At 36.4% G+C, this 72,089-nt stretch overlaps 1 protein-coding gene, 1 non-coding gene and 1 pseudogene across 2 annotated transcripts; 2 read left to right on the forward strand and 1 right to left on the reverse strand.

Annotated features, from left to right (window-relative positions):
- Positions 1 to 8,033: 8,033 nt before the first annotated feature.
- Positions 8,034 to 8,852, forward strand: LOC140744217 (alpha-1,6-mannosyl-glycoprotein 2-beta-N-acetylglucosaminyltransferase-like). The gene has a single exon (XM_073075731.1). It carries the CDS (start codon positions 8,034 to 8,036, stop codon positions 8,850 to 8,852), a length of 819 nt encoding a protein of 272 aa, XP_072931832.1.
- Positions 8,853 to 28,838: 19,986 nt separating this feature from the next.
- On the reverse strand, positions 28,839 to 38,111 carry LOC140744218 (ecdysone oxidase-like; annotated as a pseudogene).
- A 26,354-nt stretch (positions 38,112 to 64,465) lies between these two features.
- TRNAD-GUC (transfer RNA aspartic acid (anticodon GUC)) lies at positions 64,466 to 64,537 on the forward strand. Its single transcript has one exon. It is a non-coding gene; the product is annotated as a tRNA-Asp (tRNA).
- Positions 64,538 to 72,089: the final 7,552 nt, after the last annotated feature.

Genomic DNA, 72,089 nt, shown 5'->3' on the forward strand with positions numbered 1-72,089 from the left:
ACAGATACACAAATATTATTATTTTTTTTTAAACTAGAACATATTTATTAAAATTATAGTAAATCAATTGAACAACTTAATACTGAGAATATTTCTTTTTTAAACTAATTTATAGCTTGAGCGGGTTTATCAATAATCAAATGAAATCAATTAAAGAAATATATCAGTCATAATGACTTAAATAAAAACACAAGGAATATTAGATTTTTTATATATCATTTTCTAGCTACCTTGGCTTATCGCTGTATTTGGGGATCATGTATGTACTAATTATTTGTCATATACCTAAGCATATTATTCAGTTATGTATTATCTATCCAAGCAATGTATAATCTCAATAAGTATATACCTAGGTAACTTACCTACCTAATTTACTTGCAAAGTATTCTCAAATCCCCGTAGTACTTTTGTTTGAGTACGTAATTATATTCTGTGTCCTAAATGCACAGTCTGGTTAAAAATGCAGGCAAACAAGGCAATTTTGCCAGCTTGTTGACAAAGCAGCATAGTAGCGTGACCCATATAACGAGTTTCCGTTCAAAACAAAAGAATAGGTAAAACACTTAACCTACTTGACTAGGTACAGCTTCAAGTTTTTTAATTTAAGTAAATAATTTTATACTAGTCCCTATGAGGGAGATAATGTCAATAAGCGACCCATGGATTTAATATAAAAGTATTTATCACATTTGAGTATTAAAATAATTAGCATTTAACCTGATAGTAAGAGACAACTGCCGTTTATGGATATACATAATTATAATCAACACCATATAGGATTATGAAGTCGTATATACATACATACATAAGGCGCGATCATAGATATATTACTCTACTGGGCGCGATACTCCGGTGGTAACTATGTTTGATCGCGTCATATAAACGTCTCTTTTACCACACTCTTCAAAGCAAAATGTAACAGCACTGAACACTTGTTCTTAGGCGTAGAAAGCGTGTAGAATTGAATTAATAGAATTGGCTTTAGAAACCTTTAAGCGGAATAGAGTCATTTCCCTAAGCTGTTCTCTACAGTCTCTACAATTGAAGAAAATCTACATTCGTTACATTCGGCTGATTCATCTTTATATGAGGCGTCACCATAAGCTTCAGGAATAATAAAAGGAATGAAACTTGTTTTTTTGCAATCAAATAAAATTACTATTTCCTATGGTGTAATTATACATCTGTCGGTAGGACGATCCCAAAAGGAATATTTGAAGGAAGGAAATAACACTGAATGACATTCATTAGTTAGTGTAAGGATCGTCCCGGCAGCGGATGGGCTAACGAAGTCATTGTGCGGCTCGTATTACTGTCGCCAACAGATGATACGCTCTGAATTTATCTGTGTAATCGTACGATTTAGGTACCTTTTTACATACATATGATGTAATATTTTTGTGAGCTGAACGCGTTTATGTGCCCAAGTGCCTACACTTAATTTAAACCTGATCTAGAGTAACTCCATGAGTTAGGGCTTTTTTCCTATCACCTGGATTTATGTTCGAATGCGTGCCACTAAAATTCCATCGTTTCATCGATACTTTTCTGTCCGGCGTGCCATACGGACGCGGGTGGTGTGTTAATACACGCGGGACAGCAAATCGGGTCTTACATAAGGCCAATACTTGTACTTATTAAAAATAAGTAAAACGCCTAAAGTTTTCTTATGGCAAAATATATGTATTACTATTACCTATGTATAGCTAATCGGCTTCATTCGAAAGTTGGCTCTATACAAGTATATTGACGACTGTCTGCAGAAATATCTATTTCAGGCTAGTGAGCCAGAAAAGCCAGGATTTATATCAAAATACTCAACATACATGTATATAAAAACTGATTGATGTAATGAATTCATTAGATACCTACATAAACAGTTACTAACTAATAAAACACGACAATTACACACGTTTCACATTGGAATACTGGAAACCAATGACATGAATTAGCTGTTCCAGGAGCGTCAAAGAAGATAGCCTAACGACGGCTTTGTGCCGCTCGAATTAGTAACACGAATAGACGGTTGCCTCATAGTCCCAACATCTCATTATTTTACGTAAACAACGGGTCAATGAACTTCATGTTTTTCATGGAGTCGTGACTTTTAGATGATGATGGAACATTGTGTGATCTGTAAATTGTTTTCTGTTTAAAAATATAAATAGATTGAATTCTTAAGTACCTAAAGACTGGCTGTATTTATTTCATAGTAGGTATATAGGGGACATTTTCATTTTTAGTTAACGATACGATTGAGTTTAATCTACACAAACCTTATCTATCTTTATAACCATATTTAAAGGAAAAGGTAACCTGTGTAGACCCAAAGGTTTGTATGAGATACATAGGTAGGTACCTACTTATGACATCATCAACCTACTTGCCCGATAGATCTTTTCTTTTGATTTAAGTAAAGATTTGGGAAACACACATCTAACAGTAACATTATCTATCTCTAGTAGCTTTTTATCTTGGGATCTTGGTTTCTTGAGGCCGAGAGTGTCAGAGTGATTAAGGTCTATGCATTTTAACGTGACCTTACTTAGTTAAGATATTATTACTGAAGATATTATTACTGATGTTTTCGACGGCTTAGGATTTTTATTTATGTAACATTTTTCGAAGAGGTTCATTGTGTATTGTCGATATTGGGGGATTTGTAAAGATCCTGAAATAACGACTATTTGACAGGCAACGTATTGTTTGCGCTGTAGAGCCAATACAGGCGGCTGGAAGGCGTTCAATTTGCGCGGGTGACGAGGGTCGACAATGCGAGCTCACCTGTGACCTGTGACCCTCACTCTTTGCCCGATGCCGATTTATTGACAGCTCTGTTATAATCTTATTAACTTCATACTGTTATTGGGCTACAATATTTTATCTACTCTATGATATTTTCTTCACTTAACTTCTTAAGGTGTTAAGGCAGATTGTATCTGTTTACGATATTCCTAATGAAATAACGAGTACAACTTCACCCTACTCTGTGCTATGTTATATGCCCTGTGCTATGCTTAAGTTTAATGCTTATGCTTAGCTTAAATTAAAGTATGACATTCATAAGGCGACTGTTGTCGAGAAGTAGTATGAGAAGCATTATGTTATGTCGCTTGACAAGCAACATATCGCGGCACACGTCCTCGGCGCGACGCAGGCAGCGACGGGCAGCGGCAAGCAGCGGCAGGCAGCGGCGAGGCGTTCAATTTGCGCGCGGTTGACGAGGGTCTACAATTTGCGCTCACCTGCGACCCGCGCTAAATACCTGCCTGACGGGGATTTATCGACAAACACATAATAGCCTCACGTCTACTACCCACAATGAACCCAAATATCTACATACTGAAGTAATAATAACGTCAAACGTTTATTTGCTTTTCTCGTACTATTTATTTAATAAAAAATCCCGAGTTTTTCTATACGCATGCTTTGATAGAATCAAATACATACCTATAAATAATAATTAATACAAGCCTAGATGTATCTTAATTTAATTTAACTGACACAATTTAAACCAAAATATTATAATGCACTTTACAGAAAACATATAAAAGGAACAGACGCGCAAAGGGTCCCGGGTTCGATCCCCGGCCAGACAGATATCTAAATGATGAATTTAGATTTCTGTTTCTGGGTCTGGGTGTTTGTGTACTTGTCTATATGTGTGTTCATGGCACCCACGACACAGGGAATCCTAGTGTGGGGCTGTGAGTGTAGAAAGCGTTTATTTATTTATTATATAAAATAAATTCACTTGTTCTTTATAAAGGACATAGTGAAAATCCAGATTTTCCAGAATTTTTTTTTAATTATTTTTTCGATGCTAAGCCTTACTAAAGAAATGCACTATAAAAGTTTCAATAAAAATGTCGCAAAAAAGTTTCTCTGGAACTCTGGAGGTTAAAATAATAAAAGGCGATTTCTCCTTTATTTGGTAATTGGCATTTATTTATTGATATAACCTTTTACGAGTTCTCTACATACGTAATTATAAGTCTACACGAATATCAGAAATACATATGTTTTAAATCTTAAGTATAGCAAATGAGTTTGTGAGATAATGAGCTTACAAGTTTAATTTAATTTTCTTTCGTCGACTTCTGTCTTATATCATGAACTTACCTAACTTCATCAATAGATGTCGCTGGGAGTTAGTAAATCAATTTGTCTGACATATATTATTTTATTGTGAAATCTTCAAAAAATGTTTAAGCGAAGATCCATTGGTTTGTGGTATTTTCAATAACTAAAAAACTGTTAGAAACCCACAATACACTTGAGGAGTTGTAAAGTAAAGGAATGTTCTAGGTGTTTCTTCTAATATAATAATATTTTCGATCACTAATAGGAACTGATCGAAGAATAATATACATAATTTGTATAATATCAAACATTGTAATAAACCATGAGAGGTAGGTACTTAAGTACTCTTTACAATATAGCTTGTAAATAACTAAGCATAGGTTCAGTTTATTAGGTAGGTAGGTACATTATTTTCAATTGTGGGTCGCGTAGGTAGAATGTGTTTTTGTGACTGCATGATGGACAATAACGCTAGGTGCACGCAAACGAGCAATTGGCAACGTTTGATATAATTTTTTACTAACTTATCATTAATTGACTGGATTTTTTGTGTATCATTTAAACTTTAGTGTAGGTCATTTTCTATAAGTCCTATAAAATGTGTTATGTGTGTGTTGACGTGTTATTGAAAGATATTTTTTAAATATTGCCACTCTTTTCTATTCGGTTGTCGTGGTTGTGTAAGACCGCTAGAATTTTTACTATTGGTAACATACTTATAACTGGTATATGAAGGTGGTAGAACTCATCGTGGTACAACCGTGGTAGTCGCGCTTGGAATTGAAAGATATAGTAAGAGTCAAATTAATATTTCGTAGTACACTTCAGTTACCAAAGCATTTGTGACTGATTCCTGGTGGAGCTTTTCATTACGTGGGATAAATTATAAACAACTATTCGTGGAAAGAGGTCATTTAAGACATGGACTGTACGCTCGACTTCTACTTCAATTTTATACTAAGAAAAGATCTTGAAATGATTAAAACGAGTACAATAAGACGTCTTTGTTGGAAGGACATAAACAGTGTAGGCATGTCGACGAAATTAAAGAGCCACTCAATAAAGATCAAGTGCGGAGGTCCTTGTCCAATATAAAACCCATTTACTATAAATCATTATTAGGAGACCGTTTGAGCCTCTTCCTTATATTTGCTGTTCCCTTTATGGGGATCGTCTACAATCAATGGCCTCTCCATTCTCTGCCATTTAAAGTTAAGTAGGGACCCCATTAAGTATGAGTTATGAAAGTTTTAAGGTAATAAAAGGTACAGGGTATATATTATTATAGATTTTCTTTAGGTAAGATACTCTGTCATCACTTGAACCATCATGACGTGGCCTTTTCTATCATCAAACGCAGTAAACACCTATGTTTTATTTAGATTATCTAAACAATGAAAAGTCACCCAGACTTTGGGAGGTATGTCAAAAGTGCGATTTGTATTCTAAAACATTGTTAAACACATAATTCTACGTACATTTTATAACGTTATAATATCGAGTATCAGTAAACAGTTTAAGTGGTTAATTCTGTATAGATACAACACAATATCGATCACGTTACCACTATTTGTCACGGCGGAGGTGCTGGCACCGTGATTAATGCATCTTGAAGCGACGCGGCTAATAGTGAGTTCAAGGAAAATGGGTTAAATTGTTTAGGAAAATTCCCCCTTCGACGTTCTTTGAAGTTCTCGTTTCAGATTGGTCGGAATTTTGATCGACGAGCCATTACGTGGAAAATTATAATAGAGCAGGTGATCAAATTATTAACAAAAACAAGAACGAAATATATTTATTCTATTTTATTTAGACACAAAGTTTATTTAAAGTATAGAATTACGGTCGATGTTACAATTCACCTTTTATAACCAAATCCGACGAATCAGAAACACAGCTAGTGGATACATATTTATAATTAATGCAATTAGGAAAGTTTTATCAAAAAATTGCACAATCTTAGCGAATAACTTAATAATAAACCCTTAGAGCAAAGTCTAGACTACATTTCAATAGAATTCTAGTCCACTAGATCAATCTAGTTTTTTATCGATGTCTGATTACCTACTGGCACAGTAGTCTTCGATATTACCTTATAATCAATGCAAACAAGAAGGAATATTAAGTAATTTCTTTATCCTTCCTACTTACCCCGGAGCATCCGTGCACGAACGAGGTGCTAAATGAATTTCAGTCACCCGTAAATTTGCGAAGGCCGATGCGTTTTTACATTAATAAATTCACGAGTCAATACCGCCACCTGGAAAAATAGGTCAGTTACCGGCTAAATCAATTTTGTCGGCTTAACTCAATAACTCCTCCGTCTGTAATGGGATTTCCTGATGAATCAGGCCATATGCCGGATCAACGACGTCGACACAATCGACGGGTTTTCCTCTTGTCACAACGTATTTCGGTATCTTTTTTGTTATGCAGGCTTGATGAAGCTTTGCATAATTTTGTGCTTGATTTCATTCATTGCAAGGGAGCTTTTATGAATAAAAAATTAGAGATACCATCAGATATCTCCCTCACACCCGCTTTCGCGTACAGGTAAAACAAGGACTTCGTACAATGTTATTTACCATTATATTTTGCAAAAGAAGTGGTTATAAATTGAATTTAAATACCTAACAAAATTTATCATGGTAATATCAGAAATATCATAATTCATAGGAGAGCAAATTATAACTATAGTAGTATTCTTTGTTTTTCGGATTATTCTGTTTATTTAGCTTAGGTAACATTTGTTTAGTTAGTTTATTTTTCAAATTGTAATATACACAATTAAATGTTTTACCCATAACAACGTTTGACTTGAAAACAAACGAGTTAATCGGTTAAATTAAGTGATAGGTCGGCATCCTGTACATTCTTTGTGAGTAACGTCAATATAAAAACCATTACGGGTGGAATATTAGGTATTTATCCAAGGGATAAGCGCGGAGCCGCCGCGCCTCGAGGCGTTACAAAAGTCGTAAAGAATAAAAGGGAATTGTAAGCCCATAATGCAAAAAGTACTTAAGTGATATACTTAGTCAAATAGAATTTTTTTTGCGGATAAAAAAATTAGGGACGCCAAGTGTGTCGGGAGAAAGTTGGAAAGTCCGCGCGAGTCACGAGTGACTCGTCTGTTTGCTCTCTGGATTCGCTCAACATTTTTTTTCCATTAAGCTCGATCTTTTAAGATGTCGATTATCCACTTGATGGCGTCGCGCTCTCCGCGCCGACATTATTTGCTCTCAGTTATAAAGACAACGTTTTGTTATTTTTTAATAGAACTTTCCATCTTGTATCTTTGAGGAGTTATTTACCTACTTTGTACCTAATATTGTTTAGGATTTTTTACTTAATTTAACTTATAAGTAATAACATTTTGTGGTTTATCGTAAGAACATCTACCAATTGCGTTTAAAGTATTACTTATGTCTTTATCAAAAAGACAATTGTCTATAGTCAGTAGTCACTGACAAGACAAATAAAATAATATCCGATATAGGTATTCAACATATATTTAAATGAATTTATTTACAGTTATGTATGCTGTCAGGGCTGGCGGTACATTTATTCTTCTGATAATCCTGTTGCTTCTCTATATTATTTTAATTTGCTTAAAACAAGAATCTGTGTATGAAATTCCGAAGAATTTAGAAAAATATTTAATGTACGACGAGTTACCTGTCAGTGAGGTCGAAGTTGATAAATTAAAACTAAAGGTAAAAGAACTGAATGAAAAACGTGAGGTAAGAAACTGGCGAAAGTTTGGAACAGTTCGAGCGCATACGACAGTCCTGGTGGTCCAAGTTCACAAAGATGTACGGCGGCTGCAGTACCTGATTGTGTCGTTGGCTCAAGTCACTTATATTGATTCAGTTTTATTAATCTTTTCTCACAGTTATTACAATGAATTCATGAATCGATTGATCGAAAGAATCAACTTTTGTAAGGTGATGCAGATCTTCTACCCTTATTCCCTCCAACTGCATCCAGACAAATTTCCTGGAACGGATACTGAAGACTGTGAATACGGGAGCTTAAGTGCATCTTTAAAACCGTGTCACGGACGCGATGCGAAACAGACTGAACATAAGCAGCACTGGTGGTGGAAGGCTAACTTCATCTTCGACCGCATGACATGGTCCCGCACTTACACTGGTACTGTTATATTCCTAGAGGAAGACCAATACGCCGCCCCAGACTTGCTATACATTCTTCAATATGCTCAGCGTTCCTTGAGCTATTTTCCCGAAGTCGAAATTATGTCCTTTGGAAGAATTTACGCGAAAAATTTGGATAGCAGTTTATTGACATTGGAGTATTGGAGGCCACCGTTCGACGTGGGAGTTGCCTTCAATAAAACAACTTGGAGGAAGATCCTTGGAATATCTTCGTTTTATTGCATGTATGATGACTGCAGTTGGAGTTACTCATTACTGAACTTGTTCAATCATTTTCCTAAAGGTAACATTAATATGGTGGCTTGTGTGTATCCAAGAGTGATCTCTACAACGCAATTTGAAAATCTGAGCCGTTCTGTGATGGAGTTGTCACGAGATTTTATGAAATCGCCTTTATACCCGGATAAAGTAAAAGCCGTTTTTGTATTTGGGCCGGAAGGGCGAGTTGAGCGCAAGGTGCAGTCGCCCCCGAAGGGTAACGGCGGTTGGAGTGACATCAGAGACCAGCTCCTCTGTCTCGATCCATTAATGACGACCACGGAAGATTATGACACCACAATTTCAACACAGTTAGCTCAAGAGTCATTTTAAGTACGAAAAACTCTTACGTTACTTGTTTAGAAGTTTCATTGTTATGATTAAAATAAAAAACATACATAAATTTGCTTACTTGTTAAATTATTCTGTGTACTTGAATTGAGTGTCAAAAATATTGCAGGAGATTAAGGACATAATACACCTTCGAGATTTATGCACATTTGTCAAATTGATTTAACTCTTAACACGTGAAAGAGTAACATCAATTCGATATGCTTTCTAACCCAAAAGTAAATGCTATCGATAATAACATTAAATCATGGTCAACGGGGTTAATGTCGTTATTTGTACCCAAATGGGATGAAATGTTATAAGTAGCGACTACTCCAGTTTCATAGCTGGTAATTAGAGTTTTAATGTGGGCGGTCAAATTAGCCCTCATTGCGTATTCCATTTGAGCGCCGATCGCGGTCGAATTATGAATTTCTCCGGGGCCCGTCACGCCCTTCCGGCCCAGACACAATTTATAGGAGACAGCGGGTTTTATATTGTTTCAGTATTACTTTATTAAATGGGCTATTACTAAAACCAATGAACCTGAACGCTTGAGTTATGATCTGGGTATGGATTTCTTTTTTCTGTAAGACGACTTTCCACTTACGTTTTACTACCATCTGTACCTACTACGTTTATTTTGTGGTTTACAAACACAATACGATGCCTTAGCTTGTCTTAAAATAAGGAACACATTTATTAAACCGCATTTGAAATATAAATATTGAATTTAAAGTTTTCATAATTTAATCTTCTCTATGATTCGCTAAATTTACGTTCCTTGGACTGAGGCCGTTGTTGGGACCTTTCTTATAAATATTAAATTAATTTTGAAGATTAAGTCATTTTAAGAAATAATTTAGAACTGTGATGAAATATGTATTTGGACTGCATAAGTTATAAATGTAAATGTATGTACATTGTACATATTAATTAAAATAATTTAATTGTTTTGATATTTTAACACGATTAATATTATGTTTGATGTGTTTATGAAAATAAATCTTTTACAGAATAAATATCAAGAGTAGAGACGAAATCGATCAAAACGTATAATAAAAATAATGCGACAAAATAACGAAACGTAGGAAATGGTCCGTGGAACGGTGTTCCTTATTCAGCTATTGTTTGGAATTGAATCGAAGTGTTGGCAGTGTGGCCAAATACAATGACAAATGTTAAAGTGCTTTAACATTTGAACGCAGTGCGGCTTAGTGCCTACCTTTCAAACGGTTTGACACATCGTTTAAAGCCCGCGGAAACCGTCAGAGTGCGAGCTCTCGTCGACGGGAACAAATCCATTTTGACTGAAACGTTTTCAAAATACAGGGGTTCGATGAGCGAAACTGGCCTCTGTAGGATTCGAGTTAAGGGCTGTAGATTTCCAGCTTAGTTATTTTAATTGCGTGTAGAGCCGTACAGCTCGAATCCATTGCTATCGGATTTTGTTTGGCGTAGTGTTGTGGGCTCGGAATGGCTTTGCTAACTTATTTGTATGTCGGCTGTGTAGGGCAGGATGTGTGGAGTTGTTTGCTTACTTAAAAACCAATTTTATTTAGGTGTTACATTTAACGGTCTCGATGTTGTGTATGCTTATAATGAAATAATTATCGATTATTAAAAGGAAAACACTTACTGCTATACCTTCTTCTGTTGTGTTATATAATATATTCAATATTCAGTGCTATTGAATCTAAGAATGTGGTAAGATATAGACACTAACAGTCAACTAGAACTCGTCTGAGACATACGTCACGCAAAATTCCAATGCTATTTGTGGTTGAATACAAATGTCAATCATGTCAATCATCTGAATTAGTCTTCTTAGTCATTTGCACCTTCAATTGCATATAAAGAAACAAAAACAAAATAAATACAACTTCCAACGGTTTTAACGATGCATATGTAAGTGTATCTAAATTCTTAATCCTGGCTACATATCAGGCGAACATCGTGTAGCAAATATCTAACAACTATCGCTCGGCAGCGCTGTCCCGAGGGAAATCTAGGCCGCCTTAGAATCCGCAATGAATTTGATTACGAGGAAATATGGGACGCGTTTTTGGCAATAATTACGATTATTGTTGCCGTTCAAGAACACGAGCGTTAGAATCCCACAGGGATGCGCTTTGGGACCATTTTTTCCATTGCTAATGTGTAATACCTTATGACTGGAAATTAAATTTGATGCTTATTACGTACTTATAAAAGATTTATAAAAGCAGAATCAAATACGACCTAACTTTATATTAAATAACCGAGCGTTTGTAACTGCAAATCAAATTTAGACTCAAATAACTTTATCCTTACTCTGCAGCATTCTTTCCTAGCGCAGGAAATGTAGCCTGAAGTAGGAGTTCTACGAAGATTTTAATTTTTCATCCGGCAGTTGAGTACAACAAAAATTAAAACTTTTCCTACGTTTACCTCATTTCTGACAGGGTGAACAATTTCTCAGCATTTCTGGCGGATGCGAGGTTACGTAGAACTAAGTGCAACTCAGGTGCTGCCTTCACGCATTGAAACGAGTTTAAAACTTTATTAAAACATTGTAAGTTGTGCACGTTACTTGTTATTTCATTAAATATCGTTCCTTTTCAAAGTTGACTATAATAATTTTAATAAATGTAAAAAGTTCAATAATTTGTAAAACTTTTTGTTATGACATGTCCATGCAAGTCATTTCAGTGATGTTTGTAGTAAACATAAATTTTAGTAATAAATAACTTTATTCCAATTCAGTAGCATTACTCAGCGAAAGTAAACAAGTATTACCATTAATCTGTCAAAGCGTTGAGTGTAAAAATAATATAAAATATATTTTAAAGGAGACGCATAAAATTCAAAAGTTAAATCGATCAGCCTTTTTTACTTTAAGTACAGTTTTAAACATCTCCGTTTCAAATAACGGAGCTGGACAATTTAAAACAATGGCATTGTAGACAAGAATGTTGCCAAGTGTTTGTAGGGTTTCGGCCGTGTTTCCGGTATTGACGGTGCGCTTAGAATAGCAGAGAAGCAATTTAAGTCCTTCACACGGAAAGCGTCGGTGGTTGTGTGCCGAACAATTGATTGGTTTTCGATTTTAAATAAAAGACCCGGACGGGAACTTCCGACAGCATAAACTTCGCCGATTCCAGGAGCGAGTTAAAAAGTTCCTTTATGAGAACGTTAACAGGCCATCGAAGTTGAGCCTCGACCCCTTCGGAGCTTAACGGGCGAGAGCGAATTGAAAAGTTAAGAATCATTGGGAACAATAGTGCCGTGTCCGGCGCGCCGGTAATGGCGTAAGTTGGGATTTGCGGGAACTGCACGAATTGCAGAACGTCAGTTTGCAATCATGATTGCTAAGGTTGCACTATTCAGTTCTTTTAATATGCTGCAGTAAAGGTAACAAGCATTTTCTTTTCTGTAGTAGAACAATAAGGACCATTTAGTTGACTGTCACCCTTTGAAATAGCACGCGTTTCTCACACCTGGAGAAGGATTGGAGAATACTTTACCACGTTGCTCCAGTGGAACTTTTAGTTACATCACGAGAATAAATATTGCTACATATTCCAGTTACATTCAAAAGTGAACTGTGCCAAAACGAAGAATAACTATTGTAATATTCGTTTTGGCACCTACCGTAGGTTCTACACGGACTTTGTAAGTACCGCGCTCAATGTAACGGACTTGGCTCCCTCCGGGTAGGGCATACATTGTTAAATAATACTCAAGACTTATAAGATTAACGATATAGGCTCTATTTCAAGATCTAAGTTATTTAATACAAGTACATTCAATAGATGTTATGAATAGTGATGAGCTTCAGATAGTGATAATCATTGATTCAAATGACGTCATAAGTTTAATCATTCTATGTGGTGGTATTCTATGTACATGCTTTTTTATAGTATTTTTTTAGATTTATAGGCAAAAAACACATTTATATTATATACAATGCAAATCCAGCAAATGCGTTGCATCCGTTAACCGTGTCTTTTAAATCAGAACAAAGGACCGTTTCCACGTAGTGTTCTAAGGATGGCAGTGGTGTCACCACAGGGTGTCACTATTGAGGATTGTACATCTCTTTAAGAAAAACGTCTTTCATAATAATGTTTACATGAAATGAATTCTTTCCGCTGAAGATAGCCAAGTGTTTGATGCTTGCTATTAACAAATTGAAATGCACTTACAGTAAGTACTCAAAATGTAGTCAAGTTTAATGTAGAATCTCGCGTGCAAAGTACGGTATCAAGCGCGCCACTCGCGAGTGTCGAGTGTCGAGTGTCGAGTGAGTGTAGAGCGGGCCGCTCTCCACGAGGCTCGAGGCTCGAGTGTCGCCCGCTTTGTGATGCCGCTTGCAACTTCTTTTATGGATGCAATTACATTGTTTGATTATGCGCTCTCACGGCGACACGTAATGTTGACATTAATGTTGAGTGTTGACTATCCTCTTCAGATTTATATTTACATCCTCGTTAACCTTTTATTTTTATCGGGAACAGGTCTCTTAAGAATGAGGTAGATTTATTTTATTGACTTTCTTTCAGAAAATTGCAAAGAACATTTAGAAAAGTTTAAGCTTTGGGGTTTTCTCGCAATAGTTTTCACAATTATTAGGCTACATGATAGTTATTTTCGTATACCATGATTTTTAAAAACCACATGACGTCAGCTTGAGTTATGATTAATCAACTTCTAGAAGGAAAGTGTCAGTCTTTATTATGCACACCATAGATACATATATGTATTATTCACACACATATTTATTGTAAAGTTATATAGTTGAAGGAATTTCAGTGTCTATTGATACACCAAATTTACATATACCCGGTATTTGGTTAAAATCTACTTAAGATAGCTTACATTGTACATACGAAGCTTTACCTGTAAGCCTCGCTCCCGGATCGCTTACATAACACATTTCAAGGTTTATTTCACGCTACATCGGAGAGTTTAGTTACCGGATACGAAGCTCGTGACACATTCCATCGCCGAACAGTTTCTAAACACAAATCGGTCTCAATCACTCACAACAACCCAAACACTAGCCCAGACGACGTGGACTCGCCGCACGATAGATGGCGCTAGTGGGTTTATAAACTTGGAGGACTCATACATAGTGTGTACGATAGTGACATATCGTTGGGTCGGAGTAGTTTCGAACAGAGATAGGTCTCCATTAGTCATACAACACAAACAATGTTTAGTCCAACAAGCGTACGACGGATGCCGTCCTGTGTGCTCGTTGTAGTTGGAAGTTCCAAACTGAGATGTTTCCCCATCTGTCATATAATGTACACAGCGGCATGTTGAACTAAATCAAGACTAGTTTCTTAACAGCCCATTCCCTGGCCTTGTAAAATAATACTAGTGTTTATGTAGTAGTTAGTAGTTATATACTAATTAGATTAAATTTGAAAGCTGTATAGCTTTAAATAGTAGGGAACTATGGTCTTGGGACGACTTGTTAAGCATTGTGGATATCATATTATTATGCTTATTATATCTTAACGTATTAATTAGTATATTAATACGTTATATAATATAATTGAAATTAATATAATTGGAAACCGGGGCAGAACGACAACGTCACGTCATTTTTTTTTGGATACCGGCTGCCACATATGAGGTAATGAAGTGACTTCAGTGACTACTACGGTAAACTCTGGTAAGAGATCACCCGAGGGATCGGCTTTCGGTAGAACACCATTGTAATACATTTGTGCCTTGTAATAGTAGTGTGATAGCAAACTTAGTGCTACATTATCTTACGGCAATTTATAGAAGTAAGACTACACAAGTATATAATATTAAATAACCCAAATCTCTTTTTACCTTGACGAACAGGGTATTGTGGACGCATTATTTGACATCATTGAATAAAAACAATTTGTTTGGGGAAAACGAAGCGACCGAATTATTTTCATTCCAATTGTTTTATACAGAGATACTTGTCAACTACAATTCATTATTATACTTTAACTAATTTATTAGTGTTCCATTTCTGGGCACGTAAATAATATATGTAATTGACCTGGTGCCTACGTCACCATTTCTCCATCGCACCACTCGCCGAAGGATGAGGTGCCATCCACAGCAACTGGACTCGTGGAGGTCCTCCACGTGGAGGTTCGGATTGCACGGACGTTCTTGCCACGGACGTGCAAGATGTGGAATGAACTTCCTCCTGAGGTATTCCCGGCGCGCTATGACATGGGGCTCTTCAAAAAATGTGTAAAAAGAGCTCTCCTGCAAAGCCGGCGATGCATTGGTGACACCTCTGGTGTTGCAAATGTTCATAGGCGACGGTGGTGCTGACTTTTCATCTGGTAGCCCGCCTGCCTCATTGTTTAGGTATAATTACAAAAAAAAAACTATAAGACTTACTGCATACTACACAAATAAAACGTCTATTGAACAATCTCAGAAAATAAAAGAAATACACATGGTAATAGAAAAAGTAATTTGATCAGGGGTCTACTTAACTTACCTAATTCCGAGGAGGTTAGTAAATTTCATATTACATTGTTGAGTAGGGATTGTTGCAGGCCAAAAATAATCTCCGTGTAATACGGGTCTGGGTGACGCGTAGCCTAATGGGGTGTTATGCGAGGCTTAGGCCGCAGGGGTCAACAAGGTATGAAGATCTTTCAGTGAGGAAATCTCCAAAAATAATGTATAACAGAGAAAAATGCAAGTCATTGAAACCCGTGGGATTACTGTGTTTTGCTACGCTCTTAAATCTATTAATTAATTTTGGACTTCCCTTGGGTAATGCTTTTCCGTAAATAAGCGCTATTTACATTTTCAACAGGAAGGTGCGTGATGATAATGAAGAAGTAGATAATGGAATTGCATAAAAAAACATTGTGGAACATATGTAGCAATAAAATACTCTAATATAATGTGGAAGAGTAAAGCGTTGCCGCTTAATATGGCAATTTTCATCATTGCTCAGATTTGAACGACGTCCTGAATTATTTCCGAAACCAATTTCGTTATACTGTTATTATCATTAATCCTTTCAGATTTTCGCTATTGCTTATGTGGTAAAAATACAAAAAATATGTTAAATGTAATACATTCTCATAAGACTAACAATTATTACATTTTAAGTATGCTTAAAATATAATTTAATTATATATGCGTAGGATTTACGTACGAGCTAGAATGTTCTAACGTAATGTAGGTTATGGTAATATTGTCTCTGTAGTTCCGGGACTAGAATAGGACTACGGTACGGGACTAGAATAGGACTACGGTACGGGGGGGGGGGGGGGGGGTTAGTGCGGTAAAAATCCCACATAAGCGCCCGCGTCGCTCCCACGTTATCGGGTACCTTTTGAAGGTTTCCCCCTTCAAACAGAAAAAAAAGGTAATGGCAATATATTAAATTATTGTATACAATATTTAACTAATATATTCAACTGTCGTTGTCCATACTTCCCCCTTTTGCTCGGCTTTGCCCGGGGGTCCTAATTTATCCAAAAGACAATTTTCTTACTATTGTTATTTTACTAAGAAAAATGGAATAATGGTTACGAATTTTATTAAAATTCCAAAAAATGTATAGTGTAGCCTTTTTGTGTTCGAAGTTTTGTTGTGACGTCACCATGTAATTAAATTTAAATATTTAATACTTTTAATGATAGTAAATTTGAAACAAGTTTATGATTTAAAATATTTTTTTTGTGTAATGCGTTGCCATTTCAATTCATCATAGTGTCAAATTTTTTAGTTAAACTCAATTAAAATGCGTTTAAAATAAATTGAATTGCACGTTTTAATTTTTATTGTACGCTAATAAGAGATGTTATAGTATCTTGAGGAATGTGGAGGATTTGCTCATAATCGTATTGTCATGTAGTTCTATGAGATATTCAAAAATGTTTCTGTCGTCAATATAACCATCACCCTTTGTTGGGCACGAGTTTTCTGTCAGAGTTTCCAGGGTAGTTTGTTACTTTGGATTCCTTTAACAGATTTTTTTAAAACTCTCATGTATGTAGTATTGCATGTAGGTTTCATCACAAGGTTTTGCTTTTCCGTTGTTAGAGATGATTAATTAACTATTTGAACTATATCCACTACGCTATCACTAATTTGATTTTAAGCAATAAATAATTCTCAAATAGCAGGTTAAAATGATTCAACATTTTATGAGTATAATGGTCGTTTTTAGTAGGCAAACAGTTGTAAGTTGTGTAAACTGGCCACGTGGTGCGGTTGACCCTTTAATTCGACCCTCCATTAGCAACTAGCGCAATTTTAATCCTCGGCGGCCCGACGCGGTTTAAATAGATGTACGATTAATTACTGGTGATTATTAACTAATCCGTATGTCTTCACTAATCCACGTTGGAAGATAGTGGAGTACGCTACAAGCCTCCTCTAGTTATGCTATATGTTGCAGGTACTTATTAGACTAGACTAGATACTAGAGATTCCGGTGGTTCAATTGTGACGCAAAGTAATGTAAGTTAGAACGTATGCAATTTAAATTTATAATTCTGAACTGTCTTAGTATCACTTTTTCAAAGGTAAGATAGAGGCGGCAAACGAGCATGTAGTCCACCTGAAGGTAAGTGGTGTGCGCACATGGACACCTGCACTCAACCTCAAATAAGATTAGAATCCTACATGAAGCCAGCTACAGAAGTGTTGTAACGTTGGATAAGTATCTCTTTTACCGCAACCTTTTATCCAGAACACAGCAGCGCTGAACAATTGACTACTACTGGTGCCTATGTGTCGTATGACGTTAATTCAAAGTTTTGAAATTGAATTTGAGTAATTTTTAACGCTATTTTAACACGCTTTTATTAGCTTGGGTTGTACGTTTGTATGTATGTATGTAACAGTAACGGAATCTTTGAGCCCGATTTTTATCCACTTTGAACGTTCAGTTTAATTCAAAATTTTAAAGAATTATCAAAAACCGATGACAATACACGATTTTAATAATTTTGTACCATTGTCCTTATCAACATCCTCAGGATTAACGATTTTCGAGGGGAGAGAAAGCGCCTTATGGAGCGTACAGGCAAAGTTACTAGATTTTTAGGTATGAGAAATAATAATGTTATTTCCCTATAACTCAAATGTATTGAAACATATCTATAATGCCATCTTTTAGAATGATTTTTAGGATTCCGTACTAAAAGGATAAAACGAAACCCTCCGCTGTCTGTTCGTGAGTCACAGAGCTTTATCTCTTAAACCGTAATAGATAGACACTTGATTTTTTTACAGGCGAGAGAAAGCGCCTTATGGAGCGTACAGGCATAGTTACTAGATTGATTTTTAGCTATGAAAAATAATAATGTTATTTCCCTATAACTCAAATGTATTGAAACATATCTATAATGCCATCTTTTAGAACGATTTTAGGATTCCGTACTCAAAGGATAAAACGAAACCCTCCGCTGTCTGTTCGTGAGTCACAGGGCTTTATCTCTTAAACCGTAATAGATAGACACTTGATTTTTTTACAGACGATGCATAATGATGGTCGCTATAACAACAAATACTAAAAATTAATAAAATAAATATAGTTCAAAAATCTAAAAAACACGCTTTTATGATAAAATCAACTAAAAAGTAGAAAATAATTTTCAATCTAGGAATCAATTAAGGAACAGTAAATTGTATAATTGTGGAAAAAGTGTGGGGTGCTTTTCGAAAATTAATAAGTGGATTAATTTATTGTTCCTTAATTGATTCCTAGATTGAAAATTATTTTCTACTTTTTAGTTGATTTTATCATAAAAGCGTGTTTTTTAGTTTTTTGAACTATATTTATTTCGAAATTTAAACAGAAATGGATGTGCCGTAAGAGATTCCCCGAAATGCTATTTACACGTTTCTTTTTAGCTGGAATTGGGTTCAGTACTCCCAAACATAATCAGACAGAATGACAAATGTAGATGCATCAGGCTTTGAACTGCAGTGCACGGGTTGACAGGAGTGGCAAATGGGAAGGCTCTATGTTGATCATAGAGGTCTCTAATATCATGTGTTACCTAGATAGGGTTTGCAAGTTTGTGTTATACAGCATAGAATGTATTGAACTTTTTAAGTACTTAAAGATGTACTTTTTTTTAATAATATAGGAGTAGCAGACAATGCAGTTCAACATGCAGTCCACCTGGTGGTAAGTGGCTACTGCCGCCCAGGGACATCTGTAATCAACCCTAGGTACGATTAGATATGACTACTTGAGGTCGGCCACAGATCAGCACCAGCGCTTAACACTACTGTTAATAGACATCGTATCGTGACACATTGCGTCGTCGTATCGAATGGGTTTTTGCCCTTAGCCTTACGGACATATCTTTTGAATGAATGATATGAATGATATGAATTTCATGTGTGAACCTTGTTTGTGTGTGACATATAATGCATGTACAACATGTTCGTAGACCATCGTAGAGAGCTACGTCCGGGGCTACGAGTCTACGAGCGGGCACCGCCCATACTTAAATTATGTAATTTTAATTTTGACGATTCCTGTATGATATATATTTGACTTTGCCATGTAGATTGTGGAGTACTTAATTAAGGATGTAATAATGAACAAGATACATACATTTTGCACGCCCAATGTGGTAGAACATAAGGTACTTGTTATAAGATCCTTGTAAAATACTATATGTTCCTGCAAATAAATGATTTGATACTACGGTATACATAAAACATATTAGAAGAGATTGTGTTAAATAATTTCGTACACATTACAATAAATACGAATATAATTATTTACTAAGTAGCAACTCATCTGGAGACTGTGGACTGTGTCAACTTATGTGGGGTTTTTACAGATGTACATGGTTGTCAGTAGCTATTTACTATATTATAAAAAGGAGTAAACAACATTTGTTGTTTGCCCACTTTAACTACACAAGTTGCAACGCTTCAAGTGTTGTAATGATCACTTATCATCAGGTGGACTGCACGCGCTTTATTGCTGTGTAGTAAAATATACTTTTGTGTTCAAATATTTTGCTAGTAAGCTACTTTGTTACACTTTTCTTGGTAGTACGCTTACAATTTTCTTTGATAAAGAGGAATACAACGTACTATAAAATACGTTATTAGTAACATACTAAGTCAATAAAGTTGAAGTATAACTTTATTATCTTTATTAGGACAGTATTAGAACAAAACTCGTCCAAATGTCTGCAGTCTACTTGCAAGCAGCTGAACTGAAGAATTTTCGAAGATTCTGTTCAAAAACGAAAAATCCTGCACGTAAACACATTATAGCTCGTATTAAGAAAACAAAATAACTTTGTAATTTGTATAATACGCGCCGAGCACAGCTGAAGTAAACGCCAGCTGAGCACAAGGTATTCGGCGCCGCGTGCACACATCGCTGTCTTGAGCTGTAACACAAATATGAACTTGGGATAAACAACTAAGCTTTCTACGTTACTTACACAAGCAACTCGCAAGTAAACTCTCCTCTGGCCGTCGCTGTTCTTGTGAAGATTGAACATGCTTGCGCGACGTTTAAGTACTTTACATAGACAAAGTAGCAGGAGACTCCTAATGGCGCGTAGATTGTGTACACGCTGTCAGCTGTGTAGATGTATTTAAGACAGATTAATATAGAAATCCATTCTTTTTACCAGCACTAGGCATAAATCTCTTCACTACTGGGGAAGGCTGGAAGTGCATATAATCCATTATTTTGAATTAATGTATATAAACGTAGGTGGTATAGTCAAAACTAGTGAAACGTATTTTCATATCAGTTCATTCGTTAGTAGCATAAGAAAAAATCCTGCAACCGTCAATTTTTAAGTGTAGGCCAATACAAAATACCTTTTCATTTCGTTTCATTTCAGTACGTGACATATGTATTATAACATTCGATCTGAAGCCGATGAGTAAAATGTACAATTAATCTACATATTTTATTCTACGTCTAGGTGAATACATAATTTATGTAAAACTGTTGTTTGTAGACTCTTAAAATTACGTAAATAGTGTTCTAATAAGGTGTAAGGTGTAGTGGTGTGAGCAAACAATCAAACATTCTATTACTGGGAGCGTGTAGAGCTCTCGAGCGCTAATCTCTTTGGAGACAGTGCAAGTGCTTTGTTATGCCGTGACGAGCTGTTCTTGTTCCAGCAGTTTGTGCTGTTCCCACACGAACACAATTACATACACACACTATACATTTACACTATACTCATACATTATTACTGAATATTTTAATGTGGTAATGATTTTAAGTAGTTGTAAAGTAAGTAAGTAAAAGTAAAAAGGTTAGGGTTAACAGACACACCGTGGCGTAGGTTATTTGCGAAAAGTGTGTGTTAATAAGTACGTAATAAATAACACTACATTTATAATTTTATTAGTCTTAATTAAACCTACCATTTTATTGTTACTTGAACAAAAATAATTATTTGAATTTAAATAATACTGTAAAAGTTATATCATTTATAATACAATATCTTAGCCGGGTCTGTGCATGTGCCTAAAACGTTTTATTATAAAACCGTACTTATAAAACATGGAACATAACGTTAATAGGTATATATATATATTTAATAATAATTTAAATTTGAAATTGACTACAAATGAAATACGCACACAAACTATACTACATTACAAATGTAATGAAAAACACACACAAACTATACCCTCGCTTCGCTTTGTCGTTGTAGTAGGGTATTGAAGTTGTACTACAGTAGTATCTAGTGAAGTTGTTCGACGCTATGTACTGTGTTCGGCCGCTGTCCAGGATTAGGGCGAAGTTGGCAATGTGGGCCGAATTGAAGGGTCAACCGCACGCCCGCCCGGACCACTTTACACAATCTGGAGGCTTCATTACTTCAGTTATTGAGTCCGTTTACACTCTATTAGAAGGGAATCTTTTTTATGAGAGGACAACATTTATTATGGGGAACGAAATCTGTTTTGTTTTCGATTGAGATAAATTTTATCGATATTATTGAATAGCATACGAAGCGCGCACAATTGCACATTCTTTGTTGGATTTTAATTGTTACTCATGGCTAATAATATGTAGATGTAATTAGTAACTATTATCAATTTTATCTTAATCCCCCAATCTAGAATACTGCATATTTTAGTAGTACGAAAATGTCTGCTACAATGTATCTTATTTATATATATATCTATATATATCTCGCACCATTTTATTTAATTAAATGTTAAAACACAAATCGTGTAAAGGTACATAAATGTATATTCCTAATATCTCTTACGTTACGTCGTACATCTGAACCCTGAAATTCTCAATCAATATATGGAATAAAACGGCTAGAATATTTACAAGATGGCAATTATTATGACGGTGCGGCAAGCTTCGGGTTGGCAAACATTGCTCGGATTAAAACGGTGAGAAGTTGCTAATGGGGGTTGGGATTTATGGGGGTTCAAGCGAGACCTATCGTCGGCCCACTTGACTATTTTACGCTGTTGTATTTTATGCTGCAATTTGTTGGAAACACACATCTTCCTGAATAAGGGAGATCATAGGTACAATAAAATTTAAATAAAAATTTTAAGCTGAGTTGTAGAGTATGCACAAAGACACTTTTGGTTCTGGAAAAAATGTATGCCCAGTAGAGATACATAACACAGATCACATATAGTTGGGGAGGCCAAGAGAGGATTTCGGGAGAGTCTCGAGCGCGGCAGACTAAGTAAGATATGGTAGATACCTTACAGCCTGTAGAGTATCCTAAACCATGAATGAGCTTTCTATCTCGGGGGGCTTGCACTGTCAAAAAATTCTACCACTGGATATGCTCGAGCGCGGTCAATTTTCATTTTAATAAAAAAGAAATAATGCTATAAAACGGGAAACATCATAATCTGCCGATTACCTCACGTCGAAGCAGTGAAAAAAAATAGTCATTTTGAAAAAAAAAACACCCTGTATTATTATGCTATCTGATAGTGGCACTTATTAGCATGAATCCCTAGGAAGTAATGATGTATCACAAACTAAAGGAAAAGACATTTTTTAGGAAAATATATAATAATAATATTCTTATACATTTTTTTTTCAAATCGTCAGAATAGAAAACCCCACTCTGAATCGAAAATTATAATATTACTTTTTCTTCACTCTAACGTCTAATCACCACGATCGTATAGGTCCCAATGACGCTCGAGTTTGTACACATTTAACATCGTGGGATCCTTTAATAATAAGGTATCAGTTAATTGTCCGTATATCAAAATCGGTTGAGCCGTTTCGGACATTAGTCAGAATAAATAAGGGTCAGATAGACAGACAAAATCTTTAACAATGCTGTTTTTGCCCTAAGTATGTAGTGCAAAGTATTATTACAAGCAGACACTTCAACTTTATTTATTTGTATACATTTATTTTAATCATGTTTAAGATTAAGACACATCTTAATAAGCCTTAAATGATTTTGTGTAATTATACGCAGTGAAATATCATTACAGTCATAAAATAAATCATAATTCCACACATTACAAGCTAATATTTACTCAAACAATTTAATTACTAGATATATTGCATTTTTTTCTTTAATTATTATCGTAGGTAAGCAGTCATAGTAAAAAGCAGCAGGCCTCTTAATCCGGGGGTCCGCAGTTCAAATCGTAGACAAACAATTCTGATATTTCAGCTATAGAACTATTCTGATTTTTCAGGTAGAAACTAACATGCCTGAAAATTCTTTAAACGAAATTCTCATAGTTGTGTGTTATCCAGCTGTTCGCACTTCACTAGCGCTGGAGACTAAAGCCTAAAATCCCTATGATTCTGAGAGCAGAGCCTGCTCACCAGTAGGACATTAAAATTTGGCTTAAAATTCGATCTTTTAAGTATTATTCATGTAATATAAAAAGTGATGCTTATTCCAGTTGTACACAATTCCGTGACGTCACAATTCCCACTGTCATTGTTCCAGGAGATTATGTAATGCGTGCATAAGCTATACTCTTGAAGGAACGAGATTCGCTAACAAACCTCGTTATCCGGTATATTTGGGAAAATCCTATCCTATTCTACTTGGAGTCTCTTACAGGCTTATCTCGACTAAATAGAAGCAACTCAATAATAACAATATCGAGTAATGGCGGCCTGTACGTACATTGTAATGGAAGGGAATTCTTACCTATCATTCTTATGAGTCCGGTTATGATATTAGTATGAGTGAAGTTATTATTTTATTGGCCTGATTAAATGTGATAAATACTTGAAAGGTACTCAGGTAGTAAGCGTTTATCGGATAGACGCATAACGGAAATTTAAGATCTTATTGTCACTGAAGATTTTTTTAAAAAGGAATGGACCATTGAGAATGGACCAACTAGTGGGAAACCTTTAAAAGGTACCCGATGACGTGGGAGCGACGCCGGGTTATGTGGGATTTTTACCGCACTAAAACCCCCCCGGTGGCCGTCCTCAGCGCTTGGTGGAGAACTCCAGGATCTCCAATGGAACCCAACCGGAGTCCGCCGAGCGCGATGCCTCGGTCGGGAGCACTTTATGCTCCTCCCGCACATCTGGTGTTTACGACGGCATGCGACCACACATGCCGCCGTCCTTCCCGGGGTTGCTCTCCGGACGGTTCGAACTCCCACTCTAGCCGCCGGCAACCCCGGAAGCCCCCTTTTAGTCGCCTCTTACGACAGGCAGGGGATACCGTATTTTCCATTATGATGCCTCAGTGTGTATTTTAGCGAAAAGCAAAATTTACTAACGTACAAAACAATTTTAAATAAAATTAGTCAACTTATTCCACCATAAATATTAAAATCTACCGCGTAACCCACATCGAGGAAAAACACCGTTACGCAATCCATAGACAACAAAGAGATCCTGAGGACCGTCCATATACTTGTCTCCTTTACATAATTACGTGTCGACAATCTATGGAAATTTGTTGGGACCGGCGCACTGCATAATTCGCGCGGTTGCTACCGGGAGCGGCTTAGCGCGGCGCGGCGGATTATCTACGCAAGATATCATAATAAGAATCTATTTACGTAACGCTAAGTCTTTATGGCAGTCTTAAGCAGTGATAGTCTAGTGCTTGAAACTTAGCCTTCCCGAGGCCCGAGTTTCAAATTCTATGATTTTTTTCACCAGTTATGTTTGTATTAGAAGTTAATCATCATTTGCTATAATGGCGAAGGGAAAAATAGCGAAACCTATAACCCTGATGTTAAAAAATGTTCTCAAAGATATGGGAATTCTATCAATTTGCTCTTGGTTAGCGTGGTAGACTAGCCCTGCTCATTTTAAGAGAAGACTCGTACGTATCAGTAGAATGTGGATTTATCTCGACCGCTGGTGGTCGGACAATTTCTCGTGATTCTTGTCGTATTTTTACAGTAACTTGCTTTTTACGGCTTCCGACAAAGTAAAAAAATAATTGAAATAAATGTTGGTTTATGTACATATTTCTGAAGTCGGCGCTCATATTAGACATGCTGTTTAATCGTTGTCCAACGAAATATATTGACTAAGCTAATAAACTAATAATAATAGTTTATATTGTCTTATATGTTCCAATCTAACCTAACTAAATAGTCAATGATGAACTGGTTTTGCAATTTCATTAGAACCTACACCAAATATCTTCAAACAAAACTCAATTATACCCATTGGTTGAGGAGTTACATATTTTGTCTCCAGAAACCACTCTGATCCTCATCATATTTAAATGGGACCAACTTGTAGCAATTGTCCACGCACGAAATTAAAGGCATTAAAATAGGTTCATAAACGGCGAAGTTATGGCTGTCATATTTACATGGGTGGAGGAGTTTCCCTCATTTTCTCCAGAACCCATCGATGGATCCTAACCATATTTAAGTGGGACCAACCTTCAGCTCATCTCTACACAATAAAAAAAATATTATTAATATCGGTCCACTAACGGCGGAGTAATTCGTGTACATACATAAAAAAATATACCAGCCGAATTGATAACCACCTCCTTTTTAAAGTCGGTTAAAAAGTATATTAGTCTACCAAATCGCACTTGGCCAGCGCGGTGGACTATCGCCTAATCCTTCTCATTCCCCGCAGCGTGACCATCCATGCACAATATATACATATTTATTAATCTCTTTATTTTATTATATTTGATCCAACATTAACACACTATAATACGTGCATACATCGGGACGGTGCGATGGTGCTTGATATCGTATGCATAGTTTGTGAGACATACCTTCTTACTTCGTATCAATTTATTTTTACATTATTTCTTATTATTTTGGACTTGAAATTTCACATAATTTTAAACTGTATTAAAAATAAGATATAAAATATTTAGTTAATTGTATCAGGCGTTACTTTGCGGAAATCCATGCTATTAAGTTAAGATTAAAACTACTTCGCAAATAAATTAGCGATTAACCGTCGTAGAGTCAACTTACCCTGATGATGCTCCGTTTTGGAGCGAAACACGTGTTGGTGGTGGTATGTATGGTGGTGTATATTTTTAATTTTTGCATCTGCATGCATCCTTTGAGGGAGGGAGGGTGGTACATACTGCATGGTTTAAAATATATACCATCATACATATTTGTAGCGGATTGTTGCAATGTAGTTTTAATCTTAACTTAATATAAAATATTTATTTATACATTTCTCAAGTTCATTTCGAAATACAAAATGGATAGTAATGTGCTGTAACTTAGCAACGCAGTGATCTGTCACACCCTTCAGAGCTTCGCTCAGCACAGTACACATAGTGAGCTCATACATCTTCGTATAATTTCCTTCCAGTACATAACGCTACTCATGCAGGCTCGGCGTGACGTATGAAAACAAGATGGAACATAGCGGGTTATTTATAGCGGACGTACGGCTCTCGGACCTTACTATATGTACAGTCAGCTTCAATAGTAGGTTAACATATTATGATTTCAAAAATAGGTATACAGTATACACCCAAGCGGTCATAAGTCGGTTAACACCCATAGCGTCATGTTTAGAGTGACATCGCAAAGTATCACTAGTAGGTATACACTAGCGCCTCAAAAGTAGATTAACACCTACTCGTATACGTGCAAAAATGGACTCACTTTAAAATAAACTAGCTTTCACGTGCATTATGAGAGGACTGTAGAGTTTATTTATTTAGAAGGATCCAAATCAAAATACTTAATACTCTAACAGTAATGCACATAATTTGTGGTTCATAAATCTGTACTTTCTTACACTGCATTTTAAAAGCTTGGTGGTATGGTCAAAATCTCTTCCAGTTTTACGGAAATACCCAAGTCTACTAATAGCACAAAAGGGTTGCAGCCAAATAATAGATTTTAAAGCATCAATTTATGTAAGCACTTCAATTTAGATTCAGAACTGAAGTTCCACTCAAGTGATCGAAACTAAACGCGTGGCAGAGCTTGGGGGCAATAGCTCGGCGGCGGAGCCCTGCATTGTGGCGTTCCACACGTACGCGCCGGTTTATAGAGCCATGAATTTGAATAATCCCGCTGATCCCGGCCGCCTGAGAAATATTAATATACGAAACGACGTCAAGGGTGAGAGGTATAAGAGAAAAGGGGGTCTTGTGTGCCTAATTTTTTGGCTACCAACATATTTACGTCTGATAATTTCTGTCTAGAAGTTGTCATATTTCGATCATTGGTAGATGAAAACTTATTAATAACAGGCGCTGATTACAGCAATCTCCATGATTATATTATTCAAATTTATATTCTCTGTAGTAAAGAAGGGATGTAAATATAAAAAAAGTATAATATTGGGAGCGTGTACGTTCTAAAGAAATTCTGGATGTAATGTTTGGTAGTGAGTAACTTTTAATTAAATATGTATTTATGTATTAATATAGGTTGTATATTCATAACTGTGTATTTTATTATTCATTTCTATTGTTAAACCGATACAAGAGAACAGAGAGACGACGTGTCCACTTAATTATGAAATGTAGCCAGCAAGCCTTCCAGGCAATGTGACTCGGTCAGTCACAGGAACAAACTCATTTTTATGAAATTATGGGAATTCTTTATGTTAATATCTCTGCCTTATCACGCCGTTCGAACATCAGAACATGGAAGATTAGCGGCATAGTAAACGTAAAGCCGCGGTTCATGTATATCGCAGTGTTCAACTTCTTAGGCATGTATAATGTTCTCCACACGATATACTGTAACGATTATTTTTAATTGTACACATTCAAGCTTCAAAAATTTATCAACATTGTACCTACGTTATACTTCTTGAAGTCGTAATGTCGAGGGTTCAGATTCATTGTGGAACCGCTACCCGTAAAGTTGGCGAACCTCTTTAGGAAATTGAAACACGCTATAAACGCCGTGATTTATCTCGAGAACTTATTGTGGTGGTGGCGGACAATTACTCGTACTTCTTGTCGTATCATTACAATAACTAGCTGTTTTACGGCTCTATCCGCCTTCACTTGGATATTTTAGAAAATTTCGTGATTTTTGGACAATATAACAAAGATGGTTGAACCCTTTGTGATACGACTCCGGTGGCAGGTGTGGCGGTACACAAATTTCTGCCTCATAACTGCAGCGTTAAGCGCTGTTGTGTTCTGGTTTGAAGTGTGTAGTAAGGGAGACATGCTCTTCCGAAGCGTTCCAGCTTCGTCCTAAGGGATAGCGGCGCACCTGTGGCCGATCTCAGGTAGGAATGTCTAATCTTATCTGGGGTTGATTACAGATGTCTATAGGCGGCAGTAGCTACTTACCATCAGGTGGACTGCATGCTCATCTGCTATTCCAATATAACACTCCGGGGACATCATCGCCATACCTATATCTGCCTAAGAACAACAGTGTGAAGTGCTGCTGTGTTCCGCTTTTAAGGGAACATTTATCCTAGGTGTTGCACTGCTCGTTTGGTTTTTAAATATTATAAGTAAAAGTATGATACCAACCTTATAAAATGTTATTTTTTTTGTTAATGAAAATCGACATTACAAAAACTAATTTAGTAATTTCCATACATTAGTCTGTCTTAATTATTTTATTCACCTGGTGATCAACTTCAATCTACTTTTTAATGCGCATAATAATTCAATTTTGCCTTATTTTAATCAACCACTGTTGTACAATTCAAACAATAGTTGAAAAATACTAGAAATAGTGCGGTAAATGTCCTATTACTACTTTAACAAGATTTTTATTTGTATAGCCAAGACAGATTTATCCAATGGGGATTGATGTAGGAATGTAAAAAACTTTGAGTAAACTGTGCTCCGTGGTCATGTTTGATCATGTCGGCGGCCTTCTCGCCTATCATGATGGTGGCGGCGTTGGTGTTGGCGCCCACCAGCTCCGGCATGATGCTGGCGTCGGCCACGCGCAGCCGCCCCATTCCGTGCACCCGCAGACCGCTGTCCACCACCGCGCCCAGCGCACATGTCCCGGTGTAGTGGTATATGGTGGTTATCATACACATCACATAACATCGCCACCACTCCCTACTCCATTTTTCTAGACCTGCCCAATCGGCTATGTTCAAATCTACCATCTCAGCATTTATGCTCTTGAAATAGGTTGTGTTAAGAATTTTAACGAAATCCATCATGGAGTCTTCAATTTTTTCTAGATCGCGATCATCTGACAAATAACCGCCGTAGATCAACGGTGGATCTTCAGGGTTCGTGCTGCGCAGAAGTAGTCGTCCGCGAGACTTGGGATGTAAAAGAGTTACCGCAGAAAACAATGTTTTTCTACCGATACCGGCCTCATAAATCTTTTGGCAGACATCGATGTCGTAACCAAAACTGTTTAGACACAAGCTAAGAATTGCTTGTGAATCGTTTGGAACTATTAAATTTAAAGTCTGGTAATCAGGACATTCCTGTGATCTGTCCAGTGCTACGTAACCGGCGAGTGAGTCGAAAGGAAACCTACCAGGGTCAGCTGCGGCAGGTGGATCATTCGATTCTTCTAGTTTTATGGACATCATAACTGAACCGTGGTCTTGATAATTCATCCCAACAGGCAAATCGCTTATTACAGGTATATTCAGAGATTCCAAATGTTCTCTAGGTCCTATGCCTGATAGCATCAGCAAGCGCGGGGTATTCAACGCTCCGGCCGACACGATCACCTCTTTTCTTGCTAGTAATGTAATATATTTGTTATCTTTTGTAATCGCTTCAATGCCAATAGCGTTATTATCTTTATCAAATATGATTTTAGTGACGAATGTTTCTTTTAATACGTGCAAATTAGGATTGTTTTTCAGAGGAGCGAGGACTGTATATGCAGTTGACTGACGAACTCCGTCCACAATCGTGAACATTGGCTGGTGGTAGCCCAGATTAGAGTCTGCGTTTATATCTAAAATAATATCGTGGCCAAGCTCTCTAAATGACTCTAAGTACTTCGCGGCATCAATAGATGGTTGTCGGGCGGTACCTAAATATCCTTCAGTTCCATAGTACTTGCTTTGAGGTGATCTCAAGACCTCTTCATCTCGTAATCTTTCGCTCTTAATGAAGTATGGAAGGACTCCGGGCCAATCCCACGTCTCGTCGTTGGCCGCAGCGGCCCAGGAGGCGAAGTCCCCGGGGCAGCCTCGCACGTAGAACATGAAGTTCACGCTGCTGCCGCCACCGAGCACGCGACCGCTGGTCAGCTCAGGGGTTCTAGTGCGTTGGCATTGGAAAGTATTTGGGTCGTACTCCGTTGTATAGTTCCAGTCGTAGCGACTACGCGGCAAAAATCCCAATAAACCTGGCTTCTGAAATAAGAAAAAGTTAATGCGATTTAATAAAATGCGTCATAATAGATTTCCAATTTCATTTATTTAAATTGTAGTGACCGTACTCCCAAACAACGCCTGTATTTTTTACAGAGTTTTTATTCGCTTTCAAAACTGGTATACTCCTAAGTTACCAAAATATTTATACAAGAGGTCATAGTATTACGTGGTGCATTATTTTGTTGTTATATATTTAACATTCTTATTTTAAAGTCCATTTATTTTTTTATTCTTTGTTAACTTTGCTGACAACTTAAAGTACGTGTTTTTGTACCATTATATGATGTACATCGGCAAAATTGAAAAATAGTTTTACACATTTCATTTCTACAGTTTGGCTTGTCCTGTTCTCCCAAGAATTGCGGACCCCCCTGTCGTAAATAATTCCTCACCAGTGATTGTAGGGGTGGATCACCTCCCGCGTCTACGAGCAGCACCTGGAAGTTGCTCTCAGCCAGCCGCGCCGCCACCACCGCGCCCGCTGACCCCGCCCCCACCACTATGAAGTCGAACTGCTCTAGATCTGGAACCGCCGCAAATTCTCATATTTTGCACCAAGATGTTTTTAGCATATGTAATGTAGCTCGATTATTATACCACTTTATTATATTTTATTGACTCAAACTATATTGCACAATTACATAATATTATAGTGTACTCTTTTCTTTTTCTTAATAAGGTAAACACGAGGTGTTTCAATTTGGTTCTCAGAGATAGCAACGTAATTACGGTCATTCTCTGGTAGTCCCATTTTGGGGTTAATTACAATGCTCTCGGGTGGCAGTTGCAGCTTACCTTGAACTGACTGCTCGTTTGTTATTTCTGTTTTATAAATAGTTTACCCGTGACGACGGCCTGCCGAGGAAAGAGGTAGGCGGTGACCATGAGGGCTCCGATGACCTCGAAGCAGCGCTGTGTGCGGACGAAGCCTGCCAACTCTGCCACCGCCTCCATGGCTGCCTATTGCGCTAAACACAACATTTTACAGAATAAGATACATTGGAAAGACATGCGTAATTTTAGTCTCCATTATTATTTAGGAATTATGGGCCAAGGTAACATTGATAAAAATTCAAAATTGTAATCCCATTTTAGAAAAATTGTTATACATTGTTTTTTTAATATACAGCTTGAATTTTGCCTCTTCGGATGGAAACTAAAATACTGTATTAACGAAAGTTATACATAGAACAGAAGTATTTCCATCATTTAAATGTAATAAAAAATCGGCAAAGACAAAGCAAAGACAGTCATAGCAGTTACAGAATATTCCATATTAAGGTTGGCTTGCACAACGATACAGCTTAGAGTATTACAATGTACAATAGTTGTTAACAATAATTATAACATTTTACGCACTTTATTCTGTAATTGTTGCACTAACACTTATGCTATACACTGTTGCGTTCGGAGCACTCAGCTCAGTGGTGCTTCCAGCAACGCAACAACAACACAAACCCGGGCTCCTGTCGTTATAGCAGTATTTATGCAGATTAGCTGGAAGTTGTACTTAACGATTATAAGAATATAAGTAGTTTTCTGATTGGAAAATATAATTGCTTATACATATATTACCAACCGCAAACAATTATATCTAGAATGTACGTTATTATGTCTAAATGCATGATGGTTATTGATAGGCCCGGCTTGTGAATTAATAAATTATAACTGGCTAATTATAAATTGCATATACTTATACAAACGCTTATTATCTACATAAATTGAAGGCGGTAGAACCATTTGTAGTTCGAATCCGGCGGCACCGCCGCCACACCTATTTCTGCCTCATAACATCAGCATTAAGCGCTGCTGTGTTCTAGTAAGAAGGTTGTGGTAAGGGAGACATATTTATCCGAGCCATTCCAGCTTAGTCCTCAGGGGTACCGGCGCATCTGTGACCGACTTCAGGTAGGAATGTCTAATCCTATCTAGGATTGATTACGGATGTCTATGGGCGGCAGTAGCCACATACCATCAGGTGGACTGTATACTCGTCTGCTACTCCTTTATTACATAATTAATAAATAAATAAAACATGTACTAGTAATTGAAGTTATTTTCCTCTTAACTGGGTGACCGTAAGTTATATAAGTCAGTCAGTCAGTCAGTCCATCTGATTGTAAATAGTCACTGCCGCCCATACTTGTACAAACAACGTTCACATAGAATATAGTTTTTACCTGAATTTATCACTGATGGGTTGCCAATCGAGCACCAAGATTGTCGCCTAGTATGTTCTCTTAATAGATCTACTCTAGTGAGTAGGTCAAGGTTTTTTAACAAGGCTCGAATAGCGATATCTGAAAATAAAGAGAATAGTGAAAGATGCTGAAAGATGTCACGGGACCTGTTTTGATAAGTACTAAACTTGCAGTATAATATTTATAAAACCTACCTGTATTTCTAACCAAAATCAAAGGGGTTCATTTTGAGAAAAAAATACTCATAATGTACTGTTTTATTGGTTATCGTGTACTTTATACCAATCAGAATGGAAAATCATTTTAAAGAATTTTACTTGTTTGTAGTATGCAGTAGTATGCTCATAAGTCATAAGCTTTAACCAATACATAGGTCAGTATCAATATCCTTATTTTATAAACAGACTAGCTGACCCGGCAAACTTTGTACCACCTCAAAATCTATTTATTAAATATATTTCATATAAAATGTAGCCAATGTTACTCGTGGATAATGTAGCTTTCGAATGGTGAAAGAATTTTTAAAATCGGTCCAGTAGTTTTTGAGCCTATTCATTACAATCAAACTAACAAACATAGTTCCCTCTTTATATTATTATATATTAGTATAAATTAATATAGATAACAATATAGTAACCCATTGCACGTTATATGCGTTTTCGTACCACAATTATACATTTAGTAAGAATTGTATAATGTATTAGTAAGAAATGTATAAGAAATGCTTGTTTTACATACATTCAGACAATTAGTACATTTTGAAGTGGTGAAATATAGTATTAACACAAAATAAAAATGAACAGAAGTCAGAACAGATGACTCGACGCCTTAGGAAGGGATATGGGAAATAAAAATAAAGCAAATTAAGCAATATGAGTATCGTCAACACATTATTTTCCAATTGCTGGACACGGGTCTCCTCTCAAAGTGAGGGGGGCCTAGACCATAGTCTTCTGCGCTGGCCGAGTGCAGGTTCGTTGACCTCACACACGCTTGAGAACTATTTTTAAGAACATTCACTCGTATAGGTCTCCTGCGACTACACATACCGTCGTCCTTCCCGGGGCCGCTGGCCGGGCGGTTCGAGCTCCCACTCTTGCCGCCCGCAACCCCGGATGCCCCCTTTTAGTCGCCTCTTACGACAGGCAGGGGATACCGTAGCCCTATTCTAGTCCCGGAACTACAGGGACACCTCGCCGGGGGCCCTTACCTACGGCCGCGGCGACTCCTCCTGCATGGAATTTGAACCTGATTGAGATGCCCAGTTAAAAGCATTAGGCTATCACAGATATTATTCGTTCATAAGCACCCCAACGCTATTTATTGTTCATATAACTACGTACTGTTGAAAATGATAAAATGAATAAAAATAAATAAAAAATAATGAACATTAGGTGGTACTCCGTGGAAGCCTCCGTGTTCGACTCGTACTTGGCGAATTATTACATTGTCTCAAAGACTGTAATGTAAGGTACACGGTAGAGCACGCGAGGTCGCCTGGTTGGGTAACATCCTTTCAATGAACCTGTGCCTTCCTTTCGGAAATATTCTAATTACGATTATTAAACACCTAATGTTTAGAGGAGTCGTTGAAAATCGGGAGGCCCGAGGTTCGAACCCCAGACATTATTATTCAAAGTAAAGTGACAATTAGAAATAAATCATCATGTCGAGACATCGTGAGAAACACCCACACGCTTGAGAGATTAAAAAATAATTTGTCAAAAGTTTGTAAAGTCTACCATTTCGCATTTGACCAAGATGCAAGAGAAGAAGCAAGATGGGAAAAGGTATAAACCCTTCTCATTCTGAGAGGAGACCCGTACTCAGCAGGGGACAATGATAGGTTGACGACGAATTACTTAAAATATGTTTTTATCAGTACAATATGTGTAATACTTTTCTAAGGCTTGGTTACGCTACAATATATTTTATATTACAACACAATATAAGTGATACTCAGGGTATGGTGGGACTATCCTCTGAACATCATTATGAATGTATATTAAAAAGTATATAAGATAAGTTGTGGTAACGGCGGTAATAATATTTCTTATTGTTATTTAAATTATATTGTCAAAAGTTTTTTGGATATTCTCCATGTTGATAACATCCTGCTCGAGCAAATCGAATGTTAATTATTATAGTTAGAGGGCTTACCTCATAAGTATTTAACCAATCACCAACCAATACTCCACTCACAAAAATATCACTTTTAAGCACTAAACAAATAAAAGTTTAGTACAAATATATTTTACGCGAAAAAACAACAGCCTTCATCAATGATTTCCATAATTTATTTATAAATATTTTTTAATATATCATATTTATACGATTATTAAAATGAAATTGTAGTGTAGGTTGGAAATGTGACTTGTGTTTCGCAGCGTTGCACCAACTACCAAGATGTTGGTTAATAACAAAATATATATATCAGGGTCCGCTGTAGCTCGCGTGTGTACTTCGTGATTGCAATTCGTGTCTTCAACAATTTCTTCGCCGGAATTTTGCGGAAGCCTACAGAATTTAAATATAATGAGATCACTAGAGAATTGTTATAAAAAACAAAAAACACCCAACTGCTAAATATTGTAGCCTATGCCACTTCTATAAATTAGACAAATCAAATGACTTCTCATATTCCTTCAATTGCGTCAAGGCGTTTGGGTAGCAGAGCGCGTCAATATGTACTTACTTACTACTTAAAGAGACAAAGCAAAGATTTTTTAAATTAAAGTGAAATTTAATTAAACACGAATTGTATATTCAAAAAATAAATAAAGTACAAATTAATAAATATACCATGCAAAGCTCCTGTATGTGGCTGGGAACTCTAGCAGAGAGTCCTGCTGCATACATAATATCAGATCAGTTATTTTTAGTAGAGATAGAATTAATTGCATTTATACCTCGTTACGTCGATCAGGGTATTGGTTGGACAATAATGGTCTCTCTTGATAATGTCAGCAGCTTGCTCGGCGATGGCGATGACCGCGGGGTTGATGTTGGCACCGACCAGCCGCGGCATGACGCTGGCGTCTACCGCGCGCAGTCGGCCCGCGCCGCGCACGCGCAGCTCGCCGTCCACCACCGCGCCCAGCGCCGCCGTGCCGCTGTAGTGGTACAAGGTGATCATCATGCACCGCACGTAACAGCGCCACCACGCCCTACTCATGTACCTTAAACCCTCGCATATTTTCAGTTTTAAATCGACCATTTTTGAGTTTACGCTCCTAAAGTAAGTTGAGTTCAGGATACGTACGAAATCCATCACCGAATCCACAAGTATTTCCAAATCGCGCTTTTCTCGAAAATATCCAACATCGATAAGCGGCGGAGCGCGCGGATCCACGCTGCGCAACAACACGCGACCCCTGGATTCGGGACGCAGCAACCTCAATGTCGTGAACATTGTGTTTTTTTTCTTACTACCTTCATATATTTCCTGGCAAATATGATTTTTGAACTGGTAATTGAAAACACACAATTCTATTGGGTAATTGGAACCCGGATTAACGAGAAAATTTATCGCCTGGTAAGTGGGACATTTTTGCGTTTTGTTCAGTGTTACGTAATCAGTGGATCTAGAGAAGTGGGCTCGCTCGATTTGTCTATTGTGAAACACATGATTCTCGGTACGTGATCTTGTAAGTTTGTTCCGACAGGTAAATCAAGTCTGACAGGTATGTTGAGAGATTGTAAATGGTCCTTGGGTCCGATTACAGACAAAATTAGTAGTTTAGGAGTATTTATTGCTCCAGCGGACACTATAACTTCCTTTCGCGCTCTGAGAGTTATTTCCTTATTTTCCCCTGTCGTAGCTCTCACTCCTATGGCATTGTTGTTGACATCAAATAATATTTTGGTTACTAATGTATATTTTAATACTTACAAATTTGGGTTAGTTTTGTGTTGGGCTAAGATTGAATATGCAGTTGATTGTCGAACGCCGCCAGCGATGGTAAACATCTGCTGAATGTAGCCCAGGCTGCGATCTCCATTAATATCTAGCAGTATAGGATTACCGAGTTCTTTAAATGCTTCAAAATATTTATATATCTATTTATTCGGTTCTGTCGTTACTCCTAAGAATCCCTTAGTCCCGTGATATCTGCGATAACGTGAATTAAGTACTTCGGTGTCTTCCAGTCTTTCGCTTTTGATAAAGTATCGCAATAGATCTTCGTAGCCCCAGGAGCTGTCGTTGGCCGCAGCGACCCAGGAGCAGTAATCCCCGGGACATCCTCGTACATACAGCATGTAGTTAACACTGCTACTACCGCCGAGAACGTGCCCGTCTCGGTGGCATTGAAACATGTCCTTGATGCGAACGTTTGTAAAATTCCAATCGACTTCAGTATGTGATAAATACGGAAATAAGGAAGAGGAAGGAAGCTGAAATCAGATTTTTTTAATTTAAAATAACGGTGTAATTTCCATTCATATCACTAAGGACAATTTCAAGGAGATTAGTATGTATACGAGATGACAAACCAGTGACTGCAGTGGCGGGTATCCGCCGGCCTCCACAAGCAGCACCTGAAGTTACACTCGGCCAGCCGGAACGCCACCACGGCACCGGCCGATCCTGCACCCACTACAATTATGTCATACTTCTGCAAATCTGAAACAAAATGTTTTATTTTATTTTTCTATACTATATCGTAAATACAAAGTATTTATCCTGTTAAAATGTTTACGCTAGTAAAATAATAATGCACGTGTTTTACATGAAATAAGGATATATTGCGCTATCACGCGTAAGGAATATCAAATTAAAGGTCAACAACTTTTTATTCTGCAAAAACGGATCTGTAGTACAACAGTCTCTACATGGAGTAGCTATATAGTATAGCAGGTTAAAAGCGGAACTTACAATTTTTTTTAACAAAATGAGTTTATAACGCGAAATGAGTAAATTAATGAATGGCGGCAACTTAACTGCCAAATGAATATGAAAAAATATGCATTTTATTAAAATTGAGGCTTTTCCTTTAGTCATTTATCATTACTTCCCAGAATTTGATCCTTATAAGCGACACTATCAGATAGTGGAATATTGTAGAGGATGTATTTTTTTCAAAATGAACTCGTTCGATTCCCGGCTAAGGAAAGATATATTTTAAAAAACGAATGTTGCAGATTTAGTTTTTTATCAAAATCGGCCTCGTAACTCCTTTCAGCAATTTTCGCTAATCCTTATAGTTTCGGATTTGGCCCTGAAGGCCTATTTGAAAAATTTACCCTGTATATTGAATCCAGGAGGTATAATCGGGGACCTTTTTCACCGATCTCTACGAAGCCACTGTTTTGACCCATGTATCGTATTAAAATCATCGCGTAGGTTTCTAATTTTATTTTTACTTGATTATAGATCTCCTTGCGTCAATGAATATTTAACACGCTTTTATTAGCTTGGGTTGTACGTTTGTATGTATGTATGTAACAGTAACGGAATCTTTGAGCCCGATTTTTATCCACTTTGAACGTTCAGTTTAATTCAAAATTTTAAAGAATTATCAAAAACCGATGACAATACACGATTTTAATAATTTTGTACAATTGTCCTTATCAACATCCTCAGGATTAACGATTTTCGAGGGGAGAGAAAGCGCCTTATGGAGCGTACAGGCAAAGTTACTAGATTGATTTTTAGCTCTGAGAAATAATAATGTTATTTCCCTACAACTCAAATGTATTGAAACATATCTATAATGCCATCTTTTAGAATGATTTTTAGGATTCCGTACTAAAAGGATAAAACGAAACCCTCCGCTGTCTGTTCGTGAGTCACAGGGCTTTATCTCTTACACCGTAATAGATAGACACTTGATTTTTTTACAGGCGAGAGAAAGCGCCTCATGGAGCGTACAGGCAAAGTTACTAGATTGATTTTTAGCTATGAAAAATAATAATGTTATTTCCCTATAACTCAAATGTATTGAAACATATCTATAATGCCATCTTTTAGAATGATTTTTAGGATTTCGTACTAAAAGGATAAAACGAAACCCTCCGCTGTCTGTTCGTGAGTCACAGGGCTTTATCTCTTAAACCGTAATAGATAGACCCTTGATTTTTTTACAGACGATGCATAATGATGGTCGCTATAACAACAAATACTAAAAATTAATAAAATAAATATAGTTCAAAAAACTAAAAAAACACGCTTTTATGATAAAATCAACTAAAAAGTAGAAAATAATTTTCAATCTAGAAAAGCGTGTTTTTTTAGTTTTTTGAACTATATTTATTATATTTATACCTGGGTGCTTTTTAAAACCCTTTCGGTGAAAAAAAGCATACGAAGGCAACAGGTTCAATGACATTTAATTGCCACCCAAGCACGTCAACACTTATCCAAATATGGAAATTATTAATACTGCATATTATTTTGTAATTTTTTTGTTTAGGTTTAGTGTCGGTATGTTTTATGTTAATTTGCCACATAGCTTCAATATGTTATTACAAAGCACATTAAAGCAGATGGTTGGGACATCGTCATCCCATTACCGTCTCACTGCTGGGCACCTCTACTCTCAGAGTGAAAGAGTTTCATGACATACGGTCCATCGCGCTTTCCAGGTGCGAATTGATAGACTTCATACACTTTGGGAACCTGTTTATTTGATGTGATGTTTACCTTCCCCGTTATAACAAGTTTTAATTTATTTCTAATATGCACATAGCACGCCCCTATAATTGGAACCCCCAAAACCACAAGACTATCATTACTTTTGCGTGTTAGATTGTCATTTACACTTGGCCAGTTATGTATGTGCTTATTATATTATATATTTATTACCTTCCAGTACAATGTTCGCACATCAACATATTTTGTGCAAAAATATTCTTATATAGGCAGAAAACAACCTTGCCGGAAAAATAAAATAGCCATGAATAAGATATGTACCTGTGAATAAAGCCGAGCGTTTTGTTGTTATTCATGAACTATTTCGTGGGAGTCTGTTGTTTTCCACGTCCACAGTATCTTACGATTTAGTCTTCCTAACTAGTCGTATGGATTGTATTAACGACTTCTGTTAGCCAGAGTGTGAACAGCACATTTTTTTTTAAATATTGAATTAGTCAACGAGCATGCAGTCCATCTGATGGTAATTGGCCACTGCGGCCCATGAACATCTGTAATGAACCCCAGATAAGGCTAAAAATTTACCTGAAGTTGGCCACAGATGTGTCACTACCCCTGAGGACTAACTTATATCGCCTCGAAGAAGAGTGTCTCCCATAACACACCCTATAAATTGAACATTACAGCGCTTAACACTGCTGTTACTAGGCAGAAATAGGTATTATTGATCGAACCACGAAGGGTTCTGCCTGTTTCAAATTGAATAAAATTAACTATTTACCATAGGTTTTAATAATTACGTAATAATGTATTCATTCTCTAGCCGAAGAGTGACGGTGAATGTTGAAATTTACCTGAAAACATCAATTATCGTTCTGTCAGTACCTTAAGAACGCAATGATTGATTTGTTCAACGAGAAAAACGTTAATTACTATTGATTAGGCTCGTGTTATCGAAGGATTGAGTTTGATGACTGGGTCTGGGACTAAAGAGTACACACTTTAGTTCAGACTTAAATATTGAAAGAAGAATAAGCATTTATGATATGTAGGCTATGAAAATGGGAAATAAAGATAGAATGGCAAAGTAAGGTGATTCGTCTTATGTAATAAACTACTTAGACTTTATCACTCCCTTAAAACCAATGCCCAGCATCACTATTGCGTTTAAAAGGTTAGTATGATATGTGATATGAAATAAGTATGACGAAGATATCGTCACCGAACCATAGACATTTATAGATTTGATGTCAGTTTGTATGTGGTGAAATCCAGCATAATTGTCAATTATGTCGCTTTTAGTGACAGGTCGTCTTGTGTTCAGCGAGATTATGCAGACGTTCTGTATGTGTCCTCTCGATTCTGTTTTCCACGTGAACTAATCGGTATATTTTGTGCCTTGTGAAGTATGTGTTGTGTGTTGTGCGTGTGTCTTGTGAAGCGCTTAGTGACTTCCTCCGGAAGACCAGGCAGTGCCTACTTTTTTGAGACCGTGCGCATTGCCCCGGACATGAATCGAGTCTGCAGATCGGCTTGGAAGTGTTAGTGGTTTTTATCTATTCATCTTCTGGGGCTAGGATTATATCATATTTCTCACAAGGTTACATATCGTTAAGGTATGCCAGGCCTGTGTGTACCGCACAGTAAGAAATAATTTCCTTTATTATTCCCACCTGTACTACAAAGCCCTCATTCCGCGTTTGTCACGATCTGACGAATATGATATAAACGTTATGTAGTATGTTTTACGAGCCCAGCTCCGGAAGTGCCTATAAACCCGGATAACCTCCGCACGGTTGATGCTTCGACGACACCTCGGCTTATATTCGGAGACGAGAATTTTTCTGTTTTATTTAAAGAACATTGTCCCAACACTGGAGTTAATGAGACACTGACAAGACACTGGACTTAATGACAGCGTTAAATGAGTGGTTACTCATTTAAATGTCAAAGGTTGCGTAATCCTCATATAATATTTAAAACCTTGACCGTAATTGAATGTGGTTTTTAAGTATTTTTACTTTCGGTTTAAGTAACCCGTATGACAAGTTACTGACTTACTAAAATAGAACTTCCTTAATTATATTAATGGTAATCTATCCGGAATAAAATTACAAGCGAAATACTATAGTTAACAGGATAAGTAAGCTACAAAATTATTTAAACTTTGTTTCTTATCAGTTTGACAATTAGTCCGTGAAAATATTTTAATACTTTCAAGAGCTTACAGGTATACCGACTTGAGTCTCATTGCAAGTTGCTAGCGAGTAAAATAGAGGCGATGAAATATCGTTTTTTAAGGGACGAACGAATTACATTAAAGACAAATAAAGAATTACTGAAAAAAAATTGCGAAAAACGATTGCTTAAAATACTCATCACACAATTTAAAACAATCAAGCGATATCTGTAAAATTCGCGACGCCGTTTGGGCTGCAAGGCGTGATAAAGAGTGGGACATACTCCTACATTCCATATATACATACGCTCAAAAAACGTTCATCTTCGTAGTCGGGTAAAAATGAGATATATTTTTTATAATTTATTCCCTAACGATATTAATATGGACAGTATTGTAGTATGTATACGAAGTACACATTGATATCCGCGTACCTCATACATCGTGTTTGGAGTTCCTTCAACTTTTCATTCGATGCTCGCTTGCTATGAGACAAGTGCTTGTACTTTATGGCCGATGTGCCGATGAAGGCCGAGTTTTGCAACACACGTGTTTTATGACAGCAATATTAAAATTTTATCCACTTATCGGACGAAATTGATTCATAAAATGTTGGATCACATTGCGAAAATATTTTTCGTGCTACCTTTGTTAATTTATTTCGGGCGCGATATTAAATCTTGGAAACGGAGTGTGACTTTCGAAACTTTATTAAGGTTTTCGATTACACGGGTATTTTACGTGTTGCTAGCTCCGTTGGTAGAGAACATAGAGTCATAATTCAAATTGATTCTTGGTAAAACCACAATATAGTATTGTGGTTTTACTTCTTACTTTTATTGAAACGTCCTTAACCTTTCGTAAGAAGAAATTGTTATGTCCCATGTCCCAAGGTTTAAACAGATAAGCATCGTCGGTTGTTTAGCCTCAACGCTCAATGGATAATTTAATTGTTAGTTGTTTTTATTTTAGACTGATTAAATTGTTTCATTATTGCAATTTTCCATTGAAGATTAAGAAACTGTATTTGACGGCTTTTCGTCCACACATGTATTTGTCTTTCAAGTTTTAATTATTGATTCAAGTCTCAACAAATTTTAGATTTTAGATTAGAGTTAATTTTTCTGTCTTCCCAATACGCTATCTAGGCTAACAGCAATCAGCTATTCGAGGGTTGGCTATAACAGAACTATTTTAATCCAATTTAGCAAGGCCGTATCATTCTTAATTTAGAATTATTAAATGTCAGTACCCAATCAACGTTCGACAAGAATACTGCATTGTGTTAATCCGGTAATCAACGGGGAGTGCGGGAGGCCAATACTTATCAATCACCGGTTAACTTTTAGCACTCTGTGTGATTGTAGATGGATACCTACATAGTGGCTTGGTTGCTATACTAATTGTTTTATTTATTACACTTTTAGATTAGGCTTACCTGTCGCATTATGTAAAAAGCGCACATTTATTAAAGTCTATTGTTTGCTGTCAACAATATCATATCGAATATCATGCAATGCAAATAAGTGTGCACTTACATTATCATACGATACTTAAATAAGTATATTATAAGATTTTAAAAGACATCTTAGATTTTAAAGACACCTTAGATCAAAATTAAATATATCGAAATTTGCAGTCCGTTGTATTGCCTATCGGTATTTAAAAATTAAATAATAATACAGTAAGAATTTGAGAATAATATCAATGATTTAATGAATAAACCTTTTCTTGGTTAACTAAATTAGGAAGGTGTGGTTAGACAGACACAGTACATGAAGCATTCCAACACGATCGTCAGGACCAAAAACGCCTCTGTGACCTCCCCGAGGAGGTAAAGTCCTAACTATTTCTTACTCGAAGTTTAATAAAGATGTGGATTTGTTCAGTAAACACTTACAAATTAGATGGACTGCATACATGTTACTTCAATTTTACTTATCCTATACCTATCAGAGAGACGAAAGCCTCCCAAAAATTTTCAAATTTAGATCCTTGATAGCCAAAATTTAGAGATTGATTACTAACCGATATTGTAGTGTAGATTGAGTAGAGAGTAGCAAAAATACGGAAAACAAAAGAACGCTTGCCAATCAACTACGCGCTTTGCACTTTTCATTTGCTCGCTTTTGCTCTGTGGGCGTTCCGCTCGCTCGCTGATTGATTTTGTGTACACAGTTGCCCGATTGCGGTCCATCCCTTTTTTAGTTTATTTCCAATACGTCATAGTTACAAAACGTGAGTGTATTTCGCCGTTGTGTTTTGGAAATATTATATGTTTTGTCCATTGTGGTGGGTATGTTTGGTTGAAGTTGGATGTGGGGGTGGCTTTTAAGTAATTCAGACGTAAAGATGATGATGGAAAATAAAGTACGGTTTAAACAATTAAAGGATGTAAACAGCCCGCGCCTCAGCCGACGAGCGTATATAGTATTTGCTATCTTGTGTAAAATATCTAAGTCCCTATTGGTTAAATAGGAAAATCACCTTTACTTTTTAAATGTATTTTTTTCATATTTTAAATTACAGATATATATCTAAATTTTGCTTTTACAATTTAGGTAACGGTAAGCCTAACACCGCTTTATAATTTTCAAAAAATATTAAATTAAAATAGGTAACGTTTCATTTCAATTTGTAATCCAATGCATAAAAAGGACTAAAACGTAAATACTTAAACATATAAACTTACCAGCCTTAGCGTGTTCTGAAATTCGAATTACAACGTCCTTTATTTTACAAAACTGAACTCGCTTTAACGACGTACCCTAGAAATTAATTTTGTAGAATAAATTGTAAATTTAGTAAAATATATTTAAAGAAGGAGCGATGGTTTTGCGCGTAAACCGATCGATGGCGACAATTTCACGGGTCATTTGAACTGCTCTCGATATCACACCAATATGCGCGGCTCGGGTTCGTCCCGTCCTGTTACTGCGTACTCCGTCGCAAGTTTATTAATAGAAAAATAAATAAGAAGACAGTTCACCTCTCGTAACTATTCAATGCCTATTACATCTCAAATAACTTCTTTTTTAAATTTTTAACAAAATGTGATACGATCACATTTTGTTTCCTAAGAGGGCTAACTTGAACCTCTGAAATTTTTGTACATGTATCTCGGTACACTCTTTAAAATAAAACAAACACATAATATGTATTATTGCTCTGTATGATACGTTTGCGTGAGGCTGGCTGTAACTGCTGGAAACCTCGAATTTGGGTGAACGCACTGAATAGTATGAAAATTTACTACAAATAATTGGTCCAAGAACTTGTTAATTAAAAATCCATTACAGTACTAGTACAGTAGTAGTACTAGTGGTTGAAATAAGTAGCACTTTGAAATACCTAAACATCGTCATCGTCAATTCATTCAGTTCCATTGCTGGGCACGGGTCTCCTCTCGGGCGAGAGGAGTCTCGGTCATAGTCCACCGCGCCCGCCGAGTGAGAATTGATAGATTTCACATACATAGATCTCTTTTTAAGAAATAAAGGTAGGATAGTCATCACACAATTAACGGCTCAAAGGAGTTGCTAATTTAATAAATTCCGAAAACGGAACGTGGCGAATTGGTACTAACCTGCGGCAATATGTCCCAAACGAGCCTGCAGCCGCCATTTGCCGCCCGGCGGTCATTTGTCACGCCGCCGACACACTCCGTCTACGGAATTCGGACATTCGTCTTCGTTCGTCTGCTTGCCTTCACTTCACGGGTTTTAACGTACAGTTATTAAAAATCGTATGCAAGCCGCACAACGCAAATTCATTGCATATTATTTTATCGTTGCAAATTTTTGAAAAATAAAATATTTGTTTAAGTTTTGTCATACTTAAAATATATGCTATAAATTATATACGCTGTGTATGTGTATAGTCATTATAATACATATAATATACGATTACGATTATAATATATTATGATTACGATTATTATAATAATGTACTTATTACGATGAATTATTTCCTTTTTTATATTTCTTTAAAAATTAATTCATTTGAAGTAAAAAATAAGTAACCTTATAAATACTAAAACAAACGTACAAGCCTTGTATAATTATTCAAATTGTTTTCAAAACTCATCTATTTGTGTAGTTTAGAACCTCATTTGCATATTTTTGTAAATGATTTTAGTATTCGATTTTATCGCAACCGCGTCGGTTCAGTACCTTTACCATGAGTTTTTACGTTTTGACAAATATGACTGTTTTGATATTTGTTTACGTATTGGCCCATACAATTTCCAAGTTCTGATATAATCCGCTAGGGGCGCTGATTGGAAATTGTATGGGCAAATACGTAAACAAATACCAATATAGTCATAATTATAATCAAATGTTTTATCATTAAAATATCTTGATCGTGAAAATAAATATTGCAAGGTTTAACAAACCTAACCAGGCTGTAATTAGCCGGATTATTTATCTTAATTTGATTTAAAGTGTCGGAAGATGCCTTAGTGTAATTAATTACAATGTAATACGTTTATCCACCATGATAAACTAATTTATCCTGTTGAAAATGAATTGCTCACTTGTAATAGCAATTAAAATCTAATTACGAATGCAATTTTATTACAAAGAAACTTCCGATCGAGGCTCCGTTTGCGTTTAAAAAAGATTTATGGCTTAAAGTTAATAAGCGTATGAAGGTAGGAAGACTATTGTAATTCTATTAACTGCAGCTACCCTGCAGCTGAAGGCTCGCAACGCAATCAAGAGTACAGCAGTTCACGGAATATTAAAAGTATGGCAGCGTTTTAGATATTTTTTAGCAGAGAAACATTCTAAAAAAAACTGACCGTTTAAAAATATGTTAGCTACTATCATTACTACTAAAATTTAGTGAAATCCAATGAGACCTCTTAGGTTAAAAGCCGTGGTTGCAGGGCGTGATAAAAAATGAGACAGATACATATAATACACAGGCTGAAAAACATTACCTTCTGCGGTCGAGTAAAAAGGTAACAATCCAAATTTAGATTTTGAAAAATCATATCTAGTCTAGACGTTCGTGACCTTAGCTCCGAGACGGGACCGGACTTTGGAATTAATAGCATACGGCTAGGGTCAGACAGTCAATAAATATAGCGATACAATGCCGTTATATCGGTCCCTCACACTGTATACACGTTTGTTACAGTTTCGAAATGCGATTTAAATTTACTAACTGGCTTATTGGCTGAAAATTACGTAGAGAATATGAGCTCCCCGTTTAGTTGCTAACCATAGACAAAAAAATACCCTTTAATAACAAATTCGATGAAGTCATTCATTTAAATATTTAAATAGAGCCGCAAATATACATTATTATCATATTTTTTTCGAGTTTTTTTATATTTTGAGAAAGACATTAAAAATAAATGATGATTTATTTTGATTCGAGTATTTTAAGTGAGACGTTATTTTCTTTTAATTATTTTGCGGAGATTTTTTTAATTTTCGGATTAGTACCGGCTGGCTATAAAAAGATAAATAAAAACGGTAGGCACGTAGTATGAAGTGGAAGCAACAAAAATATCGGGTAACGCTCCCGCGGGCGACGCGAGATAGCACGACGTTATCCGGACAACCTGACGCTTAGCCGGTTAGATAAAAACCGGACGTCCGGCTAATGTCGGAATGTACACTTTAAAATATATTTTCTATTCCAAATTTAAATTTTATTACGGGAATGCGCTTGCTGCTAACTTATATCCGCCTATCTATTGTACGAATTGTGCCTAGAAGTCACTGCCATATTTTTATACCATATTAAACAAAAATATACATATTTTTTAGTATAGCAAAAAAAATCACATTATTTTAAAAGAGATCTGTTATACCCCGACGACCCGCGTGGCGGAGCGGTCACCATACCGGTCTGACGCGCAAAGGGTCCCGGGTTCGATCCCCGGCCAGACAGATATCTAAATGATGAATTTAGATTTCTGTTCCTGGGTCTGGGTATTTGTGTATTTGTCTATGTGTGTGAACACACACGACCTAGGGAATCCTAGTGTGGGGTTATGAGTGTAGAAAGCGTTTATATGAAAGGCGACGTTTTTCTGCTATTTATTAAGTAATAAATATTTTATGGTAATGTACCAGGTACAGCCAGCTCCTCTCCCTGTAGTTCTGGGACAAGAATAGGGCTACGAAGCAAGAATTTTAGTCGCCCTTTACGAAAGGCACGGGATACCGTGCCTTTCGTAAAAGGCGACTAAAAGGGGCTTCCGGGGTTGAGGGTGGCAAGTGTTCCCACACTTCGAGCTCTCGCTCGAACCGCCCGCACAGCGACCTCGGGAAGAACGGCGGTATGTGTGGTCGTATATCGTCGTGCACACCAGACGGTGTAGATGAACATGTTAATGTGTCAAAATACCTATACACCCAAACGTTCATAAGTAGCAAAACAGGAACACAACTAGCACCATAACTAGATGAACGCTACAGTGTCAAAACGTTTGGATGTATAGGTATTTTTGGAATTTTGATCTGCTCATCTACTAATGAAGCTGACTGTAAATTTAGAAGGTTTCCTCCTCGTCAACAAAACAAAAGCTATCACAGATTATTTCATTAATATGATAATATTAAGCAAAATTGTACTACACCCAGTTGTCATGATTTTGCTGGAATTTGCGGGTATTATCGAGGCAATCGGGCATAATGGAGCATTCGTAATTTAACCGTAATTCGGATTTTAATCCGCGGAAACACTTAATTAAGGGTTTGTGAGAACACGAATCTGTTATTATGGAATGCAGTTGTATTCGATAAATTAATGGTTAGCATTGAATTGATGGGGAAATTTAAATTAGGAGAAATCCGTTCTTTCTTAAACAATTGTACTGTTATACTATTAAAAATATTTTTGTCACTAGCTTCTGACTACGACTTTGTTTGCATATAGCAGATACAACAACAAAAATCGGAAGATATGTATTTAGCGTCAGTGCTGTTATATAGATCAATATACATATATGTTAATATTCACAGACCTAGGGTACAAAATACAGGTCTGTGTTAATATTATAAGCAGTATTCGATTTCAATTCCTGTACCATGAGAAAATTCTAAAGCTGATGCCAATTAACCTGAAAATTTCAGAATATAAAGCTGAAATCGAGCGAGCTAATAAATTGTCAGAATTAAAATACGAATTCATAGTAACTATAAAAACTTTGGGAATGGAGGAAATGTTTAAAAATTTATCGGCGCTCCGATCGCGGGGAAATCTTTACAACCTCGCCGATTCGTCGAATTGTTCCGCTCTCCTAATAGTCTTTTTATTGTAAGTTACATTTCACTTGGAAATTGTATTCTAGTAGGGTAATAACGGCTAATTTCAGCCTCGCGACAGCGAACTTACGTAAAATCTATAGTATCATGATTCATGAATGTGGTTGCCTTACTTATTGTTTAACGTAAATAATCATACATTTGTAACCTAACTTGCTGGATAATGCAAATAATTATTAACTATACTCACTACATATGGCTAAAATAGATTGCTTTATTTTTTTCTATGCATTCGTTACCGTAATACTGTTGTCCTGTACGAATACGTAGATACGTGTGTGTTGTACTAATACTGAACGAGCGTCTTAAACTAAACATTGTGTGTTATATTTCTCATATATTAGATACGAGCTGTGCCCCGCTGTTTCACCCGCGTTTAAAACTGTAAATACGGTGGAATGTTGGTGGAATCCCTACCCTTTTTTTCCAAAAAGAAACCTAAGTTACTTCATATTGCTAATGAAATCCCATCACAATTGATCCAGCCGTTTCGGAGATTTGCCGGAACCCACAGACAAATAGACTGACAAAAATTCAGATTGTTATAAGTACTGTACTTTACCCTGTAGACATTATTTTGACTTTGCAAACAGACACTTCAATGTTATTTATTTGTATAGACCATAGTGGAATAGAGTTCAGGTGCAAGATGGTTGTATATTTAAAATGCAAACAGTAAGATAACGAGGTATGCAGCGATGCAGCCGTGCGCGGCCGCGACGTCGCCGCGCGCCGCACTGCCGGTGTCGGGGCTCGGCACGGCACCGACACGATTCCGAACCGGTATTGTCGTTGTTTATTGTCGTAAATTAATTGAATAGTACTGATTATATTCTTAATGCATCACACTGAAATTGAAGGTGACAAAAGCCTTTGTGGTTCGACTCCGGAGACACCACTGCCACGTCTATGTCTGGCTAAAGACAGCAGTGTTAAGCGCTGTTGTGTTTTGATTTGAATGGTAAGGGAGACAAAGCTGTCGAAGGCTGTCTGGCTAAGTTCTCAGGAGTGGCAATGTATCTATGGTCGACCTCAGGTAGGAAAGTAATCTTATCGGATGTTAACTATCGATGTTCAAAGGTGTCAGTAGCCATTTATCATCTATTCTATTCGTGCATATTCTAGTATAAGTTGTTACTATTTCAATACTTAAAAAAATCGGAAGTACCGACCATAAATGTATTTATTTATTTAAATAGTTAAGAATATGCGTCAGCCCAAATATTGTAGTTTTTAAAATCAAGATATTTTTAAAAAGCCATAAATTTATAGTTGTATACACATGTATGCGGAAAACACATATAAAAGCCAAGGTAAATCATTCAATCAAGGTAATACATACAAAGTTTAGTCTGCAAAGACCACGGACGGCAATTTGAACTTTTATCTTCCTTATTGCTAATGCTTCTTTGTACAGTAAATTACATATTCCTTACATTGTTGGATCTTAAGCATTAGAGCATTGACGTAGCGACGCTTCGATTGAATAATCTCCGCACGACGAAATGCACCTGAGATTAGCATTAGATTAAGTAATATTGAGAGAAGAAAATAAACATAAATAGTAAATTTATTATTGCTTTAGTTAACGTTTAATTTGTCTGAAAACAAAGCACGTACCGTGGCCGCGCAGGGAGGCGTAAACGTCATTCGTTGTGGCGATAACAATCCGAGCTCAAGTTATTCGACACAACCGGTGCATTTACCTATTTGTTTCTGTTGTTGTGTTTAGTTCCTAACAGTATAAACATTGCCTGTGTAATAGGATTTATTATTAGCTATTACAGTTTCTTTATTTGTAGACAATTTCATTGAAAGAAGTAAATAAAATACGCCTCTAAAAGTTTAAGGAGAAACCTTGTTCATATTTAGTTATGAAAAGCTGGGATGTTTTTCTTTGCTTTGCGTTTTCATTAACGTAACATGAATCTAGGAAGCAAAATTGTTATTTCTTTAGACTAGGTACATTAGTTTCAATATGCTGCATGAGTAATCAGGTTTTCATTTTAATTTAGAAAATAGTTATTTTCAAATCACGTAGAGATTCTAGTCTAATCTAAATAAATAATTCTTGGAAACCATTTCTTTACATAGCAATATACGTAATGTACGGTTGTATGTACGCAGTAGGCAACTTTGTTTTACTGATAAACTCCGGAAACAGGTAATATATTTTCTCTTTGAAAGCATCCATACTAATGAAGCGAGAAGGAAAAAATCGTTCCATAATATTACGAGTTACTTAAATGGCTTAATGAACTTTCAAGATGGATATCTTACTAAAGGTATTGAATATCTGCAAATAAATGGACTTAGTGTCTTTATTTTTATAATATAGGAGTAGCAGACGAGCATGCAGTCCACCTGATGCTAAGTGGCTACTGCCGCCCATGGACATCTGTAATCAACCACAGATAGAGATATTCCTACCTGAGGTCGGCCACAGATGCGCCGCTGGTGTTGCAAATGTCCATAGGCGCCGGTGACTGCTTTCCACCAGGTAGCTCGTCTGCCTTATCGTTAGGTATAATTATAAAAAAAATCAGACGGAATCTACACCATTATACCGAATCGCAAGTACTGCATCACCGTAGGAACAGGCGTGGCGATGGTGGTCCTCGGAACCGTACTGGTTCAATCACCATAAACCTGAAAAGGGAATTTATGATATTATATTCCATGACTTATCATAATGTCTCTCTTTACAATTGACATTCCTCAATAATATGTAAAGTTCGAGCAGTTAATATAAAACTAGGTATGCTAGGAATAAAACGGTAGAGCGGTAGAGTTGGAGAAGACGAATGTGAACGCCGCGGAATATACGAGCACTGCTCGATGAAACGAGAGTTCCTCGGAGGTAAATCAGGTGCTCGCATCGGTTACCTTGATTTGTTGACAGTTGTCAATACTTATGGTAACGGTAATAACTTAGCAGTAATTTGTGTGTCTAGTAGTGGTAATAGGTTTCTATTCAAATATCCTTAATGTTCGGACCTCCCTGGATGTTTTATTTAAAAGTACAGGTAACTTAAGTTAAGGTGATTTGGACATGCTTGGACCGTACGAATATTTTGAGTTATATCGGTAAAGATTTTACTACGGTAAACGTAAGTTTTCTAGTCTAACAGGTAGCCTGATTATCTGGATATCGTGATACGTAGGAATACGTTATATCGTATGGGTATCTGTTACTATTACCCCTAAAATTGACAAGTATAAAAATATTTCGCAAACAAAACTGGAATCACCGTCCCAACTACCATCCGCGCTATTCCGAGGGTCGTAATGAACCCCTACAAAAATGCTGATTCTGTTTATCCCCTATCCTAAAGGATAACCGGATTTTTACTGACTATACGCCGTATAGTGCGGACACGACAGGGTTGCCACACGATGACTAAAACAGCCGAGAGAGACAACCCTACGCGGGTACCACCGTTACGAAATTACGTCCTGTCTGGCTTACGCCGTAACCAACTTCCTCCAGCTTTATGTAATAAGCAAATAGTCCGTAATAACATTACGCGGGATCAAAGGACCTTTTCGGTCGGGCTCCGTAATTTTGAAACAAATAATTTTGATCAAATAAATATGAATTCCTCTCTCCGGTTGCTCTTCAAACAATCTGATTACTTTACGAATTTAAGTGACTACATCCACTGAGACGTCTACTGTTTAATTCTGTTTACGAAATTATTATTTTCGTTTTTGATGTAATAAGTAAAATATTTCGTAGAAACGATAGAGATTATTATGTTAAGCTTATTTTATCTAGTTGAATTAGGTAGATATGAGAAGTAACTGACAGTTTAGCAATTATTACATGAGTTGTATTGTACTTTTTATAATTTTGTATGCAATGAGAAATTAATTCCGTTTAAAATACTGTAAAAAATATATTTTTAAGTTTTTAAATGACTCCTAATTAAGCCACATAAGGTTTTTTGAAAAATTTACAGTGCAATTATTGTTAAGTGGTTTTAAACGAATTATAATTATAAATTACTTTTAATAAACTCTCTGCGTAATTATAAAAATGGCTAAAACCTTTTGTCATTATAATTTAGTGGTCCCAAGATCATTTGTCTCTTAAATAATGGAAAATAAACGAAATCGACGCCCCTAATCGCGTCGTGCCGTGTTAGGCAAAAAGGAGTATTGTGTTTGGTGTCATTGATTGAGAGAGTTTCTGATAAATAGCCCCATTTTCACGTAGCTTTGAGGGTTATCACAATGCCATGATAATTTACCGGGAGAACATAAATACTGGTGGAAAAAGTTAAACTTCGTGGTTTTCATTACTATCGAAAAATAAAGTACTTGAGAGGTGGTAGAACCGTTATACATCTATTTCCAACGTTAAGTAGTTCTTCGGAGGAAATATGTGGACTTTTTTATAGTTAACCTAACTGTAAACTGTAACTGTAACTGTAAAGCAAACGTCACCAGGAGTCGTCAATGCATCGCTTTGAACTAGAACTGTTTTTACACTTTTTTGAAGAGCCCCATGTCATAGCGCTCAGAGTTACAACGTATCTATGATCAGCTGCAGGTAGAACCTAGTCTATGTAACAGATGTCGATAGGAGGAGGCAGTGATCACTTACTTTCAGATGGATTGCAAGCTCGTTTGCGAGTTCAATCTTATAAAAACCGAGAAAATATATCTTTTGTCGAACAGACTCGATCGGTAACCAAGTTGTGAACTATTCACGTTTTTTATTCTGTGGTGTGGGAGTGAGACATTGGACCGATGCGGGCCGGATTGGATGGAAGTTGGATGAAGTTGCGTCGTTAACGAACTTCGACAACCAGTTGTTTGTAGTTGTCCAGTCTTTGTGTAATTACTAAAGAACACCTGTTAGTTTGTTGAATTGGAGAAGAATATAACTATATTTAAAGTAAGTATTTTTTAGATATCCAATTTATTAAAGTTGTAAATGTTTATAAAGTAGTCCATACTAAACTTTGTATTGATGACCCGCATAGAGGTTACTATAACAGTCTGACAAGAAAGTTCCCGATTAGATCCCTGGCTAGACCGATATCTAATATATTTTAAGATAGATGCCTCATATGTATCTTAACTAAAATTTAAACCCTACCATAGAAACGTAAAACTACTTTACATTTATCAGCCCGTTTATTTCCACTACTAGAAATACAGCTTTTTAAAACTTTGCCGTCTTTGAAATTTTGCCCCTCTGTACGTTTTTATGATAACCATCTACTACTTAAAAAAGGTTGGCGCAAGTAGGTCAACAAGCTATCCTTATATATTGGGACCGAACGTCTTCGATAACACTGTTATTTTTCAATTTCTTCAAATGCAATAATATTATAATTATGTCAACTGGGGGCAGATAGGAACTTCGTCTGAAAATAAGGGCACAATTATTTGACTAAACAATTGTATAATTATTTTTTCACATGGACATAATGTATTTAGCTGCGCAAGGCAAAACTAGGGAAGTATCGGATCAAACCTCCCGTCCAGAAGACCAAAAAAATTACCGGCGAATAAAACATTTCCTATTTAACGGTGCTACAGTACTCGAGACATCAGAAGCCTAATTAGTCGCTTCGTCTTTCGTTCAGCACTCGAAACCGTCGCTTTATCTTACAGCCTGGACAGTGGCTCTTCAGGACTAGCTAACTTATAATTTGCTCATTTACCAGCTGAGCCATAATTAGCTTCGACATAATTACAGAAGACTCGACAAGCTCTGTAATGAGGAAGTGCTGATTGAAATTTGATTAGCGGAGCTTTTTTAATCTTTCCTCTTTCGTAATCAGTGGAACTAGCGAAATGGGTCGCCAGACGAAGTAATCTATCAGGGACTCGCTCTCGTACTGCGTTTGGTTCGTCTTGCTTTATTAGCGTGTTCATTATGCATTTTACATGTATCACAGTTAGATATATTTTATGGAATGCGTGTTTTGTTCGAATTGGTTGTAGTTGCACATTTAAATATGAAGATTATTGCGTGAAAGTTTCTTTGCGTGAATATTTCCAATATTAATAAACAGACAAAATGTAAAGGCGTAAAATGCGGTTTCAGCGGTTTGGTTTGACGGGTGTGTGCTAAGGGCTACGAGCTTTTGGCCTAGAAAATAGCATGAAGGCATTGCACTTATAAATCCATTTGTAGACCTTTCAGGTCCCGGCGTTGTATTTTGTAGATCGGTTACGAACAGCGGAATACTATGCGCTAATAGTACGATAAGCCTAACAATTACAGACACACTCGACAATTACAAGTAAACGAATCTTATATTGAAACAAGCTTTTGCCCGCGGCTTCGTTCGCGTTACAAAGTAATATTTTCATTCCCTATTTAATCCCCTTGGGGGTAGAAATTATCAAAATCATTTCTTAGCGGTTGTCTACATCATAAAATCTACCTGCATGCCAAATTTCAGACCGATCCGTCCAGTGGTTTGGGCTGTGCGTTGATAGATCACTATGTCAGTCAGTCACCTTTGAGTTATATATATTTAGACTAGCTGTCCTTTATCACTTAGGGGTATGAAAAATAGATAGTAGCCGATTATCAGACCTACTGAATGTGAATATAAAATTTGGTGAAAACCGTTTCGGAGTAGTACGGTAACTAACACTGTGACACGAGAATTTTATATATAAGATATAAATATTAGTAATGTAAAAGGGCATCGTTCATATATTGTAATAATATCAACATAGAAATAGAAATGCTCGCTATTTTCATGGCATGAATAAAATATCATGCAAATCAACAGCTCACATCAGAAGAAACGAAAAGTATAGAGGGCGGTGTAGTGCATAACTATCAAACACTGATACCACTATTGCATATCTGCAACAGAATTTGTATTTACAATTCAAATTATATGTGTCTGTTTAAAGGAAGACTAATGTAGAAACAAGCTCTTTTTTAATTAGCAAATGCCACTTGTGACGTATTTTTTATAGACCATAGAAGTAGGAAACGCGCATGCAGTCCACTCGATGGTAAGTGATTCACGCCTGAGGACTAAGCTGGAATACCTCGGAAAAGTTCGTCTCCTTTACCAAGCCTTTGAAACCAGAACAGCGCTTAACACAGGACTTAGGACAGCGACGATCCTCTCCTCTGTTGGCATTGCCGCGTGCCCGTACCAACCTGCTGCGTGACGCACCCGCTACTAGAGCAATGTGCACCCTTTAATTCCGTAGCGCAACGCATTGACCTTTTCAGCTGTACACTGAGCGAGTTTACCAGGGTGGTCAGGGAAATTATAGAAATATAGTAATTTGTTTATTAAATATGTTTGCCTACACGGAAATTTGTTTTACATCGGATTATAATTGAATAATTTATCTTTGACCACAATTTTAATTTTAATTTTAGTTTGAATATTTTTTGTTTTATTTTTTTAATTTTAATGTATTTTTATTGGATCTTATTCAGTAATGTTCTATGTATAGTTGTTTGACATCATTTGATAAGTTGAAATTATATTTGGACTGTGACATACTAATAATAATTTTACTAATAATTTGATTTCACTTATTAATACTCAATATTGGACAAATGTTAAACAATGCAACTTTTAAATAATGATTATGAATGATATAAGGATTGTATAATATTATATGACTACTAATAAATTTGACTACATTTACTAACGAATTAGGAATTCCTGTAATGTTAGTGAATATGACTTAATAAATAAATAAAAATAAAAAAAAAACACTGCTATTAAGCAAAAATAGGTGTAGCGTTGGTGCCCGCCGGAGTAGAAACACATAGGATTACACCACCTTAAAATAGTTGTGGTGACGCTGCGTGCATTTGGATTTAGATCTGTGGCTCATCAAGCCGCTGTCCTCGTTCATACTTGCAGACTATCTTCAGTTCTTCATTTTTAAAACTTCCAATTTAATATAATGAAGAAAAATCTCTAATAAAATATGCTGAACCTAATTGCAGCACCGTCGGCTAGATCCTGATTGATTACTTTGTCCGATGACCCATTTCGGTAGTTCTGAATACCTCCGCTGAGAAAGGAATATTAAAAAAGTTTCCTTACTCAAATTACAATCGGCAATTTTTTGCTAGAAAATAGCAGAACGGAGATGACATCTTTTGTCGTGATGTTATCTTGTGAAGTCAACAAATAAGACAAGTTAAGAGTGAATAGGTTACTTCTAGGCAAGTGTGGCACATCTTAGGCCTCATCAAAGCTTACCATCAGGCGAGATCGAGGCCTAACGCGTGCCTATCAACTAATATATAAAAAAAAATTACACCACTTACACTTAGTAAGTGGTGTAAATTTATTTTTAATCGATTTTCACATAGAACGTGATGCATTTTTTATAATATTCTTTATACTTAAATTATTTCCAAAGCATGCCTTTTCCTTGTACCCGCAGACTGATAGGACTATTTTATGCCTCTACATTGCACCAGAAATCACAACCGCCTAGCACTGCTGATATACAAACAGAAGTTTGGTGGTACCTATTGCAACTCAGCTATACATTGCTTCCGCAACTCGGCGCTGGAAACCATAATAAATGCGCAGAATGATCCAAAACTTTTCAAAAGTGTTGTTTTTTAACCACGAAACTGTCTGCGTGACCGCCTGCAGGGACTCGCTTACCGACTTTGATGATGAAGTGTGTTTTACGAACTGTTTATATATTTCTTTTATGGTTGACGCTAAAGGCGCCATACAACCTGTAGGGAATCGCGCGAGCGTATTTAAGTGCCCTTGATGATAAAGTGAGAATTATGTCTTTTTAACGTGATGTATGCTTTTGCAGCCTTAAATATGTTCATATGATTGTTATCACTCCAGTGTGTTATTGTGTTTATGATGTTTTCATCCATTGAAATAAAAAGATAGATTTTGGAAACATTTTACATCGCACCATTTATTTCTCAAATGCAAAGAGCTAAAAATTGGGCGCCTTTTGAGAGACCTATGTTTTTCTGTGAATGAATATAGACTAAAGAGTGAGAGAGTCGCGTGTCGCAATCGCTTTTATGTGAATGCGTCCTTAACGTCGCCATTAGTTACAATGCGGGTTCAGTTAAGGCAAAGTTGGCGGGGACAAGTTGCATCGTTACCCGTGTTCAAGTTATTAGGTAGATTTCTTAAAAATATTTTATATTCCGACATAAGTTTGTATAGGGTCATCAACCAAGAAAGTTTTCGGATCACATCATTGCAGCTGCTTAATGTTGGTGATAGCATTTTCTGAACTTTTACAACTATTATTTAATTATAAGGTGGACTTCCTTGTCACTTTATTTATGAAGTATTAAGTAATTTAGTTAAAAATAAGTAGTTTTATATTAAATGGTTAGTCCTATTCATAATGTGTTATATGTATACATGGCAAATAATCTCAAGTTGATCGGACACAAATCTGCCTTAAACTTTTTGCATCCAGGACAATAAACAACGTTATTACTATATAAATAAATTTATTTGTGTACTGAAGGGACCGTCATATGTGTACCACTAGTTTATAATATGAAATTAGTCCACAACCTATATTTTTTTATAAAGTTCACACTGACGGTCTACGGAGTCCACCACACAGAAACTCCGTTGGCCAGTAAAGTAGAAGATTAATTTACATTCAGATAGAGGTATTCCAGATCTAGATTTTCTCTTTGTTTGTGTCCACAAATATCTCGTGGAATTTGACTATAAAAATAATTATTTATTTGCGAATAAAATAAAATGGACATGAAATGAAAAAGGCAATGCTACTTGTTCGCGGAGTTCGGTTCGTTAAGTTTGATAAACACAATACGCGCGTGCTTGATTTACCGTCGAATGTTACGCGAACGTAAGGCTATGCGCCACAGGGAGCGATGTATTCAAATAATTCCTTTCTTTGTCAGGTTCTTATAATGTCTTTCTTTTTAGGGTTCCATACCATATTATATTACTAAGCATCCAACTGTTTGTCCGTCTGTCATAGGGCCCGATCTCTTAAGTGTGTGTTTCTATTGACGTTATAAAGATAAAAAAGTAAATAATTAAAATGGGTCCCCAACAAATCTATGGTCCCCAATGCCTCTACAATAAACCATATTTCGTAAAGTTTAATGAGTTCAATTTCTATTTGGCCATTTGGAGAAACCTGTCATTTGTTTTATATTAGTAAATTAGAGAGCGCCGTTATACTAGTTGCGAGAAAATCCTTGCTATTAAAAATCTATGTTGCTAATTGTTAAGATATCATTTTAATGACATTTGATATTTGACTACCATGATAGATATCAAATAGCTTATTGTATTTGTCGCTGTAGGAAATACAGAAGCACACTCTTGCATATAATATAATTCAAAAATCAAATGCACAGCACACACACACACACGGCACAATGCAAATTAAAGGCAAATTTCCTAAAAAATGATGAAATGTTCTTCCATTGTATCAAATTTTATTAATGAACTACTTCAAGGTAAAGGTACGGACAGTAGCTCAACAAAAACAAGAAGGCAACAAATTGTACAATGAATTTAGTGCCCAACGTCGCTCACGATGAAACAAGTCCTCTATTAACGAAAATAAAAACTTCAGGGAATTCGTGCGTCGCTGCGGATCTCCATCGAAGGCTATATTTCACGGAGCCCGGCCATCTGTCTTTGCAACTTGCTTCCGTACTGTTTCGTGTCTCTCACAACCAATCTAACTTTTAAATGCATCCATATAAATCGAATTGCCTGCGTATATCGTCAGCAAACGAGAACTGAAACTCAATTTCGAATAAACTCTAACCAAGTGAGTGGGAATGTTTTTGATAATAATTCGTATGTGTTTTGGCGTACAATCTGTGGAATAACGGCCACACTGATTCACCAAGCAGTTTCTTATGTTGGGTAATTAAATTGGTGGAGTTTTTATTAGGATTAGGACCCTTAATGATCTAATTAAAGATGCCAGAGCCTTTTATTATTAAACACTTACATCTCTTCTATAGCAGAAGTGTCGAGTGCTGCTTTGTTCTTGTTTGAAGAGTGTAACAGTAAAGTGCCACATATTTGGGACATTCTAGCTTCATTCTGAAGTAGACGTTAATTAAGACTTACATGCTATATCTTGTTGATTGACGACATATATAAGCAACAGTAACCACTGTTGTGTAAGCGATAGCTTACATCAGCCACGTATTCCTATTAAGCAACACTATGAAAGTCTATTTCTGCCTTATCGTAGCTGCATTTATGATACTCTGTTCTGATTTGGAGAATGCGGTAAGACACTTGTAATTCTATCTGTAAACAACAAAATCGTGCTCCACATATCGTGTAGTTCAAATGTACATTCAAAAGTATCCAGTACACGCCTGAGCGGGCTCGCCTCTAAGTACAAAAGGCAGCGCTCCAGTGGTTTTGCTTTAGACTCGGTGCGGCTGACTGCTGTCGTCGCTGTAAATGGACAGCATTTACTAGGAACATTAAGGAAATACGTGTAGGGGATTAATTAATTTGGTAAGAAAGACTATGTGATATTCTGGCTAAGCGTAAATTAAAGCTGGAATAAAACTGATTGGGGAGTGTGTGCTTCTACCGGCGGCAGATGGTAGTCGGTGGTATCTGGAATTCCGCATGAAACTTAACGTTTAGAATAAACGACGTGTGTTTCGCAGCTGTTATCATGTTTACACTTATGTTATAAATTCGATTTGATATTAGTTCTGAAGACTAAGATGGTGGCTTATAAGTCAGTCGGCATTCATACGAACGGTATTTTCACTTGGTCCTCAGAACCTGCAACGTCGATAGAAATAACGTCGACAGGTAATAGATAGACTGTTGAATTGGTTATAGATATCAATGGACCGCTATGACCACTTACCATTAGGTGTCTTTAATTGTTGGCTCGTAAATTCAATCTTATGCAAAAAATAGTACCTGAAGGATAACGACATAAAACGTTCCATTCATAATGATTCAATTGAATCACAGAACATTCGTAATACAAGTGTTTTGTTTACTCGCATACGTGTTTGGTAATCGTGTCATCATTCATATTTAATCTGCACGTTTTCCTCCCGGACAGCTCATCGGCTATTCAATCTCGTCCTTAGAACGGATATCCCGGTAATACCCGGATTTTTATGTTCTCTTCTCTTTTATGACTAATGGAACGACATGAAGCGATCGTATACTGACAGAATTTAGAAATATGTCTTCATAAAATCTAAGGGATTTTTATTTGATTTGAAATTTACACTAATTTTAGTACAAGAAAATCATAAATAAATAGTTAAAATTGATATTTTGTAACAAGATACAAAAGTATTCAACTCTGATTTTTAAAGATTTAACTACAGTAATATTACGACTAATTTCTTAAAAAAAATGGTCTTAATAATAATCTTAAGGAAGTTGTAAATCAGGCATTAAGTTTGCCCTTTTGTACCTTTAATATTTTGTGGAGGAGCAATAAATACAAAATTAAATGGGATACGCTTACAAATAAAAATAAATGTGAAAGAGTAACTACACACATTTCTTCCTGTCTAATAACGGACTGTCCAGCGCGTTTAATTTTGAAAATAGTAGGTAATAGAGTTTTGTGTGCTCAGCAACATTACGTAAAAACGGTGGAGTTAAGCCCCGCATAAATCATTTCGCTCCATTTAACTCCGTGGGGCTGTAAACAATGTTTTGCTCTTGACATTGGTATTTGAAGTGCCTCATAGAGTACGTAGGAAAGGTCGTGTTTATTTTAAAATACATATTGTACATTTTAATAAAAGTTTCTTAACCTTTTCGAAACTTCTGAGAGGACGCAGGACCAGATAGGATGAAATACCCGAGGTCAGCCACAGGTGCGCCTAAGCTTGAGGACTAAGCTGGAACGCATCGGAAAAGTATGTTTCCCTTACTTCCCGTCAAACCAGAACACAGCAGCGCTTAATACTAGTGTTGATAGGCAGAAATAGATTTGACGGTGGTGCCGCCGGAGCCGAACCACAAAGGGTTCTACCACGTTTAAAACTACCTTTTTGTAAAAGACTAATGATAATTATTAATATTTCGTCTATCTAAATTTTGCCTACCAAAGGTCGAAAAGGTGGTAGAACCCTTTGTGGTTCGACTCCGGCGGCACCACCGCCACACCTATTTCTACCTAATAACAGCAGTGTTAAGCGCTGCTGTGTTCCGGTTTGAAGGGTGTGGTAAGGGAGACAGACTTTTCCGAGGCGTTCCAGCTTAGTCCTCAGGGGTAGCGGCGCATCTGTGGCCGACCTCAGGTAGGAATATCTAATCCTATCTGGGGTTGATTACAGATGTCCATGGGCGGCAGTAGCCACTTACCATCAGGTGGACTGCATGCTCGTCTGCTACTCTTATATTATAAAAAAAAAAAAAAGTTTGTCAATTTCTGTTTACTAGAAAACGTCAAATGCCGATCTCTGATAGGCAAAACATTAAATACATAATATGGTTAACGGAAGTAAGTTAAGACGCTAAGGCTTTTTGCTAACCTATTCATCAAATGTGACGCGATAATCCAAGGTTGGTGATTACCACAAGGTCTCTTCTAAAAAGACCTATGTCAACTAATTATTCCTAAAGGCTGATGGATCGAGGGATTAACCATTGCCATTAAAGAAGTGATGTAATAGACATCACTTCTGAGGGTAAAATAAATACAATATGCTATTAAAGAGTATGTTGTGGTCATAAAAAATCCAGTTATCTTTTAGGACAGAGGGATAAACAACATCAGCATTTTCGGAAGGGTTCATTACGGTTTAAGATGGCGTGGATTATAGACGGGTCATCGGTTCCAGTATTGTCTTGTGAAATGTTTATTTTCTTTCGTATTTTCGTAGCAGGTTCTACTGCGCGTAGCAGTGGTGGTATGAAAATCGCCCTTTCAATGTGGGTTCCAACATTCAAATCCCAGGATCGCATCTTTGATTTTTACATCATATGTCTATATTCGTTTTAAAAATGAATTATCCCTTGCCTTGCTTGCGTTTGCAATGTGATAATGCATGCAATATCTTGATGTATTTAGCAAAAATCCTCTAGTGGTGAGAAAGACTCGTGTCCAGCAGTGGGACAGAAAAAGTGGATTGATCAGATGATGACGACTCAACATTGTCTTCAAACTGGAAAAAATCCTTAATCCAGCAAGTATATTCATAATTTTATTCCTAGGTGTTTATAAGAAAGTGATCATTTTTAAAGTGATTTATTAAGATAAGACCTTAATATTTCTTGTAAACTAATTTCCCTCTGTCCTTAACATTGTACAGTAGGAGAAACAGTCGCCGCCGGCATAATTCAATGTGGTTCATTTAGTTTAACGGTCGACAGAAAATACTACCGTTGCATATAAATATTACTGTTTTTGCTGAAACACACACGCTTATGCTTTTGATGGTGGAAGAACTCTTTATATATATCTTCATTCATCATCATCATCATCAACAAGCCACTACTGTCTCACTGCTGCGCATGTCTCCTCTCAGACTAAGAAGGATTAGGATTAGGTTATAAGCTTCCGCGCTGGCCAAGTGCGAATTGGTAGACTTCACATACGTTTGAAAACTTTTTTTAAAGATTTCTCAGGTATACAGGTTTCCTCACGAAAACATCGCGAGGAAACCTGTATACCTGAGAAATCTTTAACTACTTTCTACTACCTTCACCATTAAAGCAAGATGAATTAATTTTTAATACGCACTTCCTTTGAAAAATCAGAGTGCATGCCTGGGACTTGAACCTGAGACTTCTTGATTGAGAGGCCGCTTTTCAAGGGTGTGATAATTAAATTTATTACGAAATTGAAGTAGTAAACAATAGCGTAGTCAATTTTATGGACATTGATTATAGAAATCTATATCCTACCGGAGAGGCCAACGATGCTATTTTTAAGAATTTAGTTGTAGTAATATGTCAGAGTGCGTCGATATAATAAGACAGTAATATGTGTAGCTGTGGTGCAGTCGGATTCATGTGGTTTGGGTGTGCGACTCTTAAAGTTTATATTGGGAGTGATAATTCAGTCTGTGTTTATATATGACCATCGTATGTATAGATAGAGAGCTACTTTATTTAAGTAAACATATTTACAGATATTACAAGCATAACAGGTAAAGCATAAAAACTGTTTGGTGGTAAGTAGTCATAGTCACTATGATGAAACCAATAGGCATCGTATGACGTATACCGTCGATGACAAATGAGGCCCTTGGGCAGCTCTTTCTTGACCAAACTTAAAGTTACAGCGCCTGGAAAAGCCTGGAAGAAACTCACTCCACAGTTCTACAATATATTACATATAAAATTCTCGTGTCACAATGTTAGTTACCGTACTCCTCCGAAACGGCTTTACCGATTTTCACCAAATTTTATATGCATATTCAGTAGGTCAGAGAATCATACTAGTACTAGTACTAGTATCTATTTTTCATACCCCTAAGTGATAAGGGTTATTCACCCTTACCATTTTTTTTATTTATATGGCAACACAACGTATGCCGGGTCAGCTAGTACAAATATATTCGTAGTCAACGGTATTATTTTGTATTACATTAAATATTATTTTGATATGTACGAAGAAGGTACCATTGCTTATTTTAAGGCTCTCAGACATATCCCCGGTAGTATAGTGGTCAGTATGCTCGCCTGTCACGCGGGAGACCGGGGTTCGATTCCCCGCCGGGGAGTATGTCGTAGGTAGTCCGCTTTTTTTTTTATTAAATAAAATATAATATTTATAATAAAATGTAATTGTTGTTTTACAAGTATAGACAAATATATATTTTTTAAAAGGCCCCTCGAACAAGGTCTGGATTGTTAGGACACAGGAACGCGATCGGTTTCTACAGGTTGCTTTTATTTCTTTATTTATTTAATAATTATATACATCAAAATACTAACTAAATGTTACAGATTTCCTTAATCTAATGCGTTTAATTAGTTTTACTTAAGTTAAGTGATTTAATACTAGTCGCTATTTGTTGTACGAAATACAGCAGGCAAGTATTTTAGAATAAGGAGGTTTTAAGGCAGTTTTTCCTTTTTTAACGTAATAATACAAGAAGTTGTCGGACGTTATTTATTTATTTATTTGGCAAACAATTCATACTATATAACATAGGTAAATGATTCATACATACAAGCAGAGGAATAATTACAGTTACCACTATTAAATTTTACAAAAAGATAAAAGCAAGATAAACATGAAGTACCACAATGAAAAGGAAGATAAACACATACATTAAAATAATGCAGAAAAAAAAATTATGTAAAAACTATTTAGGTTTTTCATTATATGTTGTACACTCCTCCTGTAGATACCTATCGAGTTACAGAAAGGCTCGACGCTTAGAAGGTGCTTGTTGTAGTAATTACATGACCGAAATATAAAGTACTGCTGGTATACTTAGTTCTAGTAAGAGGAATGTAGTACAACGCTCTACATCGAGAGTTGATTCTGGGGCAACTAAAATTGATTTGACAGAGAAGAAAGGGAGAGTCAATGTGATTGTTTAAAATTTTATATAAATATATTTTTGATGTTTTGATGTAGATCGGACATACGCGTTAAAAAGAACGGAAGAAAGATAAGTCGTGCTATTTTTAAAATATTTGCTAATGCTCAAAATGAAGCCAAGCATACGAAAAGCTTTAGGGATGACATAGTTTAGATGATTGCTGAATGTCAATTTCCTGTCTAGTCATCATCATCATCATCATCAACCCATTACTGTCCCACTGCTGGGCACGGGTCTCCTCTCAGAATAAGAAGGATTAGACCATAGTCTACCGCGCTGGCCAAGTGCTTATTGTTAGACTTCACATACCTTTGAGATTTTTTATATTTTTATAAATCTCACAGGTACGCAGGTTTCCTCACGATGGTTTCCTTCACCGTTTAGCAAGTGATAATTAATTTCTAATACGCACATAACTTTGAAAAAATCAGAGTTGTGCCTGGGATTTGAACCTCGGACCCCTCGAACGAGAGGCCGAGTTTCTTAACCACTAGGCTATCACTGCTATGTCTAGTCTGTCTAGTATAATTCCTAAGTCTTTTATCTTCTCCACACGGATAATAGGGGTGCTTTCGAATATATAATTAAATTTAATATGATTTGGGCTCCTCGACAAAGTAATAACGTTGCATTTATCAATGTTTAGATGTTTAGATCCTGTGGTTAAGCGGTTTATATAATTTAATTTATGTGTCACTTTATTGTGTCGCGTTATATGGAGTGGAGAACAGACTACGAAAATGTTACATAATACTTCAGCGGCCATGTTATACTATTTGAAGTTGTCAAATACCTAAGGTTTGGAAAGAGTGGTGTTTGGAAGATTAGAGTGCTACATGAGGCTCGGCATCAGATGCTTACCAACCAATAAGGACTAATTTGAAAGACAACTTTGCGTATTGCACAATATGCAAATTGGCTTTTAAAATGAAGAAAGATTAAAAGAGCTGTGTTTAACGTTAAATAAACGCCATTTGATTTTGCGCAAAGCGAGCTAATTTACAGCGTAAGTCGACGCCTACTACAGAATTCGGAGCAAGAATTCTTAAACCTTTTTACGTTCCAATCGGAAGAAATATCTAGTCGAGATGCAGAAGAAGCCAGGCGAAAAGTTAAACGAGCTTAACAAGCCGAAATGGACCGTGGCGTGTTGACAGAAGCGCGAGAATTGCGTAAACAAATTTAACAGGCGAGTGAGCGGCGCCTTAGAGGGATAAAGCAAAGATTCCCAGATATGCAGAGCAAACACTCGTCTTGCCGGCTTCGGACACGGGCACGCTCCGACTAATGCTTGTAACAGAGGGTGGATAAAGGGCTGTCTGGATACATGTTCACGCTTCAATGCACAAATTCTTGTTTTGTATTATCATTTTCTTTTTGTGCTATTTTCAGGTGATTTTATTCTTGAACTGATCGAGAATTACTTAAAAAGAGTTCGGTGTTTGTTTTTCTATAATATACATACCTTGCAAGCATGTAAACGGCATGGTAAGTGGCTACTGCTGCCCATGGATATCTGTAATCAATTAGGGATTAGATAACTTGAAAAGATGAAAATGAGAGAAGTCTAACTGGGCAAGCCTCGCATAAGTATGTCTCTTTTATTACATACTTAAAACCAGAACACAACAGGGATAAACAGTTCTGTTAGAAGGAAAACATAAGTGTGGATGGTACTACCACAATTGGGTGTACTATCTTTAAAGCTGCCAAAGTCAAGTTCAATCTTACATTCCTTAATAACGCTAATATATTTTACTTGTTTTTGTTAATTGTTGAAAGAAATAAAATGAGTTAGTGGAGGAAAAGTTTTAATGTCAACTGAGTGAACAGTTCGTCAAGTGTTACAAGTATTCGCTCTGGTCTGCTTGTAACTTAAGTACCATCGCCGGTCAAATGATTTGTTCCGGGCAAGCTTTACCCAGCGCCTAATCTAGTTATAGAATAATTCGCGGAATTACGAATAACTCTGCGAGAATTGCGAGAATTTGCATTATCGTGATTTGAGTAAGTGTGAGGAAATGATTTGACTTTTGTCTTTATTATGGTTAGATTTATTATGACTTATTCACACGTGCTTTATATTTGAAATGTTACAATCATTCTAGATTATATCTATTAGAGAATATTTATGAACCGCAGTAAAATGTACCCCACGCTTTTTACTCTGAATTGAATTATTATTTTAATGACTTAAATTTTATTATAGTTGTCATTAAAATTATTTTCTTGTTTTTAGTTAGGTTAGCAATAAAATCGTGTTTTTTAGTTTTTCTAATATTATGACAAATTTTAAATTGGGGAATTATTAATCTAATAAGGATAGTGGGAAACTATTGTCAAATTATTGAATAATCATCGGTCCTTGATACGTGTGCAAAGTTTAAAATTAATCAGAGCTGTGGAAATTGGTGAATGTTGAGTTCAAAGATCCCATTACATACATACATACATACAACCCAAGCTAATAAAAGCGTGTTAAAAATAAAAATAGAGAAGTCGTCGTGGATAAAATTATTTTTTTATTTTTCACATGTTTTAAGTGAGATAAATCCAGGCTTCAATTTTATGTTAAATAAAGTGCTTAATCAAATATCTAACAATAATAATGTTACGAAGGCTATCTAATATTTTCAAAGTGTATTTTTTAATTATTCTTACATACAAGTGTATCAAGTTATTTATAGAGATGATATTGGAATATTTTTTAAATATTTTTTTCACCTTAACAATATACGTTAATCAGAAAAAATATGATTACATTATCATACCTCAATATATTCCATAATTACAGTAGACTCCGAGCGACGCAACATCCCGTAACAAATCCCGGCGGATCCGGAAGCTCGCGACGCCATCTTGGCGGAAGCGGCAGGCTTTCGGGGCGGAAGTCGCGCGACGCCTCAATATCCGGCAAAGCCCTAATTTATACGGCGGCCGGGCCCAATTTACAGCCTCTCGATATTCGTTCTTTTTAATTTCGAAATATTTACGGCGAAATTTCATAACATATGCACATATGGTCGCATGTGGTTGCGTATGTGTTTAATCTGAAACTGTAGAGTGTGTAGGTCGTAATGGAATAGCCAACTCAATACCTTATTGTGAGACGTTGATAGTTATAAATTACATTGATATACTCGTAATATCCAAGTCATATCGTATGTGTGAATAGCTTTCTGACGCTCGCATATGCCATAGTTGACGCTATATACGTCACCATACCTATGTAATATATATACGATATCGAAAATGGAATAAGACCTATACCTGGCTGAAATTCTTTAAGTTCTATTGATAGGCATTCCCTACCCGAATGAGTAGCTAACTCGTAGTACGCCCGTTAGGATAAATGGTAACCTAGGCATTTAAAAGTAGGCAAATTGGAGAAATTGATATTATTAGGTTTTAAGGGCCTTTGTAAATAACTTTAAGAGCTCGGATCAATTAAGATTATTAAAAATAAACAATATTCGTTATAATCAAATTTGAATGCAGTCAGTAACTAATATAGTATTTCAGATTAGTAAGATATTACTTGTAACATAATTATATCTATTTCATTATTTATCTCTATTTACTAAAAATGGTATCTTGTTACATTATTTCAGGATTTGAAAGAACTCATTCCGGGTAAGTCTCTTCCATCTTTCGTAATCCATTATCAGATATTATTATAGCGTTCATATTTAATAATTTTCGTCGAGTAAATGAATTTCGTCGTCCCGCGCGATTCCTCATTTTTTGCCTCCATTTGTGCCTGCAGCTATGAATGGGCCTTTTTAATAATTCTCGAAAGATTACACACGGGATTTGTCAACTCGGCTGCCGGGATAGACGCGATTCCGGGATTGGATGGATATTGAGGGCATCCGTACATATTCCATTCAGAGAGGCGTTACGCCACGTATGAATTTTGCGATTTACATTTTACAGAGCTCTTGGCTGTGGAAAAATTTTGCCGTAAAACTGAGTTATGCATGAACGGAAAAGCCGCTAGTTTCGTATATTTTTGGATAGTTTTAGCTAGTCTTCAGTGCAGATATCTTATAGAAGTAAAGAATGTATTAAATTTGATATGTCTTTAGCGTATGATTTTGTCATAAACATAATGTACAATATTTAAGAATAACGGTTTATAAGTTAATTTGGCTGATGGTATTTCTTATGTTTTTCTAGTAAAAGTATGGTGTCAGAGTCAGAGAGATATTTGACTTAACTATTACTAATTTTTAGATAAGGCACGCACAACAACATTCGTCTTATTTGGAATATGATCACGGAAGTTTAGTTTATTTCATAGATGTTCTACAACCTGAGAAAAAGGTGTAAATTAGGATATTAATAAACAGAAACGCTAAATCTGTAATACACAACATATTAACATTTCCAGGTAAGTATATAGCGATTTTCAACTCTACTCTTATAGCACGATGTGTTACAATGGGTGGCACGTGTTCGGTGTAAGGATAAGCTAATATACCGCTCGCTTATTGACTGGCCGGATTACGGCAAGTGGCTATAACCTGAGGCGAAGCCTTGTGTTGAGTGCTTGAGTGTAGTGGCCTGACAATTGATCGGTACTTCAAATTCAGTTTGTTGCACACTTATTGTTTTTTGGAATTACTTTTGCTCTGTTACTGTTATATATAAACATTTAATCAAAGTGAAATTTTATTTAAGTTTATTACAAACAAATTCTGCAATATATGTGACCACGAAGCGCGCAAATATGAATTATAAACATATTACTCTATTGAAAGTACGTATGTATATAGAATCCTAATAGTTAGTACTTAAACCAAGAACGCCAAACATTATCTGCTTCTTAGTGAATTAAAAAGCAAGTCCATATCTTTAACTAGTATTTATCATTTGTGTTCATTGGAAATCGTTTTTTCATGTTTATTTTAACGAATAGTCGCTGCCATAAAATTTATTAAGACGAAACTTTGTAACAATGGGAATAAGCTCTTATATCCTCTCAACCGCCACACGTTGCCACCAGATATTGTTAAGCAGCTGGAAAATACGGCGTGGACAAGTGGAATTATATTAGCAAACATCACCTCACAAGAAACTTAGCTTGCTGTGCGCCGTGGAAGTCTGACGAGAAGCAAATGCTAGCATTAGTCATATGAGAATGGCTCTTAGAACACTCGAAGGAGTTATATAAATGTGTAGAAACACTATTGTTTTAGTTTAAGCTATTTTCTATTTTCGATTATGGGCATTGCAAATATGTACCTTTTTTTTGACGAGGGGGAAACCTTCAAAAGGTACCCGACGCCGTGGGAGCAACGACGGGTTATGTGGGACTTTTACCGCACTAAAACTGAGACTCCCATGTCGGGCAGTACTGCAGCGTGTGCTGTGCGGAATCCTCGTCGTTCCCACAGTGGTTGCAAATATGTACCTAACGAATATGCTAACTCAACGGTAAGTAATTATTTTAGCTTATATCTCAAATAATGTACAAATAGAGTTAGAGGCGTATTTGTAGCGGGGTATGTTGTTACCCCTGAGGTCAAAGTTGTGTTGTACAATCTGCAAGTAAGACCATAAAGAAGGATTTTTTAAGTGTAATGATGGTGTCTACGTAGTCAAACCTCGAAACGTATTTCACCATTTTTAAAATGCTAAAATTTTTGATCGTTTAAAAATGGCCCAGTTTGATATATATTTTAGATTATAACTGTAACGTAATTACTTGCAAGTAAAACGAAGCACAAGGGTAACGAATTCGAGATAGGAACATGACAGGTCAGAAGTAGATTGGCATTTGACCCAAATTGAGCCAACATCAGTCGCAGGAACACGAATGACTCTACCGGCGCCGTGCGGTTGCAGGCCCGTTCTCTACGTCACCTTTATAGCTCTACACCTACTCTACTAATTAATTTTCAGCGAGATCACAAGCGAAATGGAAAATAGGATCGAATATACTGTTGGAAACATGATTCATATATTCGTATAATGTTTGTTGTCAACCCATTACTGCAGGGAACGGGTCACTTTTCATGTGGTTTAGAACATAAAATCAACACGCTGTCCATGTACGGATTGGTATATTTCATAAATCCTTGGGAATTTATATTTAAGAACTCTTATATTTGCAGGTTTTCTCAGGATATTTTATTTCGTTCCTTAAATTTATAATTATGTATATAAACAAAATGTTGAAATTTAGAGGACTGGCCCCTGATTGAATGGCCAAATTGTAACTGTTAGACTATCACAGATTTTTATATATCTTTGTTGATGAATGACATGCGTATGAATGATTTAGATGAAACAGAATAAATATGATTCAAGTAGTAACTTTTAACTATTACGACACTACTTGATATTTAATATTTGAATATTTCTGTTCATTTAAATACCGTTCATAAGCATGACGCGAAGTGTATAAGATCAGAGGAAACGCATCGCCGCATGACTTCAATTACTAAACCACTTTTATCGTTCCGTTTACTAAACTTTCAATCATGTCGTACGGCTAATATGCTAAACCTTTTCAAAGAAATATCAAAAGCCTAACTCTGTCGGCGGGTTGCAGAATAACAGTTGGGTGTAGAGATGTACGATTCGAAATCGAAATTTCGGGATTTTCGATGTCTAAATATCGATATTTATATCGAGAGGGTGGTAGAACCCTTTGTGGCTCGACTCCGGCGGCACCACCGCCACACATATTTCTACCTAATAACAGCAGTGTTAG

This window comes from Epargyreus clarus, unplaced genomic scaffold (assembly GCF_041222505.1).
Source record: "Epargyreus clarus isolate Ecla_fem2 unplaced genomic scaffold, WU_Ecla_fem_2.2 ptg000008l, whole genome shotgun sequence".
In the NCBI taxonomy this organism is placed as follows: Eukaryota; Metazoa; Arthropoda; class Insecta; order Lepidoptera; family Hesperiidae; genus Epargyreus; species Epargyreus clarus.

Bases quoted from the DNA above. Each gene is read 5' to 3' on its own strand.
- LOC140744217 (XM_073075731.1), top strand. From the start codon at position 8,034: ATGCAGATCTTCTACCCTTATTCCCTCCAACTGCATCCAGACAAATTT.